The sequence below is a fragment of the Acipenser ruthenus genome, chromosome 11 (genome assembly GCF_902713425.1).
Source record: "Acipenser ruthenus chromosome 11, fAciRut3.2 maternal haplotype, whole genome shotgun sequence".
Lineage (NCBI taxonomy): Eukaryota > Metazoa > Chordata > Actinopteri > Acipenseriformes > Acipenseridae > Acipenser > Acipenser ruthenus.
In genome coordinates, this window is record NC_081199.1 from 27,491,269 (window position 1) to 27,562,831 (window position 71,563).

The following is a 71,563-nucleotide window of genomic DNA, read 5'->3' on the forward strand; positions in this document are numbered from 1 at the left end:
TGCTTAAAACCCATTTCCCAGCTAAAAGTTATTTAGGACCTCAGTCCTGTTTGCATTGGACCCTCCACCCATCTGCAAATAGGTACTTCCCCCAAGGGATGAACTCATATTCAAGGCTGCAGTCCTCTGCCTTCCTCAGTGACTCAAGTTGCAGGTCGTACACCTGGAAGAGTAGGTCACAATCCTGCAATATAACCTCAGGCATCCTGTGGAGTCTATGCCACTCAGACGCCAAGTCTTTATTGTAGAAAAACATGAGCATGTTTCATTATAAAATGTTTGGCTGTAGTAGCGTCTGTATTTACACATGTTGTTGTGTACAGTTTATACAGTACAATGCAATTACAGTACATTGAAACAGCACGTACAGTGCAATTGAACAGTGTAATTAGAGACTTGATGTAAGGTGCTGCCGTTGTTCCGGTTGAAACATTTAGCATGGATGGGTACATATTCACAAGGGAGTGCCTTCATCTGAGTAAGATATTCAAGTGGATATAGGTTGTGGAAGTGGTGCTGTTTCATAAAAGCTATTTATTTGACACACTTTTGAAGCAATACTTCATATCAAAAGTTTGGTCCCTCAGACAGCATTACGATTCAGAAACCAAACATTATGTTATAATTAACAGGTTATTGTTCTGCATGCATTGTGCAATGTACAGTTCTATTCCTCCCATTTAAGAGACTTACTTACAACACAAGATCACTTGAGAAGAAATGCCTCTAAAAAGTTGTAAAAGTTGTAAAAGTGATAGTTATATTTAAAGTTTCTTAAAAAAACTTCAATAAAATGGAAATATAGTGGAAAATGACACATTCTTTAAAAAAATAAGATGACATAAACTAAAAACCTCTAAATCTGCATTTTCTGTTTTCTCATTTCTATTCCATCACTTCAAGTGCACTGAATGCTGCACTCGAGATGTTAGCACATACAGCACCATTCATTTCTCATCATTTGCATTTTCCATGTGGTTAACAGAACAATATAACCAACCATATTAACATTTGTTACCCAAACCTAAAAAGCATTACTGGCATATCTCATATGCTTCCTCCTACACCCTACCACTGCTGATGTCACTATGAAGATTTCCAAAACAGCATTGAATTATAAATAGTTGGTCATTAACAGCTATCAGACATTGACACCATGATTTTCAAAGTTATTGCATGCATCAGTATCTGCATTGGCTGGGGGAATGGTGAGTATCTAATGTATTTTACTTTGATATCTGCAACATGCGAGTTCTCCTTGCTTTGTACAGCTGCAAAGAAGATGAGCTAGGAAGCAGTATTTGAAGGACTATATCTATCTATCTATATATATATATATATATATATATATATATATATATATATATATATATAGGGCAAGTGTACATCTCAAGATAATGGGTGGGCTATTATGACAGGGGTGTTTCTGAGGATTATTATTATTATTATTATTATTATTATTATTATTATTATTATTATTATTATCATCATTATACAATATAGCCCTATGAAATGCTGCAACTTATATAAAAGGGTGTTAAGCACATTAAATTAATAAATGCATTAATAATAATGGTTATGTTTATTGGAGTTTTAAAAACTTGTAATGATCATTATCTGTGTTGTAAATTCCATCATATGAATTAGGCTGAGGATGACACACAGAATACTATGCTGTTTATTAATAGAGTTCAGGTTTTGCACATGCAGGAAATCAAATAAAATCACAGTGTATTGGAGTTGAGGTGAATGCACTATTAATACCCAAGCCACTGACACACAGAAGGACAATGCTTGGCAGAACTTGGTTGATCATCCTGTTCCAGATCTAGATCTAACTAGAATTGAAATGATTCAGGTTCAGAATGTTCCAGTATATAAAAAAAAAAAAAAAAACATAGAATGACATGGACAGTAGACTTTATCGGAAAGCAGTCTGAACAGGAAACATTGGCTGTATTTTTTTGCATTGGTGGATGTTTTTCACCACTTCTTGAGCATGTCAGTGTTAAGAAGGCTAACATGGCTTCCAGATTTCTGTGTGCTGTATTTCTGGTGGAATACTAGGTCTCTCAATTTTTATTACAATCTGGGAGAAGGGGAGGGCAGTATATTTAATTGCAAAGAATCAATAAAACCATACACATATTGGGCTATTTACTCCAAATCATTATTAACATAATTTTAGTTTTTCTGATAACAAAAACCATTTACAATTTTCAAACTGAAGTTTACACGCAAGCCCCTAAATTGTGTTTGATTTGTTTATTTCTGTTTTGGTAACTTTACTGGGTGTATTTCTGCTATACGTACAGATCAAGCAACAGCCAGTGCTTGTTATTTATGAATGATAACTGGTTTAATGCCAACCTAAAACATTCAGAAAAGTTAGTACTCTGTTAAGGAAAATGTACCCCAAGATTGAATTTAAAGACATTTTTGAAGACTAAAAAAAATACAGAAAAGTGTCATGAATGCCTTACCACTGTTCTCAAACAATTCTAAATTATGTGTTATTATTTTCATAGAAACACACACTCAAATAAGTAAACAAGGTCTAAAGCTAAATGATAAATTAGGGTAGTGTATTTGTAAAGCGGTCTTCAACGGTTAGGATGTGATGTTGAATAATGTCAGTAAAAATGTTTTGTAATTGATTCAAATATACCAGACAGGGTCCCCAACCACAACTGGGCACAAAACACAGAGCCTGAGCTATTGGTAACATGGTAATATTAAATCACCCTAAGGGTGCGGTATATATGTGTTTTAAAGTCTGATCGAATGTTAATGTCTTGTTATGTCTGAAAAGCACTAAGCCTCTAGGAAATAGACTGGGTCATAAAGCATCACTGTGTATTGTTTGATTGAATCCTCCCCTTGGTGTACCTGAAAGTAATTTACGCAGAGTCACTGCTGTCACTCAGAGCCCTGAGAGTGAAACCCGTGACTAAGTGTTTTTTTTTTTTTGTGTGTGTGTGTGTTTTGTTTTCAACAGCCTTTGAGGTTTTCCAGCCCAACCGAGTGGAAGCAAACAACAGTGGGGTAGCCAGGCTGAGATGCAACTACAACTTCACAGGGAAGGGAGAGGAGTTCAGAATCACACTCTTCCGGGGAATCAGCGACCAAACCATCGTCTGCGCCTCTTCTTTTCATCTTCCTAACACCACCTTCGAGACCAAAGAAGGGCTGTTCAGCTGCCAGGGTGAGGCAAGCAGGAACAGTGTGGACCTCACCATATCGGGGATGAGCAGCTTCGATACAGATATCTACAAGTGCCGGGTGGAAATAATGTACCCACCACCGTATCGACAGAGGGTGGGAAATGGAACTGTGATTTACATTCCAGGTAAGAATGTAAATGAATCTACCACATTCCAAAGCAGGTGCTGGGTCTCATCGCAAAGGTGCTTTAAGGAGTTATTGCAAGATAACATTTGTTGAAACAAGCAATTGTAAATGTAATTATCTTCCAATGCACCATAAATCACTTTTGTGTCACTGTGTTCTGACTATATACTGAGGAGGGCATTGTTGCTGGACTGCAATTGATTTATTAGGGTTACTGAAGTGCAGAGATTAGTTGTGCAATTATACACATTTATTCTTCTAAATAAACATTTAAAATTATGACCAGGTAGCATTTTTTGCTATTAAAATCCCTTAAATGTTAGGTTAGGATACTGTACTTTAGAGTGGCGAGTAACTATGAATGGAAACAGAACATATGATTCGTTTCATTATTACTGTTCAAAGTAAAAACTAACTTTATTGCACATTTTGTAATTTGTATGTAATACCTAGATGGAACATTAGCAAGCCTGTGGTATATCCTTGTGGTTAACAAATCACTTTTTCCCTTGGCTTTGAGGTCCCCCCGCCTCCAAACTGAGAGTTCCAAAACAAAGGCAGACGTCATTTCTTTGGGGGGGGAATTACTACTATCTTGTACGTAGGTTTTTCAAAAAAAAGGCAGGTGAAAGATTTCACAAGAGCTTGACTTACAGTTTTGAAAGCCACAGGGCTATTCTAGAAAAACATGAGTTAGTACCACATCAGAACAACCATCTGCATTTTGTGAAAAAGGACAGTTTTTTAAATGTTTTTTAAATTTCATTTTTATTTTTTAGAAATTCAGACTTGTCCTAAAATTGAAAGCAGTATGGAGTGGATCTTCGTGGCAGTCTCTGGCTGTATAATAGCATGCACTGTGATCATAATAGCTGCCATCTTGGTAATTAGGGTAAGTATCTCTTACTTTTATGTGCAGGCTCCTTGTTTGTGACATCAGCTTGATATAAGGACACCATTTTCACTCTCACTGTCAATCTCTTGCAATTTGAAGACCAACTCCCTATTAAGATCATTTTACTGAGTGCCAAGGGATTCCACTGTAATACGATGTATTTATTTTAGCCTAGGGTGAGACTGACTTCAATAACATTATCATTTGATATTTATTTTTTCAACTAGTGCAGTAAAAGCCAATGAGTTTCTTAAATTTAAATTATAATCTGTGACCTAATGAATATGGACAGACATTACTCTGAAATTAGATTTAATTGTCATTCACAATTACTTATTGCCCTTTAATATAGCGGGAGACTGATTTGTCAGATTTAATCTTTCCCAATGTATTTATTTATTTTTTTTAAACTGGCATTTATCATCTTGTTTTACAGATTTGTCAACAGAACAGGAAAGCTGACTATGTTGATATGTCACCGGTAATATCAGAAAAGAGAAACTCTAATAACCGCTATGTAATTTTGTGAAGTGAATAAGAATGGTATTTTTTGTTTTTGTTTGGAAACAAGCATTATCAGATATACTGTACATAGCAGACTCAAGCCTTGCCACCAAGGTTCAGTTTATGTGATCTGAGTTAACTGCTGTATGTTAAATGTTTATTTTGGGCAGTGATGTCACTTCTCTACAATGAGGTGTGACATCACCATGAACCCTGTAAAATATTATCTCACCATAATTTAGCTGTCTTGTGAAATCTATATTGATTAAAATTACACGTTCCAAAATTTGGATTTTATTTAACCTAATACCGTATGCAAAATCTTGTCATGAACACCAATGTTAATTTTCTGTGAAAAATATGAGTTGCTTTAACAAGCGTTTGAATGACATATTATTTAGATATTTAGATAATGAAACAGTGGATTATGTTATAAATGGTGCCTTATCTCAATATTTAAAGTTTCTTCATTTATGTGTAATAAATTGCCTTCTTCTACTCTATACCACTAGGTGGCCCTGTTGTTCTGCAAGCTTCTCTGGTTTACAAAACAGTTCTAAACACTAGTGGTCGATAAATGTCTTGAGTTTATCATTGTGAAAATGATTAGCTGTAGCATTTATGTTTGTTTTGAAATGTGTGTATTATGATGTAAATACATTTTATCTGAGGAAACTCAATAAAATTTGAAACCTCAAAATCTGACTAAGACAGTGTCAATACCAGTATTGGTACTCCCCATTACAGAAACCAATATGGATGACTATATATTTAAAAAAAAACATGGAAATACATTACATTAATGTGGCCCATATATACACCCACACCTTGTTATATCGCCCCTCGCTACACTGCGGGGGATACATCGTGGTCATGGAGTTGGCTCCCCATTTTTACTGTCTAACTGCGTATGCCTTAGCTGCAATATATATAGGCACTTAGAATTACTGTTCGTTTTATTTCGTACTGCAGATCACAAACAACAATATAAAAACAATTAAAAACAAAGCATTAATATCGTACTGTTATCATATACACACGTATTGCACAATAATACAAAGCAAATTAAATATCTAGTTGCTGAAGCAGGTTTTACTTTAACCAACAAGTTGTTCACGTGTGGCAGCAATGCACTAGCAAAAGTCACAGGGCAGTGACGTCAGCTCCCTAGCACAAGCCTTTTGTGCTGGGAATGGATTCTCAATCAGGGGCGTAGCTAGGAATTGAAATTTCTAAAAATTTGAAATTTCTGAAATATTTCTTGAAATAGTGAGAGATGCAACCATATTGACCACCACATAGACCTGTGACATCATTAAGTGCAAACTGGTACTGCATAATGGAAATGTCAATAGAAAACAAGACAGACCCTACTGTACAGGGTAGAAAACTACCTTTTCTAGAAGGGTGGTAGGGCAGAGCAATACTGATTGGCCAGAATAATGTTTTTTTAGGGCAGCAGTATGGAGTAGTGGTTAGGGCTCTGGACTTGATTGGAGGGTCGTGGGTTCAATCCCAGGTGGGGGACACTGCTGCCGTACCCTTGAGCAAGGTACTTTACCTAGATTGCTCCAGTAAAAACCCAACTGTATAAATGGATAATTGTATGTAAACATAATGTGATATCTTGTAACAATTGTAAGTCGACCTGGATAAGGGCGTCAGCTAAGAAATAAATAATAATGTCTATCACAAAAGGCAGGGAAATGGTAAACAAAGGTAGGGTTGTAATTTTAAACCTATTCAAGAGAAAGCTACCTTGGCAGCAGAAACTGGGTTTGTGACAGAGAGTGAAGGAATTCAAGCTGTAAATCTCCCTTCTGACCAGAAAGGGCACTGTATAAGGTTTTGTTGTATGCTTTCTCCTAGATGGGCAGTCCAGCATACTGTAAACTGATGAATGTATTTCTGGTCTTAATGTGAGAAATCTAAAACTGGCGAAAGAAAATAAGCTGGAAAAGCTACAGTTAGTGAAACTAAAGATACATAGAGGATCTGTGACTTTTTAATGCAACATCGAGAACCTCATCTGTTTAGTTTCAATGGTGTCATGTTCAATGGTGTTCTGGGCAGTGTTTACTCAGGTAAGTGTTATGGTATACCAGTTTTCTTCTGATCAAACAGTCGTGGATTCATCTTCCACTGGTTTAGTGATGAACTGCTCGTGTTTTGTTTGCAGAATTTTTTGCATGACTACCTTTTATGGAAATTGGAATGCAGATGCGAAACTTTAGATTTGTATCTCTGTGTTTCACAATATCCAGACATGACCTACTTAGACATGCATTTCCTGTGGTAGAACTGTGTCAAAAGTTGGGTAAAAATGTTAACAGTTGGGGTTTTTTGGTGAAAAACACATCTAATTTAGAATAAGTCAAAAAAAGAACTTGTTACTAAAAAATAGTAATGCTGTTGTATGTCAATGGAATAATTATTACATCAACATTGATATCAACTTTGATGTATCCCTCTATTTAACTTTACAAGGTCCTTTATGTTCCTCAATCCTAACCACTCTCAATCAGAGACTGACACTCCACCTGCTCCCCTTGTCTTCAAAACTAACCTAAATCTAGAGATATAAGAATATGTACAATTTCAAGACAGTGCAAGTATAAAATAGATGCATGCTTTTATAGGTGTAATAGGCCATATTTGATTTCCAACATATTTTGATAATTGTTTCCAAGTTTCTTGGTGCTTTGATACTTGGTGAATGATAGGAGCATTGAGATGAGTCAGCAATTTTATATGTATAAGATGATTAATAAGTCCATTAAACTGCCAATGAATGCCTATCAAATGTCTATTATTTTCCACTGTGGACGTGGCTGAGACAACCATTTCTCTTTACTTTTTAGCCATATTTAAACCCAGGCCTATTGGTGAAAGTCATGTAGTTATCTGTACCGAATTAGCATGCAATTCCTGTGATTGGGACGGCAGCCAATCAAAATACAAGCATCAACATTTATTTACCATACCGTAATTTGTGGAGTATAACACACACATTTTTCTTAAATATTTTAAGTGTGACTGCATGTTAAATACAAGGTGCACAGTATACAGGGTTTAGTATTCTATATAGTATACTATAATTTTTTTGTTACGCTCATATACAACAGGCCCATTTTGTACATGGGCAGGAGAGCCGTCATGGGCCCCGGGGAAGAATCGGTATGTGCTGCTGCCGCCCCCGAAACCCTCCCCCACCCCCACCCCACCCCACCCCCACCCCAATGTAACTACATTCATCCAACTTTGTAGTATACTGTAGTCTAAACCAAGCTTCTAAACCAAGCAATGATAATGGGTTTGAAGGAAACTGTCAACGACACGTAGAAGTTTCAATATCTCAATTAAAATCTGCAGCAGGATAGTTTACTCTTTCTCAAAGTAGTTATGTTTAAGTTATTTACAATATTCAAACTTTTTTTTTTTAGGTAAATGAATAAATATCTTTTTTGTACAAACTCCATGTGTAATAGTCATTAATTGGAAACTTACTTAAATTAAATAACATACGTTTTTAGCATAAACTACATTTTAATGGTGCTGCTATACACTATTTTATTTATCCTGTGCCAAAAATAAACCACTCATCTCTGCTCTTAACTAATAGCCTGTATTGGTAAATATAGTTGTATTTTAAGCAATATAACCGATCATTCTCTAATTGTGTTTACCACCAGCTGAAGAAAGTACTTTATTTATTTTACACGATACAATTTTTCTAACAAACTGCTGTACCACGTTGTTTTGAGCAAATTATAGATCTTAATAATAGAATAATTCATACTGTGGTATATATTGTGCAACTTTAGGGTTCTTTCAAAGTTTTTAAAAGTCTTTAAAAAAATACATAAAATTGCTATGCCTTTTTTTCAGCTTTTTGGTGTAGTAAAATATGAAATGTGGAAGTTCAAATCAGTGTGTGAAAGGAAGTGATTGACAGCGCCTGGATACACAATCATTACACAACAGAAGCACATCGGCTCGGTGTGCAGTACGGGGGGTTTTCTTTTTAATGTGGTGGTGGGAACGCAAAGGGTCTTGCGCAGGGCTAGTTGTTTTAAAATATTATATATATATATATATATATATATATATATATATATATATATATATATATATATATATATATATATATATATATATATATATTAAAAAAATAATAAAAAAAAGTTCCCCCTTCATCAGGGCCCCCCTTCGGGATGTTGGGCCCCCTTCGAGGCATTAGGCCCCGGGGAAATTTCCCATGTCCTCCCCGCCCTCTCGGTGGGCCTGTACATGGGATATAACCCCAGGCTGCTTGTGGTTGTTATAATATAGGGTGTGCATTATATTCTATTAGAAAACGATTCAGTATCATCAGCCAATCAGCTTCAAGCTAGAGCGAGCATTAATACACAGTATATGCCTGCTGGAACGTCACGCACCACCTGTGAATCAAAATTTAAAATCAACCGGCGAAAGTACTGGCTTTTTCTTTTTGACTTTTTTTATAAGCGTAGTTCACATCTATTGGACAGTAAATACTAAACAAAGACACAATTGGTCCAAATTGATTTTATTATCCACCAAAACTTGCCAATCAATACTTTTCATCGATGAAAGCAACCAATGCTGTACCTGCAACTGTACCTGCAACTGCTGAGTCTGCCAATCACAGCCTGTCAGCTCGACTGGCGTGCAGACACAGCATCTTTTAACAACAACAAACCATGACACAATGGGTCAATTGCAATTACATCAAGTGGACTAAAATGCAGACTAGAAAATCCTGCAAATCTGTACTAACTTAATCCTGATTTCAGCGTACCAAACAGATGATCCCGGTAATCAGTTTAACTGATCGGAACAAGCGTAATAATTTAGAATTTAATTTAATTTAATTTAAACCTGCTGAATAATGCTAGTTGATATATTAAATTACATACCACTTTGTAGTTTTCATATACTTAACAGAAAACTGACAAAAATTGAAAAATGTGACATTTCAAAATCTAACATGAATTACCTTACTACTATTATGGCTTGCATATCATTTTGTAGTTTCTTTGATTGCATGATGTATGATATATAAAGGGATCCCTGTACAAATTACATCAAACATATTTAAGTAAAAATAAATGTAATGTCTTTTTGTGCACATTTCAAAGTGGTAGATCATACTTGCATTTAAACTGCCAATCCTGCATAGGCACAGAAAAGTTTAATTGTGTGATAATGGACAATTAGTTGTTTATAGTTAAAGCGTATTAACTGAAATTGTATTGCGTTAACCTGAAAACGTTATCAAAGGTACATGATTAAAACATTGATTTTAAATGTAGGGCCTATATTGTGCAAGACTTTATCCTCACGGATCCGACTGCCCGAACAGGACGGACAGAAGAAGTGTACGGAATAAAGTTTTCACATGTACTAGTCAATTCAGAGGAAAAATGCCACTGTCTCTGCAAAACATTTTAAGCAGTAAATGCCTAGGACGAGCAAGTGTACTAATTTAGGTTAAGCACAAAGTTAAGCACTGTGACCAGGGACAGGCCAATGCAGGTAGCACGGATAGGCTGACCCTAGTAGTGGGACCAATGCAAAGTGCTTGACCTGGGATAGTGTGGGGTGGGTTAATAAATGGCTATTGTTTGGGTGGGGTCAAGAACCAGCGGGTACTCGGGTTCATTTTTTCTCATTTGTGTCTGTGGCAAAGTGGCTGCTGATTAGAAACAGGTGCAGAGGTGATGCAGTGCAGGAATAATCACACAAAAGGAAACTGTAATCCAGTTTGGAAAAGGGGTATCTTATTTGTAAAAACTCCTGGTCTGGCGACCAAACAATAATCCTCTGGCAATACACACCAATGTGTAAAGCACGGAAGGAAACGATAATAAATGTTTTGCAGACCAAATAATAGTACACGTTATCTGCCCCACAATGATATAGTACACGGTCACCAATCCAGGTGTGTGCAGTAGTGTTCATGGTGGGTGTCACAAAGACGGCCAGAGTGGGTGGCGTCAGACCAGAAGCAGGAAGGAATACAGAGAGACTTGGGGTTGCAATGGCTGCACTCAGCGTTTATTAACAAATAAAAGGTTTTAACACAAAACAAAACAGGACACGGCACTACACGCCAAAATAAACAGGTAAACAAAACGCACTAACATACAAAACAAGTGGACGAACGTTAAACAAGTACCGTGCTGGCACTTCCAGCACGCTGTAGCAATTGTTATTTTAAACTTTTATTTCTCCTTCTCTCTCACCTGTTCTCCACTCTCGAACACCCAACCCTGACTGAATGAAATGTGCGTCTATATATACTATTGTGCTGGGATTCAATTACTAATTAATTATTCACTTGAATCCCAGCACGTGAATTAATTCTGTGCCACCCCGTGCTCACATATTACATTTAACCAGCACGTGAAGTGATTTGTGCTCTCCTCGTGCCTAAATACAAATCTACACTTTTTAAATACACGTGAAACACAGACCCGTTTATATCCCGTGTACCAATGACTATACACCAACATTAACACACGCAACATACAACACAACACACAAATGCACACAGGGGCGGGGCGCATTGCCACAGTGGGTTATAACAATTTAACAGTAACAGTGGTGTAGTGTTGTTCCGGGTAGTGCTGGCCCAAGGCGACAGCGCCGGAGACGTGTTGGCCATCTCATGAATTTACAAAAACAAAAGACAATTACTAAGCGACAAAAACAAACAAAATACTCATGAACTCTTTTCAATACAAATGGGGAACTCTCCCGGTCCTTCCAGTTCCTTGTCTCTCTGAACCAAGTGAAGGAAAACAGTTACGATTCTCCATCCCCTTTATGCTATCATGCATGACCCCTTGGTAAATGATTGCAGCTGACTCTATTGCTTGCAGCTGCTACCTTGTTTACCTTCCGGGTCAATACGTTCCTGCAACAGAGTCTTGCCTTTTTCCAGGCTGACTGACTTTCCGACCCAGGAAATGAACTGTCAGGCCAACCCGTCCAAAGCCTTTCCCTTTCGCTACTTAGCGCCCTCACAGGTCAGGAGAGAGATTTACAACCAAAACTCATTATATTTTCGTCACAGTTGATAATAAAACATGATTACTGTGATTTGAAATTGTTAGTTGCGTCTAGTAATTTTCAATCATGTTTCAATAAATTAAGAAAATATTAGACCTTGTTTTCTTTACAGGGTGCTAATGTATGTTACCTTAGGAGGGGGCTGGTAATAAAGATATTGCTGTTAGAGTAGTACATTGGGGCATCGAGATATTGCGTGCTAATTGGGAGGGCTAGGTTTGTAGTGTGTCTGGTTACATGCTGTGAATCTGGAAAATACATTTACTATTACTATAATGGGTTTATTATTCAATACTGCTATATGTAAACTGTGTTAATTATTTTATACTGTAATAAACATTGGGAGAATTTTACTCACCTGTATGGTGGTTCCTGTTCATCTGTGTGTGGTTTGGGGTGGTCCAACGGAATCAAAAAAATGACCTGTGCAAAGGAAAAGAGAAAGAGAATAAGGTTAATAGTGCATTACAATATACTTACCGGGGTTTTCCTGTAGTCATAAATAAAATTAGTGGTGACAATACCATGGTCATTGAGTTAGCATCTTTCCTGTTACGGATGTCATTAAGTATAGAAATGTTTTGAACACAGTTAAAGATGACAAGAAGACTTTGTCTCACAATCGATAAAGAAATCTAAGGCCTCCATCCCTGGACCTGGCTGAACTTGGTATACAGGGGTTCATTGTTTGCTGCACAGAGAACCCAGGCTCAGTTAATGAGTCTTCCAAATCACAGCATACACGTCAGACATGTTTGCATATACTGTACCAGGACCTCTTGTGGCAGGGCAGAGGCCCTGCACATTGTTGTGTTGAGTTGGCAGGGAATGAGTTAATCTCTCCCTGCCAACTCCACGTGAGATTGTGGCAGGAGTGAATAATTGAACATTTGATGATTAATTAGGCTCCAGGCATAGGTGTATAGTTGGGAGTCTTTGTGGGAGGAAGAGATTTTGGTAGGGTATGGACTGTGTCAGTGAGACTGTGAGTGAAGGCTAATGCCCAGCCTGATAGTAAAGTATTTGTATTATAGTTGTGTCTAAACCTTTTGTTTGGCCCTTGTGCTTTTTTCTTTGTGCTTCAACTGCACCTTTAAACGGCAGCTTGTGTCTCTGAGTCTGCTTCCTGTCATTCACCAGCCTTGGCTGTGACACTATCCTTTCACACCTCTAAATTGCTAATTCCTCGTAAACATACTGCCTGCTCTACATAGTGTCGCTGAGGTGAAACTGACTGCTTGAACTTCCTTTCAACGTGACCATTGTGGCTGAAATGGCCTATTATAGACGGATGTTTGTTTAAAATGTTTTAAAGAACTCTCATGTGAGATAACAGGATGTCAGATACTGCTATTGAAATTAAAAAGGACTTGTCAGAATTTTTTAAAGTTACGCGTTAGGCCTCACATGGACAATGGAGGCCTGGAGACTGTGAACGTCTCATAATGTTGAAGTAAAGTTTCAAAACAAAACACGCATTCAGGTAACGTGTCTTGATTTCTTGGAAAAAAAGCCACAAACTGTTTTCCAGCTTGCTTTCTTCATAACATTTCTCATTCTGACTAACTATCCTGCCCACACTTTTTCTTTGATCAACCTACTCATGAAAACTGGAGGCAGATTACATCAACACAATGGCGTGACAGGCCTCTCTTTATTCCTGTATTCATTTGGTATTTCAACTTAAAACACAAATCAAAAGTTTTTTTCAATATATATATATATATATATATATATATATATATATATATATATATATATATATATATATATATACTCTGTTTTAAATACCAGAGAACATGTACCTGCTGCTTCCTATTAACTTCCTGTGTCAGCTTCATTCCCATGGGGGTTTGGCCCTCAGAACAAAAAGTGCAGTTTCTGAAGCAGCTGCTCCTAAATTAAAATAAAATATGATTTGAACAAAGATATGATTTACTATTAGGCTAGAAATGGGAGTTTAATGGGTCCCCGAGTGTCTCGCCTGGTAAAAGCATGGCTGCGTGGTACATCATTACCTGTTAAGTGATCCCATCTTGTCCAGCCTATAAATAGAGCAGACAGGAAGCAGAAAGTGAGCCGCTGGAGAGGAAGGGATCACAAGAGCAGCTAGTTGTAAACACAGCAGTGGATTTACACAGTAGATGCAGGAAACCACAGATGTTTTTGCAAGCAATAAAGGAAAGTACTTATAGAGTTATTATCGCTACGAACAGAATTCTGTTTGCTGTATTTGACTGTGGGGTTCATGGTGAAATGGAATATCCTTACTAGGGGAGTGATGCGATATTTTGTTCAAGGAAGAAGAGAAATTGAATCAAAGAACCATAATGTTATTTAGCGACTGTGTGCTGCTGTTGGTGTGACTATTACATGATTGGAATGCTGCTTGATCATAACATTGCCACGCCACGGTCAGAGACCTGAGACCTGAGGGTCCCGTTGCAGAACTTATGCCACGTAATTGCCCACCCCGCTCTGCCCAAAGTACTGTGACCAGGGTCAGGCCAGTGCATGTAACACGAATAGGCCGACCGTAGTAGTGGGACCAACGCTAAGTGCTTGACCTGGGATAGATTGGGGTGGGGTGGGGTAATGGGGTGGGGTGGGGTAATAAGTGGCTATTGTTTGGGTGGGTTCAAGAACCTGCGGGTACTCAGGTGCATTTTTTCTCATTTGTGTCTTTCATCCAGCTGGAGCAGAGGAGGATGAGCGGAAGAGGCGTGGGAGGTCTGCGTGTGGGCCCCAGCTTCGACCAGGAGGAAACTTGAATACACAGGACTGGGACTGTGAGTGATACTTGTTTAAAGTCTTGTGAAGTGGAGCCCAGCGTATTGTTTGGAGAGGAAGACTTTCAACTAGAGGGCTGCTGATCTGCCTGGCGCCTCACGTGATTATACTACTACTACTGCCGCTATTACTGTGTTCTGCACACTACTGCTGCTGTTGTGTTTCCAATAGTATTGCTGCAATCATAGTGCCTCTAAGATAGTGCTGTTATAGTTATGCTTATATAGTGTTACTATGATTATTTAAGATTGGGTGCTGGGCTCCCGAGTGGCGCATCCCGTAATGGCGCTCCGCGTGGAGTGCAGGATGCGCCCTATAGTCTGGACGTCGCCAGTTCGAGTCCAAGCTAATTCATTGCTGACCGTGGACGGGAGCTCCCAGGGGTCGGCACACAATTGGCCGAGCGCCGCCCGTGGGAGGTGGGCTTAGGTCGGCCTGGGTGTCCTCGGCTAACTGCGCACCAGCGTCCACTGTAGACTGGCTGGGCACCTTCGGGCTTGCCTGTAAGCTGCCCAGAGCTGCGTTGTCCCCCGACACTGTAGCTCTGGGCTGACCGCATGGCGGGCCGGCAGAGTAAAAAGTAGTGGTCGGCTGACGGCATACACTTCGGAGGACAGTGTGCGTTCGTCTTCGCCGCTCCTGAGTCAGCGCAGGGGTGGTAACAGTGCGCTAAACCTAAATACAATTGGGCATTTCAAATTGGGCGAAAACGGGTTCAAAATTAATTGGCGACTACTAAATTTTATTTAAAAAAAATTAAAAATTGGGTGCTAATGTATGTTACCTTAGGAGGGGTTGGTTATTGTTGGTCAACATTATTAAAACAAAGAAGCGTCATTTTACAGAAATACGAAACCAGTGTGTGATGCTCCCCGTCACTTTGACTAAAATTAAAGTGAAGTAAAGAGAGATGACGTGCCATCAATTTCCAATTGTTCTGCTATTTCTTGCCATGTGGCATCCTTCTTTTTATTGTCTTTATAACCACGGACAGTGGCATCATAAATAACATTATATTTTTCGACTATAATAATTAATTCTCATTGATGTCCATTTTTTTATTTCAGTGGTAATCTCTGCATGAGCCAGACAGTCAGTCTGACAGACACTACCTTTGATCTATTTTCTATATTCGCTTCGTTCGCACCGCTCGCTACGGCTGCGATGTGCATTGCTCCATTTAAATCAATAGGTTTAATTATTTTTGTTTGCTCGCTCGCTTCATTCGCGTCCGGTGTGCATAGCCCTTTAATTAAAACAAAAAATTTAAACAAAATGGCTACAAAACTTGGCTACAAAAATCAAAGAAAACATTTTAAAGTATGAGTAAGCACTGAATGTATCCTATATTGATGCGTGCTTCTAATAAATTAAATTGGAAATATGTTTGTTCATACATAATTATATTTAAATTACCTGAAGTGTAAGTACCAGATCTATAGTGCTGTACTTGGAAAAACCTGCATATCCCCAATTGAGTACAACACAACATGCTACAAGAACAACACAATAAGAGGATTCGTTTTATAAAACTTTTGGAGATGAATATGAAGATGGATTTAAAGTCTTGGTTCCTATAACCACTAAAACTATATATAATCGCTATGCTGGGGCATTGACAGGTGTAGTTTTGTTTCTAGGCAGAGTTTTACCCCTGTTTACAGTTAGTTTCCCAAAAAATACCAGGTTATTTACATTGGTCTCCACCCACATAACCACAAGATGACTCTGAGTGCAAGAACAAGTCTAACAGTAGACAGTATTCATCCACACTGAAATCAGAGAGCATGCTGCCAAAACTGTTTGTCATCTGCACCTTCATTGGTTATTTGAATGGTAAGCATATGTTTTTGGTCTATAAACTAACGTCCGAGTGATAAAGCTTGATTGGGTAATATAGTACTGTGTAAGTCAAGCCTCAAGAAGAATGTATCTATTACATTAATCTAAATAACAAGGCTGTGTTGTTTCTGTGATTTGTATTATATTTCTACTGTAGCATTTAATTAAAAACAAAGATTAAAAAAAAAACAACTACATTGAAACATATTTGATCCTGAAACCAGTGTTTAGCAGTGTCCGTTAGTATTTGAAATACAGTGAATGTGAATCTTATTATTATTACAGTATATATGAATGTGATATATCTCTATTATATTTTCAAAGGTACTGTAAATACAGCATTTTAACATGTGGTGTTATGGGCATTCTCTGTAGGAATATACTTAAAATAGTCAAAACCTGAATTAAACAGTGAGCCTAGTAAGAGCATGTGGCTGCAAGAGTTGGGGTGATTTTAAATAGAGTTTATTAAGAAGTATTTTCTTAATTTTGACAGTGTTTTAGACTTGTAGTCTTTGAACACCTGGTTATTATGACGAGACCCAATTCTGTAAACAGTTTAATAATGTTCAAAGCTTTAACATGAAAATGACTGTCCAGCAGTTTGGAATCCTCATGCAGTAGATTAACTGTGTGACCTGAGTAACCTCACATGCTAACCCCACCCAGGTAAATGTGAGCACAGACAGAACCTCAAGAGAAGAGACTATTATTATCCCCTGCTTGTCACGATTGAGGGGGTATAGTGGAAGCGACATAAGTATGCCACACTTTGGGGTTTCACATTTAACCACCCAGCTGCCCATTTATTTTGGCAATTTCCATGTCAAAAATTGGCTTTACTTTCTTTTCTTTTTTAAGCAGCTGGGTATAGACAAACTAATTATGATTTACCTCTATAAAGTCTTATTGTGAGAACCAGGGATGTCTGTAAATCCGTATACATAGTCATACTTAGCTTTTTACATATAGAGAACCGCTTATCCTATGTAATGGAAAACTTGGTAACAACAATGTCAGAATCGGTGTCAGTGCATATGTCACACTGCCATTTTGACACGTACATGCTGTTGATGTAGGTCATGGGGATCTACTTTTTCATGGTACTGATAGCTATATCAGAAGGGTATGGTGTGCGAGTGACTAACGTACTTGTCATTGCAGCAGTTGCAACCATCATTATGTGCTCTAATCTGATTTGAGATAAAGACATTTGAGAAAACATGTTTTTAAAGTTTTAAAGCAATTTTCTGTTTATATATATATATATACAGTGGCTCTCAAAAGTATTCACCCCCCTTGGACTTTTCCACATTTTATTGTGTTACAACATGGAATCAAAATGGATTTAATTAGGAGAACAATTTGTAGATGTTATTTTTCACTTTGACATTATGGACTTTTTTGTGTTGATCAGTGGCAAAAACTCCTAATTAAATCCATTTTAATTCCATGTTGTAACACAATAAAATGTGGAAAAGTCCAAGGGGGGTGAATACTTTTGAGAGCCACTGTAGATAGATAGATAGATAGATAGATAGATAGACAGACAGACAGACAGTCTAAAACTATTCACCTAAACACTGTCACTTGTTCAGTAATTTATATCTCATGAATAATAATGTGGTCATTCTGTACCATTTTATGTTAGACTTACATCTCCTAGGTCATTTAATCTCAGTCGTGTCTTCAGGGTCGAAGTATGTCTTTGGCTGCATATCATGTCCAACATTAGATATGCAGCTGGCTGGTTAATATAAGGAAAGAAGATCTAGAAAGGGTGAAGAGAATGTCACTCTTCAGGTAAAAGGACCTATGAAGTACAAGTATAACAGACTACCTGAAAGTCAGCAAATAATAGTTGCCTTATTAAACATTCAATGCAATAACACTTTTATGCATCGCCAAGCATGTAGTCCAGGCATGTTGTGTGGCCTATTAGTTGGTACCTCCACCTGTCAAGTTGCATTGCTCCATGGGAAATGCTGTTTCCATTGCAGCCGGGAAAAATGCATTAGCACGGGAGCTAGTAAAGGCAATACATGAATAAGATTGTAAGGCAGTGTGCTTTGTTATTTAAAGGAACATGTGAACCTCATGATGTTAAATGGCCATATTTTTCAATGTAAGCCTTTCAGGTCACACAGCCCCATCTTGTTGCTGCCAACAGCAGTGGAATTGCCATACTGACATGTGACTACAAATACAGCAAACAGATCGTAGAATTAAAGATTTACCTGCTTCGGGCAAGACACAATGATACAATAAGTTGCGAGACTTCAGTCAACGAGAGCAAGAAAGGGAGCCTCTGCCTGATGGAATGTTATGAGAACAGTGTGACCCTCACCATCTCACGGCTCAATGTCTCGGATGCAGATCTGTATGTTTGCAGAGTGGAAATAAGATCTCCTCCTCCCTTTGTTTATGCTGAGGGGACAGGGACCATAGTATATGTAGCTGGTAAGAACTTTCTTTTTCTTTTCTGAAACATCTAGTTCTATTGGAGCAAATGCTGTCAGCTCTATTGTGACCCATATGATATATAATTTAGTGAGAAAAAAATCGTGAAAAAATGTAAAATGTAGCCAATAACCCATGGTGGCTAATTGAGGACATGGAAATTAACCAAATTGAAAAGCTGAGATCCTAATGTGATCTTGAACAAATTCTTGTAAAATTGTTGACTCTCCTAAAAATATAAGTATAAATAGGGATTCTGATTTTAGGGTTGAACCCAATAAAACCTGATTTCTACTCTCCAATTTTTTTTTTTTAAATCAATGTATTGTATTTCACCTGAAAGGTGTAATAAAAGATCTATTCATTAATGTGGTTGTCATTAATATATTTCCTTTTTAAAACAGTGTATTAAATGGAAATCTTTTACTGTTTTATTTTATTGGAGCATTATAAAATAGAACCACATTTCTCTCTATTCTCTGTTTATGCACAGAATCAATGCCTGATTGGATTTGCTTTGAAATTTAAATGAAAACAATAAAAATCCCCCCCCCCCTCAAACCAGTCCCAAAGAATAATTTTATGATCTAAAACATAATGAAAAGGAGGAAAATAAAACGATAGAAAGATACAAGAAATTAAAAGCAAAATATAACGAAGAACTGATTTATCTTTCAGAGACGTCACAGATTCCACTTCCTCAATGTACCGACTTTAATTGGCCTGTGGTCTGGATTAATGCAGGAGTCAGTGGGCTTCTCTTGCTGTACAGCATAGTCATAACTCTTACCTGCTTATGCTTGAAGGTGAGTACCCAGTCAAATACTGTATGACCAACTGCATTGTATTTATGACTGTAGCATACATAACCAAGGTCTGTAGTTTTGCTAAATTGGTTTAGGACTCTAAAACTTATAGATATAGACCTTACTTACACTACTTTTTTTTTGTTTAGTAAAACATTCTGTTGCAGAATATTAAAGTCTGTGGCATTAATGTTTTCAGCAGGAAAAAGATCACTTTGAGTCTATTAGTTGTTTGATAGTTTGAGGGTCAATTTTTAAAATTGGTAAGTGGGTTTTGAGTACATTTACTCGTCGTTTTCAAAAGTATAAATCAGTTTCCTTTCGTAGTTCAAGTTATGTTTTGCACCTTTGGGTGTTGTTTATGTAATTTTGATACATACAAGTAATCTTTATGTAACATCAGTTTGGAGATAGGGTTGTGGGCAGCATATGGAGTCAGCAGCTGCCTCAGTTTGATGTGACAAGATGAAATGGAGTTTTACAGACTGGTTTCATTATGTTTATTATATATATATATATATATATATATATATATATATATATATATATATATATATATATATATATAATCTCTATAATATCATGACAATCCATCCACAAAGTATTGCTATGCTTCTTTTTCAAGTGCTGAATCTTGGTTCTTAGCTTGTTAGTTTGATTTTTTTGATTTTTTACAGAATGCAGCACTATGGATTTAAGGTTGCTGTATGGTAGTTCAGATTTTCTCCAATGCTCTTCAAATCTTACCATGTGATATACAGACCCGAAAGAGATTATATAATGGAAATCTATAGTGTCAGTGACACACATGATGTAAACTAAGTTTCCAAGAAATGCTGGGACAAAAACTGATGCTTAAAACTATTTTTCAGAAAAGAAACACGGTTGAACCTGAAAGCAACAGTGAATACATGGATATGAGGAAAGTGATGTCAGAAAATACAAACAGGAATAGAAAAAGGGACAGGAACCACAATTCTGAACAATTTCATTTTTAATTGTGTTATTCCTCACATACATACTGTTTGGTATAAATTAAAACATGAAATGAGAAGCTTCATAATAGTGGAGCAAATGCATTGTAGTAAAACAAGAAGAGCCTGTTTTTGCATAAAGTTGTGAATACTGTAAAAAAGATTATGTTTCTCCCACTTCTAGAGCTTGAAGCCAAGGACTCGCTTCAAGCTATATTTCTGTTAGTACCAAGACAATGTTCTGTACTGTCTGGAATGAGAGGCACTGTTACTTTGCTATTCAGCACGTTTACCTTACATGGCTCATGCACTGTATGTTCAAACCACAATATTAGGAGGCTGAGCAAAATAAAGTCAAGGTTTTAGCTGCCAACAATTATGATGGGCAGAATATACCCAGCAGATGTTGTTAAACAAACACACCATCCCCATTTCTTCTGTCAGACAGACTGACATGGACAAAAATGAAATGTGTTGGCTAAAACTGACAACATTCTGCCAGTTTCATTCAGAAATTTTGCTACTGGGGAGAACTTTATTTTAGAGAAAGACTGAAGCTCCTAAAGCCTTCCCTTTAAAAATGTTTTGCTCACTTTAAGCTATTTTATATCTTGTGGTAGATCATTACTTATTGTATTTTATTAGTTATTGTATTTGTGTCTATATTTGCTGAAATGGTTATATCATGGCTAGATAATAAAAAAAATGTCTTCATAGCTGTTAAACTGTACTTTATCTATAACTGGTGAAAAACAACAAGGCTTAGTGGTTTGTACCGTCTTCCTTTTTTCATCTAAATTGTACCGCAACAGACTTCCTTCAGACTTATTTGCAAACAAACTGCCATCAGTGTGTGTTTGGGGGAGTTTGTTCTTGGTTTGCTAAGCAAAGGCACATTTCATGCCATTTGAGAATAACCCATTACCCTTACACAAAAATCAAAGTTACCTCAGGGGGAAGAATTGTGGGGTCTGTGGTAAACGATGCATAAGCGGAGAAGAACATGTTTGCTACTGTAAAGTAAGAAATTAACATATGCATTGGTGTTTTAATGGATAAGATACTATAGGATATTACAGAGGCAGAATTGTAAGTAAATTGAGCTATACATTTGGTTGGAAAATGATACTATTGACATGAATATGACACTAGTATACAGTAATAATGTGGTCACACTTTAAAATGATTGTTACAGTAATGCAATGTTTGCACACATTTTCCTTGGTACAGGATGATCTACAATATTTTAATTGCAATATTTCATTATTTTCAGGGATGGAAATAACTCCTATTGCATAGCAGTTGCACCCATTCCAAGTTTTACTAGGAGCTTGATTGTATAGGTAACAAGCTCAGGTGTGTCTTATTAAACTCATAGTAAAACCAGGAATGGATCAAACAGCTATGCAATGGGAGTCTTATTGACATCCCTACTGTTTAGTAAGCATGGGACAACTGCCAAGACACAAGCTGTTTACACCACCTGCATCAGGTCATTTTAAACCAAGTGTCTCATCGATACATTTGGTTGAGATTCAACAGAACATGGCAGGAATTCATCTCAGTCAGTCAGTTAACACAATTATACATCTACATGACAATGTCAGGGTTAGAAACTCGGTCCTGCACCCAGTCCTGGATTTCAGAACTATCCTGGTTTAGGTATAGTATTTAAATGGCCAGGTGCCAACAATAACACTCCTGCTAAATCTACTCTGAACTGATTGCACTTATCACAGCATGAACAAGTCTCAAGACTGTATGTTTACTATTAGGAATTGTCCAGGCAGCTATAGGGGAGGAAGACATTATTTTAAAGGGGCCTGATTGCACAAACTCCTGCCTCATGATCATTTAAATAATATACTCAATTGAGGGTAGTGAAAGCAAAAAAACTAAAATTACTGCACAGATTATTTTGCCTTGGTGTCAAGTTATTTTAATGTTTCAACCTGGCACAACCTGTATATCTCCTCAGAACATTCAGATTTGTTTCCTCTTAGTAAAAGTACACACTCACACACTTTAACCTGAACTAAAGGCATCATTTTGTGAGACTTAACAAATCAGAGAGACCTCGACAATCTGATTTGGTGAAACCCTATCAACCCAAGTGGTGGGCCCAAACAGTCCTGTCTGCTCAATGAGTAGTTCCAGAAACCTGTTCCTGTTCACATTGTACAAGCGGAATGTGCCTGTGCATCTCACAAAATCCTGCCTTAAGACGACAGTCAATGCTATTGACAGCATAGATTGCTCACAGCACACAGTGCAGAATAACACATATTGTAAAAATCAAAGGGAAACAACTGCTTTACTGAAAACTCACTTTAAGATTCATTATTATTATTATTTGTTTATTTAGCAGACACCTTTATCCAAGGCGACTTACAGAGACTAGGGTGTGTGAGCTATGCATCAGCTGCAGAGTCACTTACAATTACGTCTCACCCAAAAGACACAGCACAAGGAGGTTAAGTGACTTGCTCAGGGTCACACGAGTCAGTGGCTGAGATGGGATTTGAACCGTGAACAAGCCCTTTTCTTTAACCACTGGACCACACAGCCTCCAGTTCTTCATTCATATTTTATTAATTAAAATAATGCTGTTTTCTTTTTATTCATTTATTTTGCAATGTAATTTATAACAAATTTGCCTTTCACAAAAATAACAAATACAGAGCAATACATATATTTGACCAGTTCTTGTTTCCGTTGCGAGTTTCCCCAGCTATTTATTTGACAAATGTAAAATAGCCCAAAATACCAGCCATACATGTCTATATGGGTACTGTATCTAAACCAGACATTTACACTGTGAAAAACTTTTTCAAATGTGATGTCCTGAAGATACATTCATTCCTTGACCAAAATCCCCAAACTCTGGTCCTTGATTTGAACTCCCATAGTGTCCTTTATAAATGTATACTGTACTGCCGCAGTAAAAGCATAGCGAAAGCATGCTGAAGCAGAGACACACAAGGTAAAGCATTGGAAGAACCATTATAACGTGGTAACTGCAAGACATAAACATGGTTAAAAGCATGATAAACTGCAAACTGTATGACGACATTTATTATTATTATTATTATTATTATTATTATTATTATTATTATTATTATTATTTATTTCTTAGCAGACGGTAATACCTACGTAATTTACAACAGTAAAAGTAGTAGGCAAGTCTGTGTGGTGACTTGAAATCACTAAATGTCACCTTTAAAAAGGTAAATCTCTTTATTTTAATGAACAATTAAATTGACATAGAATTTGGAATCAGACATACTCTGTTTATACCTACTGTACACTGTTGACCTTAAGTAGCTGTTAGTAGTATGTTGATCATATTACCATCACGTTACTGATTATTTTCCTACAGGAGATGTCTAAGATGATTCAATGGTGCCTCTACTGCCTGCAGTTGAAGATAATTAAAAAAAAAAAAAATAACTGGAATGTTTTCAAGTGGAGCAATAATGTAAAAGGGAATAGGATCTCTGATCGAATGGATTATAAACTTGAAGTACAGTGGATATGTTAAAAAGATCTGAATCAGTGGTATGGCCAGACGTTAAAACAACGTGGCAGTGAAATAGTAATCTTTACTGGACTACACCTCTAATGAAACTTGAAAAAACCAAAAAGTTGCTGCCGTGAGATTTTACACGAGAACATACAGTGCCATAATACTGAAAAATACAAAGTGGCAATCTGAAATCGTTCATGAGAGGAGTTGAAACCATTGTGTGATTTACTAAAACTACTACTCTCTCTTGAGGATTCTTTAAATATATATGATTTAGTACTTTGAGGTGTTTTCTTTTTTCTTTCTATTACCCCCCCTGCCCAAAAAAAAAAAAAAAAGTTTTTCTGTATAGAGTAAATTCATTTAGCTCTGGTATGCTTACAAAAAGATTCACTTTTTGGAATATGTATCCTAATTTCTTGATAGAAAATTAACATTAAATAAGGAACACCTTCCAAATCTCCCCAAAGATAAAGCCACGTGTGCTTAGAGCTGGATTCAAATGGGTCCCAGCAACAACAGTAATAAAGGTGTTTTTCATAAAGCACCTCTGCGAATGGTGCCTTACAGTTCATACAAACATGTTTAAATATTATAAAATCTTGTTTACAGATAACAGAAGATATTCTAAGTGGATATGGATTCTGACAACCACGATGTATGCCATACAGTGAATAATTTTGTTAACTTAATAATTACATACATGATTTGAGGGTGATCATTTAGCCGATTACAACAGTAGTGTGTTTCTTGGCAAAAGCTTTCTCTTATAAATCTTTCTGAAAAGTATAAAATATTTATTTTTATTTTTTTTATTATCCTTTTGCATCACTAGGATGCTCCCTTTTCTCTCACTCACACAATATACTGTACCGAATACCTACGTAATACCTAAAACACTTAAAAATGTAAGGTATAACCTTTACTTCGACTGGATATAAAGACTCATATTAGGTTTCCTTCATGAGTTTACATGACGTTAAAAGTTAAAATTCAACACCACTTTCTCGGAATGAAAATAATTAAATATTAAAAAAATCTGTGAAACAGAGTAATTGTCTCAAGCGAAAGATAAACGAGTTCATGAAATAATCATGATTACACATTTTCCTGTAGTCATTTGAATCAGTGGTGCACTACCGCCACGTTCTTTTGTGGTTTCAACAGTATAAAAAGTGACAATTGGTATTTAGAGAGGAAACAATTATATTAATATTGATTGTATGGCAAAACAAATATAACGGGTCATTTAGATAACTGCTATTTGTACATCTTGCCATAATGTAATTTACATTTCCACGCTGCTGAGATGTAATAATAACATTCCCAACAACATCTAGAAAGCCAAGACAGGAAAAGCACAAAATCACTTTTAAAAATTATTTTTAGTGTGCTCCCAGGGTCTATAATCAACTCACTGATGGGCAACAGCTTGCCAGGAAAGCAAAACTTTAAACTGAATAAATCTTGCATTTGCCTTTATACTGGGGGGGGGGGGTAGTATTAACATCCAATACAAATCAATACATGGAGTGGCCCAGTTAATTGACAATCTGGTTAACGACTCTACTGTACTGTATGCGCTAGAAGACATTTGATAACTAAAATGAAGACTGTATATTTCTTTAGTTTTTTTAAGTTTTTAATAGCAGCTTATTTTTTTACAGTATAAAAACAGTATAAAAAATGGTTCAGCTGATACCAAAACACAGGATTGGTATGTCCATTATAATAGTAACCTGACTGGTTTAGATTTAGATGTTCAACCATTTTAAACCAATCATGAGATTTGCAAGTCTGTTTTCATTTTTGATTATACAGTGAATAGGGGAAAATTACTCAAAGCAGAACAGCAAAAGCTTTTTTTTTCCAAACAGGATGTCAGCAAGTTTTGGAAAACCAAACGGCTGTCAAGCAGCCCTGTACAGAGTACATGAATCAGGTCAAAGCAGACGTGTTTTTTTGATATTCCACTGGACTCCTAGTTACCGTAACCTTTAAACCTCAAGCAGACCGCTGACCACTATTTGTGAACTATTTGTTCAAGTTTCCTGACTGATAGCAGCCAATGTAGGTTCTGGTTCTGCAAAGATTCGGGTTTTCAGAAACTGGACTTGTTCATTTTCTTGAAGCTTCTCAAACTCCTGCGCTGGGACCTTAGTGAAAAAACAAACAGTTTTTAATCAAAACACATTTGGCCAAATTCACTGTATACTCCAATGCTGTATTTGCACCACTTTTTTGTTAAAAAAAATAAAATAAAAATGCAAATGTGGCAAAAAAGAAAGTTCTTCCACAGGGCCCTTGAATTAACACTGCTTTATTATATATATATATATATATATATATATATATATATATATATATATATATATATATATATATATATATATATATATATATATATATATATTGTATTGCCGTTCACATGATGCAGGTTTGCTGCAGATTAGAATGAAGTACCATTTTCTTACAATGCCTCCAGCGTCCGGAACTCCATGCAGCCCAGTCAATCTCCAGCTGATATCTTAAAACACATTTGTTTGGAAGACCTTTTTAAATTTTGTATTTACAGCTAAATTGGGTGAGTTGTGGTTTAGTAGCTGTTGTATTTTGTTACGTGCTATACAAAGTGTGATGTTGCTGTTGACTTACCAACACAATGGAATACCCAAGACCTGTAAGGTGCCGCATCTTCATAGCCAGCTTGCCTTTGGGGTGGGTGGTACCAAGACAGAACGCAGAAACTGGGGCACAAAGGACAGCCACTCTGAAAGAAAGCCACAAGGAAAAAAACACCTGTGTCATTCACCGTTTGGTCCAGTGAATTTAAAGGAACAAAAACAGTACTGATGTAGCATTTTTGGCATAACAAAAACTGTTAGGCATTGACGATATCTTGTCAGCCAAGATATCAATATTTTATTGCTGTAAATACAAAAATAGAGCTGCAGTATGAGCATAACATAAGTTTGGAATGATAGTTTCTGAGGTAAAGAATGTCAGAACTAAGAAGCAGGGGGATACTAAACTTCATTCAAATGGCATGTACTGTATAATTAAAACCTTAGCCTGGAAAACATCTTTTTGGAGACAGCATTGTTAATTTGTTTTGTGATATGAGCATTTCAAGTTTTATTATAAAAAACCTGAATCATCCAGTGTGTTTTTGGTTTTGGGAATTTTGTAGATGTTGTTTCATTTGTAGATGTTCAAACATTAAAAAAAAAACAAATCAAGTACCTTTGGAAATATTCAGTTTGGCTATTTTCCTCACTCTGGGACTGCAAGACAAATTTTCTGTCTTTGTCCAATGTGATCTGGAAATCTGAAATAGAAGACAAATACAGCAATCACAAAATAAAACCATATTTTCTATACAGATCCAGTGTTCAATGTATTTTTTTTTTCTAGTTACCTATAAAGTAATCATTTTGCAACAGCACCCCTTGCTGGCAAACCTCATCTCCCAGACAACGCTTCAAAGCACTGAGTACTATGGGGTTTACAGTCATACTTGGAGAGGAGGAGGAGGGTTTGGCAGAAGTGATTGTAGCAACTGTGGTGGAAGCAGAGTGGTCCAGCTCTAGGCAGAGATTAATGTAGTGCAGTATTCGTTCATTGGCTCCGTGGGTCCTCTGATCTGTAAAAATAAGATTGTGTGAGATACCCTTTGCTCTGAGAATTAATAGCTAGCTTCGTCTGAAAAATATTTGGCAAACTTTTGAAAAATGTTATATTAATTGTCTTCTACTACATGCATGAAAATGTGAATACACTGATTGATGCAATCAGAATGTGATTAATATAACACTATTGGAAAAAGGTCTGACAAAATTTAAGAGGCAGTACATTTATTGTGTCATTCAGAGCACAGAATCCAGGTTGAGCTGCAGCAGCCTGCTGTGTTAAGGTGGTATACATGAATAAAATATTGTAAACGACCTCTAGTCTTGAGGCACAAAGCAGGAGACGGAGACGGGATTCAGGGGCTAACAAAACTACTTTATTAATTAAACAGGGTCCGTGTTTGGGTCAGGACCACACCACAAAAACAATAAATCCTTCCTCCTGTCTCTATCCTAAAAACTTGCTCACTTCACACACAGAGAAGAGAGCGGACCACTACTCTCATGGGGGAGGTGGGGGGCGCTCTAGATGACATGGTCCACACCCAACAGCGGCTCACATACACACACACCCAAAATACCGAAACTAGTGGTATGGTCCCTCCCCGGTACAATACAGATAACGTGAAGCCACAGGACCAGACGAAACAAGACAAACAAACAAGATAAAACAAATCTTGCCGACCTGAATTGTGACCGGGTTGCTACAAATATAATGAACGTGCGTTCATAAAGAGATATTATTTACACTTTTTCAAGTACTCGATTAATAAATGAGTGCTTGAGTAATTATAATTATTTTGATTATTATACTCGAGTACTCTAACATACCCCTAGTAATTTCCGGTAGACTTGAGATACCATTTTGTAGTTTCTTAGATTGCATGATGTTAAATATGTATGTGCAGAGTAGCAATATCGCACTGTGAAAATGCCCAGTGGTGCCATGCCGCCCCTGTCTGTCTCAGGCTTAAGTCTTCTTATTCATGCATTTCCTCAAGTTCAAATACTATAGATGCCAGTGAATTACCTGGTAAAAGAAGCTCATTGAGTATGTCTTCCTGAAGGAGTTTGTCTAGAGAGGATTGTGGAAAGCATCCCAAAACGCAGAAGTAGTAGACTCCTCTCAGGAGTTCTGAAGGGAGGATCTTAGGAAGATATGTCTCAAAAACACTGCTTAAAGATTCAAGGAACCTGCAGGAGAAAAGAAAAGCAATATATATATTCAGATTCAGAAAAATGGTGAACTTTCTATTTTATGGAATTAGCTGGATTGCTTGTTTGTAGTATTTCTAACTTCAGCATGATTGTAAACAGATGCACATTAATTAAAATATTACCGGTATTCCAAGCCAGAAAAGAAAACAGACTTGCAGACCTATTTTTATGGTTGATCCCAAACTCTATGCAGAAATTGAGTCTTATGAGTGCTAACTAAGGGTTTAAAATGTTCTGACTTTTTATAAGCGCTAGCAATACTATCACTCTCCCCCATTTTAGTCTGCTTAGGATCTTCTGGTTCTTTGCTTCTGTACTATACTTAAATTTGGAATATGCAGAAATGTGAAAGCCTATGCAATAGAGGAAAAGTCGCTGCTGCATCCTAGTATCCGAGAAAATCAGAACTAGTGACCTAAATCAAATTTACCAGGAAGTGGCAGTTTACAGTACCTACTGCATTTTATTTAAAATATTTGCATATCTTAAAATTAAAGTTAAAACTAAGAAAGATAAAAAATGATTCCCGGTACAGTAAAGGGGGAACCAGTAATAATGACGAAAAAGCTAATAAATCTATTTTAAAGCCGTAGTTAGTACTCCTTTAACCTGCACTAGTGTGCAACACATTGGAAATACTGCATGTGGATATTTGTTATCTATTATCTTTGTGTTTCACCAACAATACGCAGAAAATGCAAGACCTACTGTTGCTTCTGATTCTTTGGGAGATGGTTAAGCAGGGAGTAAGATTTCAAAATATTAATAACATCTCTCAGCGTCAGTGATTCCGAGGTCTCTGTCACCTTCTCCGCAAACGTGTCCATCAAACCAGCATGACGAAGACCAAGGTCACAAAACAGACCCAGGAAGAGGACTATCTACAAATTATATATAAATATATATTAAAAACAGAAATACACTATAAGTTAAACCATATGGCAGCAAACAGAAAAAGTTTCAGTTTAACTATGGGAGTGCTGCAAAGGCATTGTATAGCCGAACACTGACCAGGATTTTCCACTTTTCCTGATTAAGTTGTGTTGAAAATGACCCTTCAAGTTAAATACACCAGTTTAACCCTTTGAGTAGTACGAACGTAACGGCATGTTCACTGCTCTCTGGTCCCCAGGGAGTACAAACGTACCGGTACGTTCTGCAACTTTAAAATTGAATTACTGAGCCTACAAAACTCCTGATAACAAGATATTGTAACACTAGGTTTCTGTAACACTGTTTCTTATTGGTCCCTTGCACCCTCTGCCAGATATTGACTGAATTACATACAATAAACCCAGCCACAAAAATGTCAACAATGTCTGTAAACCGGCGAAAATTGCTGAGTGAAAAAGAAGGATCACTGACTGACATTTTCCACATCCCGTACCCCAAACAGCAAAGGGCAGTCGTACATGGCGCAGGTGCCACGTCTGTATCCACACCGCTCATTGGCCCAGGCAGAGGAAGGACACGCGATTTATGTGCATGGAGTGCAACATAGCTCTGTGCGTTGCTCCATGCTTCAAGGAGTATCATACGCTGTAGCATTACTGACACTCTCACTCCTTCTGCCTCCATCACTTGCTTACCCGGATATAATTTATTCATGTCTCTCTCTCTCTCTCTAGTTCAGCCCCCTTTTTTTTTGTTAGGACGTGTTCTTGTGGTTGTTCCACCCTGTTGTTTATTGTCTACCTGTTATTTTTTAGTCAAAACCTTTCCCTATGACAAAATAAAAATTAATATTTATTTGTTTTATTTACGGTAAAAATGTGTTTACATCTTTTCATAGTGATGTATTGTATTCTTATTGTATTACTTGTATTACTTGTATTGTAACGCTTGAAATGTTTTTGCTTACGATTGTAAGTCGCCCTGGATAAGGGCGTCTGCTAAGAAATAAATAATAATAATAATAATAATAATAATAATGTAAACAAACTGTTAATAGGCCTGCTAACAAAATGTATCGAGATCTTTCTATGTGACGTGTGTAAATAGTTATTTAATTAATTGTAATCAATACATTTCTTTTTGGTCTGTATTTTGTCACTATTCATTACATGCATACAAACATATACCTTTCAGTTTGTTTGTACGCTGTACTTGTAATAATCAAGCGCATGCAGAAAACAGAGAAAAAACTCAGCAGGGCATTTTAGAACTCACTACTCTAAGGGTTAAGGGACATGTAATGAAAATACATAAATGTAAGCCATCATTATAACATCATTTTATGACCATACAAAAAATGTCATGCCTTATTAGCAATGTGGAAACTAGGGCCCACTGAGTTCCAATGAGAAAGAAATCCATGTCAGGGCTCCCAAAACGACACTGAAGGTCAATCCTACCTGTTTGTTGCTCCACATATCAAATGTCGACATGACGTATTCAGCAATGGCAGAGAATAGTGCAGCGTTCCGGTACTGCAGGTCCTTGGAGGACTGGAGGACATATATTAACCTCCAGAAGGGGATTCCATGGATATTTTCTGTGTCACAAAAAAATAATGTTTTAATTTACTTTTTTTTTTTTTTTTTTTTTTTTTAATCAAACCAAACACTGAATGATACATTTTCAGGCTTAGTTGACATGGTGCAAATTTTATAACACTGCAGGTGAATTTACTATGTAAATGTTCAGAGTGGTTGAAAATAAAGCACGTAAATTGTATGTGTACATTTAATTAAGTCCACATTCCAATCATTTAATCACCCTAATCAGAATATATTTGTGTGTGTGTGTATAGTTGTTGCAAGGTCAGTGTTTCTATTCCCAAAGTACTAAAAAAAAAAAAAAATCACTGAAACGTCTCATAATTAAAAGTGGCAAAAATATTTTGGACATCCAAGAAGATGCAAACAAAGCCTTACTTACCAATAATCTTGCTACTACAGGCATCCAGGAGAGTGCTTGAATTAAAGTCCATAGCTGCCAGTGTTGTAAACATATACTGGGAATTGGGTAGGGAAAACTGACTCAGCATTGACAATGCTTTGTACTGTTAAAAAAAAAAAAAAAAAAAAAAAAAAAAAAAAAGTCACAACCTGCATGAATGAAGAAGTAGAAGCATTGTCTGCCATATACTTTTTATATACAGTAGGTTAATTGCATTACAGATATTTTTCTATAAAATTGCCACTGGAATAAATTGCAAACTTCCTAGAAGAGACTGATTGATCTATTTGCGGTCAGAAGAGACAACTGATGTCAGGAAGACAACGGCTGCTGTATCTGAAATAATTAAAAAATAAATGCAAGACCCAAACACTGAATGAAGGTAGTGAGCAATCTTTAGCAACCAGAACAGTGTGCAGGATGGATTTTCAACAAGTATCGAGGATGTGGCCACTTTTGTAATGCCCCTCTCCTAATAAGTCCTAATGTTACTGACTTGATTACCTGTCAATACACTGTATCTAGCAAAAGGGAGACCACTATCTCAGCACCAAACTTCTTACCTCAAGCTTTCTCTTAAGAGATACAGGAGCATCCTTCCCAATGCACCGCATCATGGTCTGCAGAGCAACAACATTTTTTATCTTTGGGATCCGAGTTTCAACCAGCAGCCTACGAAAGAGAAGTAAGAAGCCGTAGCTGATTTGACAAATACTTTTACGACGCAGTACTCTCAACTGGAATATGTATTGGTAGGGGTTCAACAATACACTGAAGTCACAATACATTATCATGACTCACGATCGGACATGCATCCTGATACATGTGATGGTCCTTACGGGCTACTGTGTAATGTATAACAAAGATAAAAAGATCACTAATCATGGACTTCTTAAAAGGGATAACTAGGGGAAGCATAAGTTCAAACAAAACAAAAATCACATTTATTAATTACTTAAGAACCATTTGGTTGATTAGGCATACATGTAGTGCTTTAGTCATGACAGACAATAATAAGGAATATACACAACAAATTGCTTCTATTAAGACTGAGAGCATTCAGATCAGCTAAGAGCTCCTTCCTCCCCACCCTCTAATGATTACTCCATTCTCTGATACAAAAGAACTTGGTTTAGTCCATGAAAATGATAATGTCTACCCCTGATCTGTGTCTTACCTTAGACCAGCTTTTAGTGCATCAGCATTTTTATCACTGTCCATGTCATTGAGGCAGTTAGCTAGTACAGACAGAGACTTCTCATCAAAATCATTTAGGTGTTCCTGAAGAAACAGAATATAAAACATGAATTATCATTAAACATTCTGTATAAAGTATTGTGACGACCATACTACAGCAAAGTCCTGTCTACACGATCACCTGAACTAAATGGTTGCCTGCTCAACAACTGTTTTAAGCAGCCAGAAATATTTATTAGTCAGCTCAGGATTTACTACATTAAAAAAAAAAAAAAATTAAAAAACATTAACGAGATACATATTTTCCAGAAGTGTGTTCAAAGTTCTAAAAAAAAAATTAAAAAAGTAATTACAGGAGAGGAGAAAAAATAAAAAAATGCCACTTTCTAAATATAGTACTAAAGAATATTCTGAATTTAAATACTAGTATAATAGTTCATTTCTGGTAAAAGTATTCAATTCTAATTGACGTGCTTCATATGTCAAGTCTTTCTACGCCAAATGTTCCGATTGTCCTACATCATTTGAGGCCTGACATAAGCTGTGCAATAAAGCATGAAGTTCTGAGGCGCATACTGTAACAACAATCATGGTACACCATTTAAAAGTTACAAAAATATCAGCATTTACATCTGCAATGTGCAAATGGAGTACTTTAGGGCAGGAAGAAAAATGAAGATCAAATGTGTGTGGATGGAACAAGTTCCTGCTTACCTGAATGACTCTGAGTAACGTCTGCACCACACGGCTGCGCTGAGAAACCCCCAGCTTCACCAGGGCCAGTAAGCTGTAGGCCAGATCAACACTTCTCATCTTCCCCGCGTCCTTCATAGCCTGCTGGCACAGCTGCTCAAAGACCGGGTGCTCAAACATCAGCTTTCTTTCATAGCGCTTCTGGTCATCTGACATCTTCTTGGTGGTCTCCCAAATTTTGGTTAAGCAGTTACTCACCCGCCTCCAAGTCAGGGAGTAATTCTCAGCCAAGTCCAAAACATCATAGGGGGAATTGCAGTTTTTAAGAAGGTCATAAAACTGTTCCCGCTGTCTCTCCCCCTGTAAATACGGTTCAGCATCCTCAGCCAGTGGTTCAAGGTATCTTCCAGCTTCTTTCTGTTGTTGTCGGTATGATAACGGAGGTGGGGACTGAGTCTTATTTAAAACGGGGTTATCAGTATTTGATGAAGTCTGCTCTCCTGATGTCGATTTTAATTCCTGTGCCTGCTCTTTATCCAGTGAGTAGAACCTTGCTGTTGCTCCCTGTCGTGTTGCGCAACGATTAAATAGGTAACTTGTTGAGCCCAGGTTCTGGTGCACATTCTTAAATGTGGAGGGATTTATTGGTGACTTGCAGTTCTTCAGTCCCCACAAAGAAGAACTCTGTAAATGGGAGTTATTTAGGCACAGCCTAAAATTTCTTAGGAGCTGGTTTCCAGATGTGCAGATATTCATGGTGATTTTACGCAACAGTATAAAGACTTATCAATTCAGCATATATTGCCTAAAAGAATAGAGAAAAGCAATGTTAGTGAATCTCAGGGAAACTTTGCAGCGATTATCCTGGTAAGTATATTCATATTTCACCACAACTCAACAAAATTTGAGAATTAACCTTCACCAATACCTTATACGTGTGTGCTTCTGGAGGCTGCCATGACAGTTAGATTACATGAAATGTTCTCGCGATAATAGCGGCGAAGGGTCAGAATTGCCCAATGCATAAAATACCTTTAATTGAGAACCACTAATGTACTTTCTGTGCCTTTGATACTAACATTCCATATAATACAAGCTACGTTAAATATCATTATTCTTTAATCTAACTTTTTATTTTATTTTTATTTTTGATATAGAGCGCCAGTTACATTTGTTATTGGTTAATATTGTTTCTATACGGACTGAAAATCATGTAACTCCAGCGTTTTGTAGCTCCTGTTACTAAGCAACCGATTAACACATCAGACGGAAGAAACATGGCTAAATTCGTGCTGGCTGGTAAGAATATAAAATAAAATACAATAAAATAAATATGAAAACAAAACTTGTATTTCGTGTTTGAAAAGCAATGCTGTGTGCTAAGTAAAAATACTACTGTAAAGTTTAATGTGATATGTATATTCACTGTAGGCAAGGCAGACTGTCCTTACTTTGCAAAAGCTGAACGACTTGCAGACCTACTTCACAAAAACCTTCCCAGCTTTACGATCCATAAAATCGTTCAACATCCCGATGACTGGGAGGTACGTATGCAGACGTAATAACTTAGGTCAGAAGTGTCCTGCTTGCAGTTTTAATTTTACCCTGTAATGCCCAAACTTTTTTTTATGATTTAAGGGTGCTATATTTATGTAAATAGAGACCGTTAATTTCACCACAAAACTGAAGTTCTAGCCAGCAACACATAGTGCATTTCAAATGGAGTGTAAAAGCTACAGAGCCTGGCAAAGTATTACACAGGTATGTGATACACCAATGCAGAATTGAGACACCAGCAGTAGTAACACGTTTAGCGATTATTTGTATTATTTTAACTGAAAGGACAGATACTAAATTAGTCCAAAAAGTTTACATGCTGGCATATTGCCATCATGTTTTAGTTTTAAACTAAATAACTTTCAATACTATTTAATATACAACAACTTAATATTGCAGCACTGGAACCACAGTAATGCCAAACATCATACAAGGGAAGGGGGATGAAAAGAAAGATACTTTTTACTATTTAATCAGTTTCAAATTACATATCTTCCACTTACACAGCAATGGCTGCAAACAATTTGTGATACTAATGGCTGGAAGCATAACCGGTCCCCTATTGTGTGGAGGGAAATGATTGACAGAGGAGGGAAAGGATTATTGTTGGGTGGCTTCAGTGAATTCATGGAGCATGCACAGGTAGGATTTTGTTTACTTCTGTTCATATATACTGGCATAATCCACTGCACACTGTTTTCCAGTTATAAAAGACAACATAAAGGTACCTGTATAATTGTGGCTAATTCACTATCCCCATTATTTTTGTTATGTGTCAACGGTGATATAACAAGAAAGCACTGCTTACCAAGTATAGCACACCAATAATATGCATAACATTCTAGTATAGTAATAACACCTTGAAAATGTAGCATTAATAACATACATTTCTTCATGCAGAAATCATTCACTAAAGAAGAATATATAAAAGCAATAGAAATAGGCCTAACACAGATTTTGACTGCCAATCTTGTGGTGTTTTTGGAGGTGATTCTACTAAGAGTATTTATAAGGGCGTCTGCTAAGAAATAAATAATAACCATAATAATAATATATAATCATATGCATATGAAAGATTAATATATTATTTTCCTGTTATGTCTTCACGCATACAGTTTAGGAGGGCTAGGATCCACCATTGTTTAGATTAATGATCTTCAACCTTTTTGGCTGAAAGAGCCATATCTAAATTAGCCATAAGAAACAAAACAAAGAAACAGGGAAAAAAAGGTTTAACTGTCCGGCACCCATCTTCAGTGTTTTCTGCACATTGAATATGTTACATGTTTAAGCTACTTCAACCTTCTAAATTGGTAGAGCTTTATTTTGGAGCTAAATGAGACCTGCATGATTCAAGAGCCATGAGTTGGATAGCTCTGGTTACTCAATTCTTTTTATTTAATAAACAATTAAATATCACTCTTTATCAGATAGAATGAGCAGGAAAGAAGAGACGTATGTAACAATGTTTACTTTGATATCAATGTGAGTTTAATTTCTTAGAAAATAATATAGCCACTAAAACCTACTATCTTAATAATGTTGGAGGATGGCCATGTGTTTCTGAAATTGATCAGCCACTTTTCTGTTTAGATTTATTACGGCATTACCTCAGATATAAAGGCTGACCTGATGATGACAATTTCAGCAGAGAACCTGCAGACCAAGATTGATCTTATGGAGGAGGAGACTTACTATAAAGGGCTGATTAAACCACTGCACATTTGGATCACCAGGTAAACAAGTTTCACTGGTAATGTTGGCTCACTTCTGCTGTTTAATTTTAAGGACTAGTAGTTAAAGTAAGGATATTGACTGAGTGTTATTTAAAAACGTGTTCTAGTGACACTTAAACCGGGCTTACACTGCACGATTTTTGCAATCGGGAGACTCAGCGCCACTCACACTAACCGATTGAGCTACGATTTCTCACTGTAGATCGGGGATTGCAAGCTACACACACTACACGAGACATCTTGTCGCGGACTGCGCCTATTTTCATTGCAGAATCGTAGACATCATTCGGGAGAATCACGGACTCAAGCGAGGAGGCAATCGCTGTTGTCTGTGCATTGTTTTGCACAGAAAAAAAAAAGAAAACGTGTACTATGTGTGTATAATAGGACCGTGGATATTGCTAATTTCATACTCTGCAAATTCACGCATGAGAATTTATACTTCAGGACCATAGACTGCACACATGTTAAATATTGTGATAAAAAACCCCAAAACGTTTATAACAGTTATAACATTATAGCAATGTCAATATTTGTTTCCTTGACGTCGGTGCTCTGAACCAACTCAAGTCGAGGTGCACCCAAATACATAAAATCTAATCTGTTCAAAAAGCGCAACACTCGCTCGTAGTACAAAATATTTATTAGATTAAAAGATTGGCGTGGGAGATTGGCCGTCAAGCGATCTTCATCAGAATACCAAATTCTGATTAATAATTTGAAGACTTTTAAACTAATAAATATGTTGTACTACGAGCGAGTGTTGCGCTTTTGAACAGACTAGAATACAACTTTAATAGTAGGCTGCTACAAGTTTGTCATAGGTTTAAATATGCAACAACGTAATCTACATTCTCTCTATTTCACCACACAGACGCGCACCCCTCCTCCTCGTATTTTGATAAAATGAGCAATACAAGCATACAGTAGGGGTTTGAAAGGGATATAGAATACGAGTGAATGTAGAAATTGATTGCCATGAGAGCACACACTACCACACACAGTATCTGCTTCGGCGTTAATAAGTTATAACAATCATTTACTTACCAGGTACCTGAAGTTGCAAAGCAATTTCCCTCCATCTTTGTTCCTTCAATGAGCGATCATGATAGGAAATGTCACTTATATCAAAGAGACACGGGTATTCCTGCCACATCTCCACCATCCTTTCCTCAATTTTGAGGCTCCACACCTTGCGGGGCACAACCTTTCTCTTCGTCGCCACTGCTGCTAGCTTGTCCTATTGGCTACTGGCAGGATTCATCAATAAATCGGCCCGTAGCCCCTCACGAATTGCTTTGTCGGGGACTAAAGTTTTCTGACCTGTTAGAAATTTGTCGGGATGTCGTAAGAGAGTCGGGAGATCGCAGGAGCCATTATCGGGGCATCGTAGACCCTCTCCTTATGTATCTGTGTACAAGCAGAACAGAAACATTTCGGTTTTATTGGTAAACTCACTGAAACAAAACAGGATGTTTCTCAATGGATTGACTAATATCATCTCCTTCCATTATTCCAAGACCCATTCATTTTTTTTTTTTTACATCATTTTAGCCTTTTATGCATTTTCTTTTACTAAATCAATATGTATTTTTAGTCCAAACTAAAGGGTCAGTTCTTGTGTCAGTACTAATACTAACAAACAAGTCTATAAGTACATTGTAGAACCTTATAGTTTTAAACTCATCTTTTATTCTAGTGCGCTGAGCCCTGTCTGTTATAACTTGATCCCTTTGCTGTGCAATGGAGAAATATTTGGGGAAAGTACCTTCATCAGTCTACATCTTCTGAACATCAAGGGTGCTGTAGAGGAACTCAGCGCTCTGAAGATGGAATCAGAAGACCTGTCCTTACCCCTGCTTCATGAGGTCACTGTCCACGCAGATCTAAATGATGCCTTCGTGAATGCTGGTGTTATCATTGTGCTTGATGAAGTCAAACAAGAAGAGTTATCTAACACTTGTAAAGAATATGGGCACCTGATTGACAGCAATGCACACTCGGATGTACGGGTTGTGGTGGCTGGGAATTCATACGTGAATTTAAAATGTTACTTGATAATGCAAAGTGCACCCTCTATTGCAACATGCAATTTTGTTGCTGTTGCAACACACCTGGAAAATATAGCAAGATCCCAGCTTGCTAAGAAGTTAAATGTAACCACTTCAGGTAGGGGTTGTTTTTTTCTAATAAACCCAAACTTGTATTCAAGCCTACAGTGGCAACTCTTCTAAACCACTGAATATTTCTTTGCTTGTTTATTTTCAATTTCCTGTATGCCGATTTTCCATGTTTATCTTCACGTTTGTTTTATTGTTAAGTGAAGGTGGCAAATACTGCTAAAAGGATTATAAGGCATGTTGATAATACAATGCTGATTCCTTTCCAAACGGAATGCTGTATGGAAGTAATATTGGTACTGCTTTTCTTTTTTTTTTCTTGCAGAAGTAAAATGTGTTTTAATGTGGGGTAATATTGGTGGAAGCATTTACATTGATCTGCAGAGAGCAAAGGTCTACAACTATGACGGTGCTGTCTGTGGACCACCACATTTCTCACAGCCTGTACTGGAGATGGTGTATGACACGTAGGGAAAGTTCAAAATTCTACAGTGCATTGTTTCCGGAAACCATTTTTCTGTACTATGAATATTTACAAGGCTAATTCACTTTGCAGACTTGTTAGTTCCCTTTCTGACAGCCCTGCATATTTTGATTTAATAATCTTTTACTTTTTAAAGATAATATACTGTAGACACATATATTTAAGGGGCTTAGTAAAAAAACCTGCTTTTTAAACACTTTGGCACACCCATACTAAAAAAAAGATACTATAAAATAAGTTTACTCACTCACAATGTTATCTCTTCTATTTTATGTGTTTTTAAATTATATGGGGTTCTATAATTATATGGGGTTCTATAGTTCTATAATGTCATTATAGGTCATATGTGTCAAAATTAATTAAAAAAAAAAAAATGATATTAACACAATGGTGGTTATTTGAATATGTGCACAAGTTATTTATATATACAGTCTTATATATACTGCTGTTTTGGTAACGGGTACATTTTATTTGACAGTAAATGGCTGGAAACTGAGTTCTTAACCACAGTTAATAAACATCAACGGACTGTCAGAAAAAAGCTTCAACACTCATTGGGTATATCTGAAGCCAATGGAATATGTACGGTCTTACACAGATGGTATCATGACTCTCCCCCTGGTGAGATAATGTCACTTGGAGTCCTCAGTGAAGGTAGTGTTTCCTGTGCTTTTTAGTCTAACTTACTAAATGTGTAAAGTGTAGTATTTACTTTAGAGTAAGCAGGGCAACAAACTAACCAGGGATTTAATGTATTTGTTTATTTTGTGATTTGTGTTTTATTCTGCTACACTATTGGACTATTTTTGAAGAAACTGAAGTTTACCCCCATAAACCAGCAAGAAGTATTGGTTTGTTTCATTTCTTGCTAATTTAAAATTATTTAACTTCTTTCAGAAATAAAATGCAAACAAACTTTGCCATACAGTAACTGACAGTATATTTAAATTCCATTTCTTAGTTTACTTCATGTGTGTTGACAGATATAAATATCCCAGCTTCGCCTTCCTTTCAGTGTCTGTTCTGGACATAGGAATCAGGGTGGGGTTCTGATGTCAATAGTGCCATAGTATTCATTTTATTATTAACAATATTAAATTAATTCAAGCAGAGACAGAAAACATAACTAGTTTCATTGAGCTAAACTATTAGCTTGTTTTTATGGTTAATCACAGGACAGTATGGAATTCCAGAGGATCTTGTCTTCTCTATGCCTGTAACATTTCATAATGGGATCTGGAAGGTAGTTTCAGATATTAAACACAGTGATGATGTGAAAGAGAAGCTGCAGTTAATCGCAAAGGAGATGACAGGGGTAAGCATGCAACAGGTTCATCTAATCATTTGGCAAAAGTATAACTGGATATTTGTATTTATTTTAAAGTATTTGTGAAAAAAATAAATCTTAATAATTCTGTAATGTATGCTGTTTCTGTCATTGATAGGATCAGGCAAATTGTACATCACATTGCAAGTATAGTTTAATAAACAAATATGCTGTTTTTGTTTTCTAGGAGAAAGTGTTTGCACTGAAAACCACTACATTTGCTTCTTGAAGTCACTGAGAAGATGTTAAGGCATTGTGTAATTGTATTGGAATTACATAGACTAAAACAAGATATTAATTAAAATGTAAATAAAAATGTTGATGTGAACATGATGTGAAATAAATATCCATGATACAAATAGTGAAGCAATTTTGAAACTAGCCCTGTTTGAGGGCATTGCAGCTCTTATTTACACTGAGGGGTCACTGATGTATTGACAAACAGGACAAACACAGACCAGTCTCTAACTACTGAGGTCAATTTGTGACATAATGGTGTCCATGTTCATCCAACATTCCTTTGCTATAACATGTGTTGTGTTGTGATTTTCATAATTTAGGTGCACAAAGGTTCCTATAGTTATTTAGATGCATGTGTGATGGAGCCCATGGTACATCTGAAATCTAGACCATGTGACATTTTTGTTGTAGGGAGATTTGACCAGGAAAAGCATTACACATTGTAACAAGAGGTACTGTGTTATTGCAGTGAAGTCTTGCACTGTTGTTGATGCAAAGCTACAGATATGACTTACATGAACCTCCTAGAATGTTCTTAAACTCCAAAATCAAAGAGAGTTAAAAAAAAATATCACTGGCAACAGTGAACAAGGTGTCCCTTTTGAACCAAAGGGCCTGATTAAGGTCTTTACATGAAAATGCCATTGTCAGTAACTTGGTTAAAGCTTTATAGCAAGTGTTTGTAATTCAGATGATATTACATATATGACCAGTACAGTATATGATTTCCTGTCACACAAAGTACAGGAAGTAAAAATACCTTTTTGATTCCTCTCTTATTTATACTGCTTTTTTGCCCTAACTTTCTTTCAAAATCAACATTCATCACTTACAGTATATTTGTATCCAAAAATACAAAACTTGGAATTAATAAACAAGAATAATAAAGAAAAAAAGTCAGCTCCAAGAACACAAATATTCGAGTGAATTGTTTTACAAAAGTGAAAACTAGCTCTATTTCTGTCTGAACAGAGCATTATCTTGTTACGTTACTGAATATTGTGTTCAGTTATGGTCACCTCGTTACAAAAAGGATAGAAAGAGGATAGAAAGAGTGCAAAGAAGATCAACCAGAATTATCCTGGGTCTAAAAGGCATGTCGTATGCAGACAGGCTAAAAGAATTGAATCTGTTCAGTCTTGAACAAAGAAGACTACGCGGTGATCTGATTCAAGCATTCAAAATCCCAAAAGGTATAGACAATGTCGACCCAGGGGACTTTTTTGACCTGAAAAAAGAAACAAGGACCAGGGGCCACAAATGGAGATTAGATAAAGGGGCATTCAGAACAGAAAATAGGAGGCACTTTTTTACACAGAGAATTGTGAGGGTCTGGAACCAACTCCCCAGTAATGTTGTTGAAGCTGACACCCTGGGATCATTCAAGAAGCTGCTTGATGAGATTCTGGGATCAATAAGCTACTAACAACCAAATAAGCAAGATGGGCTGAATGGCCTCCTCTCGTTTGTAAACTTTCTTATGTTTCTTATGTTCTTATGATAGCAACAGGCATCCATTCTTGTTCAATCTGCTACACAGTCAAATTATTAAATGACTATATTCAGCCATTCTCTTATTTGTATGCAGCAATAGCTGCTTTTGGTGTGTATGTCTTTAACATACATTATTATGATCATGTATTATTTATTCAGTGGAGTACTACTGTGAGACGCAGCAGCAATGCAACCTTACTACACTACAGTTCTGCTGCAGACAGTGTCCTCGCAATGGCTTCCAGCGAAACCCAAATTTGCTGGTGAGTACACACGCTCAGTGATGAATAAAGAAAGGTAAGCAGCGTTAGAGTTTTTGTTTTTCTGTTTTTTGCGGTCGGTCGGCTGGCCAGCCAGATGAAGCAATGAAGCAATGCAAGGTTAGGAGCTGGGCCCGAAACACATCACCACAGACCTCTCAGTATTGCAAAAGTCAGGTTTGTAGATCAGGTGGCATCTTGACAGAAGCCCCCACTATAAAGCAATACTACTGAACCCGTTGTAACACCTGTTTTAATAAATATTCTAATCTGTAATAAGGGCCCTGACAAATGTCACTGTTGTAACTTGTTACATGGTGCTGTAACGTTTTGTAATATCTCTCATAATTTGCAATAACTGTTGTCATTTTGTGTAAGAAATCATCAATTACAATACCGTAGATGTGCTGGCAGTTCTAAATTTTCTTTTAATTTTGTTTTTATTCAAGGGACCTGACAGGTTTTATTCAATTGAGATCGATTATTCAATTGCTTTGATTGCCTTTTCAGCTGACAAACCTTCAGCAAAGTATACTGGTAGGTGATGTAGCAGATGCCTTCAATAGCTCTGTTTTTTCTTAACATTGCTGTCCATGGGGGCCATTAAACCTTACCAAATTACCATGTGTCGCCCCTCTATTTCAGGTTAATTGAATCAGCCACATACTGTAAAGAAAAATTGCATTACCTAGACCGCTTTATTGAATCAAGCTATTTGTGTGGTCAAAATACAGCTATACAAACATGACTGCATTAGAGATTTTCACTATATTGTAAATACATTTTAAATGATAGGGGCACCATTTTTTATTATTATTATTTTATACTATTATGCTTCTTAGAAGGGGAGGGGTAAAGGGGGGTTGTTTTGACTGACTTAGCCATCCAGTGGGTTAGTTAGGGCAAGAAGAAAACTTTAGTAAGTACTCTGAGTGGAAGTTAGGTGTTAATTTTATTTTTGTTTTACTTTATTATTGCAAATATTAAAATTGGCACGCAAGTGCTTTAAACACTTTAAATCTTGTGTCTGGGTCTATTTTACAGGGGCTACGAACCTTAAAATTGGTGAAATTTTTCACAACAGCTATAGTGTTACAGCAACTAATCATGTGTTTACTACTGAGATCATACAAACCAACCCCATGAGCTAATGACTGGATACCAGGTCCTGTTTCGGTAAGACGCATTAGTATAATAATAAAAAATGGTGCCCCTATCATTTAAAATGTATTTACAATATAGTGAAAATCTCTAATGCAGTCATGTTTGTATAGCTGTATTATGACCACACAAATAGGTTGATTCAATAAAGCAGTCTAGGTAATGCAATTTTTCTTTACAGTATGCGGCTGATTCAATTAAGCTGTGATTCTATTAAGCACTTGACGATAGATGGGAATCTATGGAAGTCGTATCCGTTTCTATTGATGATGCTATTTTGTTGTTTTCGCTTGTCTTTATTGTAGCCCTCTCTGAGGGAGAATCTGAAAGTTTTCATTCAAACTGTGTGGAACAACTTGCTGACAAGGTGGTGTAAGCAGAAAGAGACTCAGAGAAGAGGTGCATTGGTTATAGTGGAGAGTTCCCTGCTGAGGACCACAGACTGTGAGTCCCATCATCCTGATGCAAGAAAAGTATTATGTTTGCATGAAACGTAACGAGAGCATCATCAGTGGCAAAGGTAAAAAGCTGATCAACCAAGGATATTAGTGGATATGCAAGGCAAAAGAAATGAGCCAGTAAGAAAACCTGAATGTAAACCTGGTAGCTGTGAAATCTGTTGGTCTTTATTTTCATTTTGAGCAGCACTGATCTGTCCCAACAAGCGCTCAGTCACAGTATCTCACACTGTGATGCAGCAGTTCAGATCCAACCACAGGAGATAACTAGGAAAGCATCAAAGGCCATGCAGAGACAGATGAAGCAGAACCCAGATATCAGCCAAAGACTAACAGGCAGAAACAGGTCAGTTGGTGACAGCGTGAGGCTTTTTAAATGTGTATCTGATTTGCAAATGTCACTATCCTTATGTCCTTAAGTGGATCCTAAAAAAATCAATACAAAGAGAAGAATCAGCTGAGCGCATTGCACGCCTATGTGTTTACTTCGTATGTACTAATGCTTTATGAATATGGCCCGTTCTACATGTATCTTGTGTTTAGTTCCTGCTTTTCAGTAATGTAATTGACCATTTTGTGGTGGAATTGAAGAAAGGGTAATTATAAATCAATTATCTCAATCCATTTAAAATATCTTCTCCAATACAAACCAGCTAATCAAATAACTATCTGACCTGTAAAAAGGGTATTGCTAAAATATTAATTAATTATTCCACTGTCATTCTGGTAACCAAAAGTAGAAATGACAAGGAGTAATTGCAAAAGGGGACCTATCACTAGTACAGTTGGATCATGTGGGAGTTTTGATTCCTTTAATGTGTGTGTCTCATAGAACTTTCCATTTCCTCTTTGTCTTCAGGTACCCTGAATTATCCCGAAGAAAGTCACGATGACTCCTTCAGAAAAAGAATTGCACCATTCATTCATGTCACTACACATTTTGGTGGAGATCAGATCAAGAAGTCGTGAACTCAACCACACATACAAGATCACACCTGATTCAAGATGGTTCTTAAATGTGGATTCCTGGAGCAACTGTCACATTATAAGAACAGCATATTTTATATTCAAATACTGTTTTTGCTTTTAAGGTGTCTGGAAGAGCAGCTACAGCTGTGGAATGTTCAATCTGAGCTCAACTCCCAGGAAGACACGTGTGACAAACTTGAAGCAAAGATTGAAGTCCTACTAGAACACAACAAGAACTTACAAGATAAATGTGTTAATGTTCGACAGCTAGTACAGGTACACATGCGCTAAGAAAGATAATGCACCCCAAGTGCAAGGATTACTCGTGTTTAGAGGGGGACAGTATGGGTACAATATCTTTTCAAAGTCTTTTCTATCTGAGTAGAAACTAGTTATTACCATGTCCTTCTCTGGACCAATTGTTTGTATCATTTGTACAAACCTGACTGCCCTTTTAGTTATTATTTGTGTTTTTGTAAAAGACTTCATTCTTTTTAGGTAAATCTTAACCATACTAAAAGCTTTTTGCTGAATGTTTCACAATCTTCTGAATTTAACTCAAAGATCATGAATGAACATACAGCTGTTAGAACACAGCGACTTGGTCAAACATGCTCTGGCAGAGACTTGAAAAATAAAGAATGGCAGCAATCTTCATTGACAGCAGAAAGCCAGTAAAGGCACTGTTATCATTATCTTACCCCAATAAACATGAGACAGCAGGCTCTAATTCGTTCACCAGGTACGCGGAGCCTGAAGCCAAAATATCAGATAAACATCAAGAAACACTATCTGAAACTCACTCCGGGGATAAGGCCCCAGCTGAAGCTAGGGATGGGGGTAACAAAGCCAATGCCTGATGCAGAGGTCCTCAAGAATGTGCAAGTAGAGAGCATGCTTTCAGTGTCTAATTCTGTAAAAGTGTAGCAAGGTATTGGGCTTTTAACACAGTAAAGTTGCAGGCCTGTGCCTATGGGTGACATGGCCAGTGTATCATGTGGAAAAGTCTACAAGTTGTCCATAAGATTTTATTCCTAAATATACCTATATACCTTTGTGTAAAGATGCTCAACTTTTGCTTTCAGACAGGCCCTCAGTCCCTTATGCCAGGAGCTTCTGCATGTATATTTTATTAAAATTGAACATGATTAAAAATATACCTATATATATATCTATATCTATCTATATATATATATATATATATATATATATATATAGATATATATATAGATATCTATATATATATATATATATATATATATATATATATATATATATCTATATATATATATATATATATATATATAGATTACCAACACAACTTATGGAAACAAATGATCTCCTCTTTAAAATATGCAAAATATTTTAATGAGCAAGGTATCTCGCAAGTAGAATGGTTCTCAAAAATGTACTCCTTTTTCTAGGACAGCAGAACGACTGAGGATGGGGAGTTTGTTGCCGGATAACCTCACTCAGATTCTATTTAACATTTAACCAGGTTAACATTTAACAACGTACCTGCAAATTTCCACACTAAACACAATTTAGATACCTTTTTGGGGGATAGCGCTAGTGTTTGCTCCACTGAATTGGTCATCAACCTGTCATCTAACAAAAAACTGAGTAAGAAAAACACATTGACAGACATGAGAATAACTAGGTGGAATTCATAACTGCTGAAACTGTGCAGGTAAGTTATGTGAGTTTTAATAAATAGTTAAAAAGTACAAAAAGTCAATGCACAACAAACAATACCAATGGCTACATTCTGGAGCTCCTCTTTAACCCTAGGGATTTGGTTATTCTTCCCAGTACCCCAGGTCCACTTCTGTGTACATGGATTCCTATCAAGTCTTGAGTGTATTCGTTTTTAGGGAAATCGCTTCTTTGTCCCCGGATATATGACTCTGGAAAACAAAAACAAGACAAAGGTCAGGTTCTGATTGTCGCATGCTTTGTTTAAAAATATAATAATGAGCTCCCCTCTTATAAATTGAGATCCTCAATGAGGACATAACACCATGGGGTGTGTATACAATTGGATATTCATGCCACCAATACTAAAACCATTCAAAAAGGAGTACTTTATGACAACACCTCACACAGTGCAATTCTATTTCTGTATGGAACTACATATCAAACTTCCAACATATAAAAGATCAAATGAATATACCCCAATATGCTATTCTGTTTAGGTTAAAAAATAAATTAAATTTTTTCTGTACCTCCAGCACCTTATTCAGCTGAAGGAACCACATGGGCACAGACTTCTTCACACCACAAAACAAATGAAACAATCCTGTAAAGCCTGTGTCTACTGCATTGCCATTCACTAAGAAAGACACGTGTTGAACATATTTTAAAAGTCAATTAGAATAAGGTGCTATAATTTCCTCCACCACCTCGTTAGCTGTTTGAGCATTGAAAATAAGTTGTGTACATGTAATTATTGCTGTGTATAAATTCTCAGAGATAATGTAGAAACATACCACCAGCACTATACATTAACTGGAAAGATACTTCTGTGAATTATGTCCATAGTAATACTAAAATAGGAGGCTGTGTGGTCCAGTGGTTAAAGAAAAAGGCTTGTAACCAGGAGGTCCACGGTTCAAATCCCACCTCAGCCACTGACTCATTGTGTGACCCTGAGCAAGTCACTTAACCTCCTTGTGCTCTGTCTTTTGGGTGAGATGCAATTGTAAGTGACTCTGCAGCTGATGCATAGTTCACACACCCTAGTCTCTGTAAGTCGCCTTGGATAAAGGCGTCTGCTAAATAAACAAATACTAAGACCTTTGAAATTCTATGACAAATGTTTCATAATAACACATTAATATCTATTCTACTTCACATATACCATCCCCACTAATTCAATATGGCATGGCTACTTACTGTCTGTGATAAAGGAAGCCAGAGCCATTATTTCCTGTTTCCTTTCAGAGAGTTGTCTGCGTCCCAGGCCGTGTGTTCGGGATAGCACACAGTCCACGTAGATATCCCAGAAGAGCTGAGCCAAGTCCCAAAACAGAGCCCCGTGCTTCATGTTGTTGGATGACTTCAGGTAGATCATAAAGTCCCAAAAGCCAGAGACAGTGTCAGAGATGCGTGGCTTTCTCATCTCTAAAAGGAGTGCTGAGGAGGACTCCCAGCACTGCGGATCTGCTTTCCCCAGAGCCAGGGGGTCAATCTGGCCGTGGCACATATGTGGGCCGACACACAGTGTTCCGATTATCAGGAGGGTATATGTGAGTCTGAGGGTCCGGCCTGTTCGAGCTTTACTGACAGGGTCCATTTGGTTACTGAGAAACCTGGTGGAACAAATGACATGATGATTTAAAACATGACAAAGATTGTTTCATTGCTGACACGCTTTGTGTGTGTTAAAATTATATTATTTAAATGACGTTCATTCCATAATTAAGTGCTTGATGACAATGACTACTATAATGAAACTTGTGTTTCATGAAGGGAGTGAACATCTGTGGATAGAGGTGGCTGCTTATTCAAGCTGCTTCACTCATTCACTTATATTGGAAGTAAACCCAGGAATGTATATATATATATGTGTGTGTGTGTGTGTGTGCATGGGTGGATTGGGGGGGGGGGTCCTGGGGGTTATTCTTTACTTTAATGGTAGGTTTTGTATCAGGTATGCCCCCTTCATGGCAGTCTTGACTCAATAATTCAATACAAATACGATGATGCTGTTGCCATTGAAAAAAGTCACTATAACAGAGTGGCAGTGAGCAGTAATGTAATCACTGGGCTTTAAGACTTAAAATACCAGTAACTCATCTCTGCATGACAGAGAACGTCACCAAATCAAAATGCCATTTTCTCACCTGAAGGGTTAAATGTCAATCAATGCTCATATGCTCTAACACGTCCATTCAAAAGTCATACAAATGTACAGATTGCTGGACAATGGAGTATTTCAATTTGCATAATGAACTATCATTATGGCTTCAGATATTTCTAAAGCCCCTCTGCATGTAAACACGTGGAGTCAGCACTGGTGACAATGGGCAATGCAATTAGAGAGCAATATATGTAAACCAATGTGTATTGAAACAAATGTATGCAATGTTTATATATTGATCAAAGTACGTAATTTTAATCATTTACTCCCTTTAATTTTAGAGTGGGTACTTGTCTTGTAGTTTAGTTTTCTACAAAGCCTGCCAGCGCACATTTAACATTTAAAAACATTTAAAGCACACTCCAGCCGTACCAGATATTTACAATAACCTGGTGTTTTTAAAATGTCAAAAGGGTCTGCATTACAGAAAACAAAACATTATGATACTGATCGATGATAAGATAACTACAGAACTACCAGTAACTAACTAACAAACTTAACACACAGGTAATGTAAATGCCGTTGAAATAAAGTTGTAAATAATTTAGTTTAATTCGAGAGGATAATCAATATTAAACAGTTATCAAAATAGTGCAAAAACAAAACTGGTACAGTTCCAAAATTGTGTGTGAATAAATACATACTTAAATAAATAAATAACGGCATTGAAAAATTACTGTTTCCAAAATAATGCAACATTTTTTAAAAAAGATATACAATACAGTATGGGTGCCACTTACCTTAATATTATGAACGTTGTGTATTTAATTCCTGGCCCCAAAGTGATCAGTTTCTGTTCCGAGTTTAGAGGCAGTGTTGAGTGATGGTCTTTTAAACAACTGGGAGGTTTGCCGTTCCTTCTGCGACGTCAGAGCACTTTAGAATTAATTAAATCTGTTTGCATGACTTTCAATTGTAGCTTCGTCCAGGTATTGTGTTTTAGACATCCAATCATTCCCTTTTTATACACAGCTTTTCTGATACATCTGTGCGCGCGTCACTACTAGGTTGCAAGGAAACTTTGAAAGTACATATTTTTGGGATAATGTATCCAAGAATACTTTTGACACTTTATGCAACTATAGTAAATATGTGTTTTAAAGTATTAAAAATGTTTATTAGGGCCAACACTACTGACTACATAACTTATATGCATGTAGAAACAAACCCACAGCAATTATTGGATATCGTAAATTTGTAACAGGTGACCATGCTTCATTGAGATCTCACATTGATATTGATGTATATTCGTTCAATGTGTTTTAGGGACCCTACATGCATATTGTAAATTATGAAAAGCTGAAACGGAGCAAATGGAATGCCACTGAGCATTCTTTAAAATCAACTGTTCCTTACCTGCGTAACATTCTGGTTGTAATCATGGGAGAATCACATACTCACATGACCCGTAGTGGATAGAGAGAGAGTTCCAAAATGTGCTGTGGGATAAAAAGGACAAGTCACGATAGTGACGTAATGTTTTTGTACAATATGTAGTAATGCTAAAGAGAGTGTGTGAATAAATGATCCCTAAAAAAAGCAACTGTATTAAGTATCTGTCAATAAAGTATTGTCATGCACCAAATGGGGTCCCCCATCTTAAAAAGTTGGGGAGCACTGATATAGAATGGCTTGGCTCTGTGAACTTATTGGACAGAATGACATTGGTTGGGTTTACATGCACGTGAAAATCGACTCTACAGTCATGACTGTGTGACGTTGTCACGCGAATACATGGTGAAACAGCAAAAGAACGTCCTTTGGTCAGCGTGACTTTAAGAGCAGGGTCAATCGCTTTCTCACTATAAAAATAGCTGTAAAAACCCGTGTCTTGTGTCTCGCGAGATTTCAGCAGTCAAGATCCCGTTTAACTGGCGGATTCTCACGTTATTCTCAGCAAAGGATGTTTATAATATTACAAGACATCCACGTTTCATTGTAATGCGTGTGTTTTAAACGGATTCGATGCCTGGTACTTCTACCACAGCTGCAGACTAGCAGTCACTGGGTATAGGGACCGGCAGATGTGTACAGGAACTGGTACTCTGCCTATAGAACTGCCCGTTCATGAAGCTGCTCAGGAACCTCGTATGTATTTTTACAGATCCCTCTGTTCTCAATCTTATATTCATTAGGCCTAAGGATCATATAGTTGTTTTTTTTATTGTATTGTAGTGTAACCCCCCGTGTTCCCACATTTTCCACATACTTTTATAGACTACTTGAATTATCTATTTATCTATTTTTTAAGTAGTAAAACTTGTACTTAGTAGAAGTTTTATTTGATATACTTTTATGTGTGTGTGCGTCTATGTTGTAAAGGTAACGAGACACAAACAAGTAATGCGTGATAATTCGGAATGTGCGCGACATCATAATTCTTTTCGCTTGTTCATTTTTTTAAATTTTCATGTCAACGCATGAAGCTCGCTCTTTTCGGGCTCCCGAGTGGCGCATCCAGTAAAGGCGCTCCTCGCAGGATGTGCCCTATAGCCTGGAGATCGCTGGTTCAAATCCAGGCTATGTCACAGCTGACCGTGACCGAGAGTTCCTAGGGGGCGGCGCACAATTGGCTGAGCGCTGACCGGGTAGGGAGGGCTTAGGTCGGCAGGGGATTCCACGGCTCACCGCGCATCAGCGACCCCTGTGGCCGATAGGGCGCCTGTGGCTCTGCAGCGGAGCCGCCAGATCTGTGTTGTCCTCCGGCACTATAGGTCTGGTAGCATTGCTGTGGATCTGCAGTGCGAAAAATGACGGCTTGGAAGGAGCACGTTTCGGAGGACGCGTGTTTCAGCCTCTGTTTCCTGAGTCGGCGGGGGGGTTGCGAGCGGTGAGCCGGGGATACAGATAATAATTGGGCATGCTAAATTGGGGTAAAAATAATTGGCGACGACTAAATTAAAAAAAAAAAAAAAAAAAAAAAAAAGACTTGCTCTTTTCCTAATTACTAGGCAGACACGGACATTTAAATATCCCCTCCCCCAAATTTTTTTATTAAAATTATCCCCTCCCCACAATCTGCATTGGTATGGCTAGTAAGGAGAAAACGGCTTGGAACAGCTTTGTCGCAGTGGTTCGGAGCTTCCTGGGCAATCACAAGGCCGAAAACTATGTGGAGCTGGTTGAGACTCTGGTGAAGAACTACGGCACAATGGGCTATAGGATGTCCCTCAAAGTCCATATCCTTGATGCTCATCTTGATAAATTCAAGGAGAACATGGGAGTGTACTCGGAGGAGCAAGGCGAGCGCTTCCACCAGGATATACTGGACTTTGAACGCCGCTACCAAGGACAGTATAACAAGAACATGATGGGAGACTACATTTGGGGGCTGATTCGTGAAAGTGATTTACAGTATAATCGTAAATCTCGAAAAACTACTCACTTCTAAATCTTTTGTAGTCATTTTTGTATTACTTTAGTATAAATACATGTTAATTTGGATTCATATGTTGTTTTTTTCTGACTTTATGTGAACAAAAAGACACAAATTCTTTCTCATTGGAAATAGGTACATTTCAAAATATCACTGTCCTGGTCACAAAAGCAAAGTTTGTGGGGAATAATAGCCATTTTCTATACTTCTGAGGCATAAGCAATTAGGAAATAACACTTAACGAGAGCACTAATTAGCTATTGTGGCATTTAAAGATGAATGGTTCTATTAAAGAGTTTCCAGCGTGTATTAGTAATGCCAAGACGTAGCACAGAAACACATAAGGGCAATCTGAAAAGCTGTTACTGTCTATGAAATGCCACATGAATCAGCCTAGGAGTTTAATTACACTTTCTGTGGAAAACTAATCAACAATGCATATGCTTGCCCTAGAGACACTCTCAGCATTTGGGAGAGTCTTTTTATGGCAGATTTTTATATCAATATAAAGGAATGGCTTTCTGTGAATAAAGTTCAGCTGTGAGTGTCCTTTGCTAAATCTATGTCTATTTCTAATGTAGGGCATCCAACAGTAAATCTTTTTTTACATGTTTACCTATGGCGCGAGTACTTCCTTGTTCAAAGACACTTTGGGTGATCTAGCCTGTGTGAATTCTATCTATGGCAGACAACTAGAAATGAGGTATCACATTATTTTTACATTCAATTACATTACTTTTACACATTATTTTTACATACAATTACCTTTTATACAGTTGGGATTTTACTAGAGTAATCTAGGTAAAGTACCTTACTCAAGGGTACAGCAGCAGTGTCCCCCACCTGGGATTGAACCCACAACCCTCCTGTCAAGAGTCCAGAGCCCTAACCACTACTCCACACTGCTGCCCTATTATCTGTGTAATTCCAAATAGAATCACTAAGGATGACTACAAACATAGAAATGTTAAATGACACTGAAAAACAAAGAAAATGTCATTTTAAGCATACACCTCAGGGTCTATTTTAATGATCTTACAGTGGTGGATCTTTATACTGACGTTCATTAACTGTCTATTCATGATTAATATACTTGGGTTGGATAGTGAAATGATATAAGATCCCTTATAAATGTTTCCCATAGTAAAAGCATAGCCAAGTGTAATAAAGCATAGGTAAGAATTATAAAGCCCAGAGAGGTATGATAAAGAATAATAAAAAACAAGATAAACTATGGTAGATGCATAGTATAACCATGGGAAAAGCATGGGAAAACTGCTAAATTACCATGCAAATTTACTGGGGTAAACTTTTATAAGGGGTAAATCAGTAGACTTTGTAAAGGGATTTAATCAGACCTTCTTAACTACTGCATAAAACATCAGACCATTTAATTTTATACAATTTGCCAGTTACTTGTCAAATTGATATTAATATATTTATAATAATAAACCTGTCTCATAACGTCTGACTGAATACCATAAGAAGTGCAGAAGCTCTCCGGGAGTAGTTACTGATCTCCACTGGTCTAGTTTTAGGAAGTTTATAAACATTCTCTTTGATTAAACAGCCCTTTGCAAAGTGAAAATGAACTGTTGTACTGTGTTACATACAAGCATACTGTATAAAAACCGTAGATATTTGACTGATAATAATGTTGCGTCGCTGTAACAAAAAAGAAAAAAGCCAGAGAAGAGCTTTCATTTTCCTCTTGTCCAAGTGATTATGCTTCACATTTCTACCAGTTTTGTGTTTGAAATTCAAAGTGGCCAGTATTCAATTAACTTTGGCTTTGAGTTTCTGCTTTATCAAACAACATATTTGCTCTTGTTTGATTAACAAGGCTGTCTTACACAGCAGGACCTGCGTAATACATTTATTTAAAGGTATCTTGGTTTGATGACTCATCCTGGATGTGAATGGTGTCAATGCCATTTTTACCCGGCAATATACCATCATTTGTACCATCAAGTACTTTTTTTCATTTCATGTGTTATAAGGTAAAGTGTTTTTTTTTGTTTGTTTGTTTTTTTCTATCCTTACAATTACAAGGTATAAGTCAAGGAGAGGAAACTTCAGTATTGAATGATTTTGAAATTGTGGATGATTATACAACAGTTGAACTGACTGCCCTACTTACTTCCATAGGGATTCTAAGTTGGAAAATCCTGATGTACTGTACAAACTAAGTACATAATGGGTAAATGCTATGATACACCCAACAGCACTGTACTTCCAGCTCAGTCACAAATTATACTGTTGACTGGTGTCAATGTTGGCGCAAATTACAGGGTATGTTGAAATCATTTGTCTGTATATATTGGAAGTCTTCACTAATTGTTACAGGAAAAATACCATTAAATGAAATACATTTACCATAATGTATGCATCTTTCATATAGGAACATGTGAGAACTACTAAGTGAAAGTAATAGATACTAAGCAAGTTTGTCTTGTGTTACCTCTGTCCTTCAATGCAATCTGGTAATGCTGAATTTACCTTTTCAACCAATTTGGTTTGTTTCAGACTGGTTTTCTCCTGCCTGTCAGTTACAGGTGTCTGTTTTTCTTGCTAAACAAGATGAGTGGTCTTCTTCCATGTTCACTTTTACTTGGAACTGGCAGATTTTTTTCTTTGGGTGTCTGGGTCTGAGCGGAGCTTAGCCAGGGTGGAAGAGCAGGAGCAGGTCAGTATTCTGTAAAAAGCCAAGGGCAACAAAATCTTTTTTGTACCTGAGCAATGTGGTCTGGAAAGTGTCTGGGGGGTTCGCTGACGGTGAATGTTTTAGATACTGCATTAACATATAAGCAGAGAAATAATAAGTTTAAGAATAAGTTCTAATAATTTAATACTAAAATGTGTCTTTACAGGAGTAAACTTTCCTAGATCACCTTAAAATCTCCAGGGCATATTTTTTAAAATTGTTAAAAGTTCACTTAAGTGCAGTTCATTGATATTCTTCAAAAAGTATGACTCTGTTTTGCTGGTACTAGTCTACAGCATGTTGGTCGAGAGAGCTAATCTAAATGTGGATTAATACCTTTAGGACAGCTAATGGTGGCCACAGTATTGAATACAGACAGGGCCTTACATTGATGTCAATATGAACAAACCAGGAGTATAAAAAAGTGCCCCTCATTGTGAGGACATCTTAAAGTGAGGTTTTACTGTATATATTTTTAAATATATTATTGTCAGTTTAAATACAAATTCTGTTGACACAGGAAATAAAATAATTCAATTATTTATTACTCAATGCCTTCCTTTTTTACATGAAGCTATGTTGACATAGAAACTCTGAGTACTCCATATAGGGACGTTTTGAACATCTTATGCTAACACAGAAAGCATAATGGTTTCATGAAAAAAATAAGTGATTTGTCAACATTCTGTGATATCTGGGGTTGACTTCAAAGGTTGTTCCATTGTAAAATATTACCAGAGAAGGATTAAAAATCACTGATCATGTTTTCAGCCTCTGACATCAGTAAATTGCAATACAAATAACATGAATACATCTGTCAAATAATAATAAAAAAACACAATGCACTCCTCATGATGTAAACAACAGCTTCACTGTAGGTTTGGATTTAACAATTCAAACTTTTTAAAAGTTTAAAGCTGAAATTAAACATGAGAAGTATAAGTGGTTAAGCATATAAAAGTTCACCCAATATTATTTTTATTTTATTAGCTTTTTATTGTTGTGCAGTACCTTCTTTTGCATAGTAAATAAATGTTAAATGTTTGTTGTCGACATGCACCTATCGCTTTTTTTTTTTTTAAGCATATTCTTGCAGATTTTGAACTTTCATAAAAGTAAGCCCAGTTTTGTGGACACATGCAGCATACCAGCAAGAGCCATAATTTGCCATTTCTAGTAAAAATGTATTGGTATACAAGGCAAAGCCAGTATAGTGGGTGTTAATGACAGCTTTTCATTATCACTAAATTACTGAATCTCAGGGGGTATTATTTAGACTTCTCATGTATGACACATTTTTAAATATTGATTATAGGAAGAACAATTCCTAAAACACTCTTGTTTGAAGCTCTTCACATACTGCAAGAAACCAAGGAAAACACATCACAAAATAAATAAATAAACAACAGGAGGACATATAATGAAAGATAAACCTTCCAGTGTCGTCAGACCTTGTACCTCACATACCCCAAAGGGCATTTTTCTTTGGTTTGAGTTACCAGTGGGGATTTTTCTTAGCTTAAGATTCCTGTTGCATATTAAGGGAGTGGGGGGGGGGGGGGTTGAAAGATATCAAACTTTTTTTTTCTTTTGGTCTGTCAAAATGTTAGCCATGTTTTTTTTGTGTTTTTTTTTACCACATAAGCAAGCCCAAAAACACCCGCTATACAACATGCTAAAAAGTACAAAATAATTACATGTCAGTGTAAAATGATATGTTGAAATCTTGTTTTTTGTTCCTATGTACAATCTTTAACTATTTATACTGTTTATGTTTTCAGTTCCTGCTCAAGAAAGGCAGATTTATCTCTAGCATTCAATTCCACACTGATAACTTTGAGAAGGTGGTCCTGAGTTTGGATGAGAAACCCTGCTGAAGATATTAAAAAGAGGAGCTTTGTCAGATGTCAGTGACCATGTTTGTGATGCTTTCTCCTTTTTTTCTCAGCTTTTGCCATGCAGGTACCATTGCAAAGAGATCTTCATGCCGTGGGAGTTTTAACGTCTTTAGAATAAGTCATGCCTATTAGATATGAGAATGCAGAATCTCAACGTACATACATTGTAGCACAGTCCCTTGGACACAAAGGGTGTTTTTGCTCTTTTGTTGTTCTTCTTCTTTTGCCATGAAGTTATCAGTTTGTCTTCTACAGTTTTCTAAGTAAAGCGTCACCAAAATAATCAATTTGAATTCCAGTTCAGCTGTTACAACATGTCCATGAAACCCAGAATCCATTGCTTTAGGGTTGAGGACCACCATTCGTATACTTCTAGATAGCGCTTGCGTTAGGGTCGTACTTCCTCTTTTTGACATTTCTTCAGGTGTTCAGAGGAAACAAGGAAACAGATTGAAAAACAGTTAGTAAAGGATCAGGTCATTTCTACGTCTCTCCGTTCATAGTATAGACCACACACATGTTGCCCTTCCACAGCTAGGCCACATTCAGCAAAGGATAAGAATACAACCTTGAATAATATATTTATTTGAGATATAAGGGCATACTATAGGCCACTGCTGTTCAAATATTTAATGAAAGGCTCAAGGTTCATATTTTATTGATTTAAATGGCAGTGGTATTTAGATGTGTCAATTGAATAGACCCCATCAGCGCCAGGGTCATGTGACGTTTCACAAACCTCACCCTTACCAAAGGTAAGTGCTAATTGTGGGCTGTGAAACCAGCCTTTATACATTTCAATTCTTACCTTTTTTTTTAATTGAATGCCACATTCAATAACAATGCTGGAAGCAGTTACATCATCTTTTGAGTTGCCTTTCAGATGGCTTGGCAATAAGGCATACTATACTATGAATGTTATTCTTTTCAATACCAGAACCAACTATTTATAAATTACACTTGGGAAATGGGCTGTCCATTTCTAAGTCCAATAAACAAAGTGTAATCTATGAACAAAAGCAAGACATCACAAAGCAACAAAAAGGTTTGCCACTCCCCCCCAAAATCAGGCTTAATGTGGGTCATCAAGCAGATAAGCATGCATCTTTTCCTAATAAAGGGCATAACCATCCCTACTGCCACCATGTGGGCATGCAATGCAGTTGAAGAACAGTGTGTATTACAGCTGCTAATAACCTTGTGTTTTAAATAATTTTATTTTGTATTTGTATATGAAGATAAGCAGTGCTCTTTAATATTTAGCTTGTTTCTTCACGTAGTCGTTAGTGGTGTATAAGAGTAGACTCTACTTTTTTCAACAGCATGCCTATGGAAAATAAAGAATGCACATTTAGACCTATACTTTCAGTTGTTGGCAAATTGCCCATCCCATAGTAAATTAATCTGTGATCTGATGAAATCTAAAAACTACAAACAATCATTAAGCTCTGCAGGTCCTGAATTTCAAAGAACATTATTTTAGCAAAACTTACAGTAATACCCATTTAAGATTCTACCCCAAACTTGATGGAAAAAAACAAAAAAAACATTTATAGGTTCAGGTAACAATTCTCATGCTATACAGTTGTAATACTGGACTACATTGTAAATGTGGGACATGAACTTTTTATTTTGTTTTAACTTAGAAATAAAAAAAATGTGAATGTTATGCCACATTTCCATCTGCCACTGGACATGAGTTGAAAAACATTTTAAATCAGTTCCGTGAGTTGCAAATGGCAGCAAGTCAAGATCAAACCCATTTGATTTTGCACTGTCAGCCCTGTCTGGTGGAGGAAACTACCCAATAAGCTTCCAATCCAAAGAATGCTCGAGGCGAATTAGAAATATCCCAGAAAAGGCTCCTCTAGGTATCAATACTGGGGTGGCAAACACATGACACCACGAGGTATAGTTATTGTACCTGGTCAGAATCAAACCCAGGTCCCAGAAATGAAATTATTGCCAAAGAGGTTTGTCATCCAAATAGATAAGGAAGCCTTTGCAACAGGAATGTGTTTCTTTCAGTGCTAGTCAGGATGCAGTGTGTTTTAAGAGTGCAGAACACGCTATTGTTCCACTAATTCATTTACAATGTATGCCCACCTCTGTAAAGTAGCAAACCTTGTTAATAAACAATGCAGGTGCCCTTAACATTTGTGATGGGGTAAATTAATTAAAGAAGACAGGAAACTATAAATTAAGAAAGATTTCCATTTCAGACAAACAACCTATCATCGGAAACATCTGTCGGCATAACTGAGTTTATACTTGAATACAACTCACTCCATTTTTAAGAAAAATATCAAGTAACATTCTGGCAAACAATTTGACTTAAAGTATCTAATATAAATACCATTTGTGTTCATACAGCAGTATAAACATTTATTTTAAACAATTAAATAATTTTAAGGTTTGTTGAATGAATAAGTTTACCCGGAAAAAAAAAAAATGAAGCTCTACAAAGACATTCATGTTAAAAAATGTAAATAAAAAACAATAATAATACAAAAAATGCTGGTGGCGATTTCATTCAATCTTGCATATGCTAATATCCTTTCATACTGCTGAAAGAAACATGCATGTCAAACTCTGAGCTAGGCCAATCCATTTGAGGTTCTGCTACGGATTTATAATCTTTTGAAGTAACAAAAAAAGCCATTTCTTTTTTCTTACTGCTGGATTATGTGTGGCATTTCTTACCTGCATACCCTTGAGTTTAAACTGCTTAAAATTAGTCTTTTGATATCCGTAGCAGGAACTCGAAACACAGTTTTGTAAGCAAAAGGAGAAAAGCCGTAGCCACTGAAGAGAAGACATGCGGCACTGCTTACTTAAACCCCCATCCTGTCCCCCCAAGGACAATGGCAGCCACCAGGATGGCGCCTGCGATGGAACCTATTATAAGATTGGTGGCGCTAGGACCTGTGACAAAGGGATTATGGGAAGAAAGACGTAAGAACCAAACCACGCAGGTCACATTGAAGGGAAATCATTTTGTTGCTAAATACATATCCTACAATGACAATTATGTTTTATTCCTCCCTGTCCACTTTTATCCTTCACTGGAGTTTAACTGCATGACTCTTATTTTACTATTAGTGGTGGAGGAGGGGGAGTGCTGAAAATGACTTGAGGGCCGGGCCTCCAGCTTTTTGGACAGTATGGAGCATGATTTTCTGCCTAAATTAGATTCTCTTCAGCCTCATGTTCTTTCTTAGTGAAGACACTTGTTTATATTATAGAACCACAATCACGCACAACATGGAAAGGCAAACCAAGGATGCTCCAAATATGTCAACTTACACACTGTACAGAATAGCACATATTTAGATACTTAAACAGTACGTTTAAACATTTCAATTACATTACACTATGTGAATAAGAGAAGCAAGCAACAGAAGTGAATTTGGATGAGAAGAGTACAGTAGTTGATTTCAGTATTTTACCTTTGTTTAAAATTAAGTATAATGTGAAATTTAATATGGCTTAAAACCATCAAAAAACATGTCAATTGTCTAATCCAATTTTGATCTTATATTTCAAATATTTGTTTATGGAAACGAACAATTCTGCTTTACACATTTAGCACAATAAATAAAACTATAGAAAACTGATACCCATCTATAAAATAGCAATTTGTTAATTATCACTACAGTAGTATTAGGGTTTTTGTTTATGCCCCACATGCCCCAGAAAGGAGAGGGTTAAACACTGCATGACAAAAATCACATGACACTGACAAGTCCAATCACATGACGAATACGGTCACCACATGAAACAAAGCCACTGGGACGGTGCACAGAGGGCTCAGGGTCATCACATGTACCTCACTCTAAGGCACCAATATTCAAAAACTCTGAAACTGAGAAAGATGCTTACTCTATTCCCCACCCTGTGCCTCCAAATATCACCCCCAGGGCCAGAATGGTCCCTGCTACTGCACCTATCAGTCTGTTAGTGGCCATGCTGACTGTACAGAGGGAAAAGGGATAATTTTACGAAAAAGATTACCATCTGTTTCTTTGTTTCTTTAGCTGGAATGGATTTACTGTAATGTCTATCTAGTGCAACCATGACAAGATTACATAAAAAGAAAACTCCCGTGTTTTATCACTTGTCGGTTTCACTAAAATGACATGATAGGCTGTTGTTCTTTTTAAGTTGTATAAATAAAAAAAAATGAATCAATTATAATTAGAATAAAATGAGTTTTTCATTCTAACAATGATCCTATTAGAATACTATATGTTATTGCCAAAATTACTATATCCTAGTCAATGATCTACAGGCTACAGTATTTTATGGCAATACTAAACAGTATCTTTTCAATTGAATTTTACTTTTTTCATCAACAAACAGAACCAAATAGTTGCATTGAAGGACAGACCAAAATTTTCTCTTCTTTCTAATACTTTCTGATCTATGGGGAAATGTGTGACAGTAAAGAATCTGTGCTTTAAAACACTACTCACTCCTAAATATTTGAGACAGTAACAGATTTCAGATTTGAAATTAAAATCCATATGACGTTAGCAGTATTTTTTTTAGCAGGTTGACTTAAATGGAGAAATCAAGCAGCATGGTTTATACTGTCTCTAAATAACGGTGGATGTTTTTCATTCGAATAACATTGATGTGTCCACCTCTCAGTGTCAAGGTTATGTCACAGCACAGGTACCAAACTTGCATTTGAAGTAGAATAAGCACTGTTCCCTTTAGAGCCCTCAGAATACAATTAGTCTCAGTGTGCAATGTAGCCATTACTGCAAAACAACACTTATATACCAGGTGTGCATCGCTTTCTTGTTCTGCAAAACACCTTGCCAGAAAGAAAAGAAATATTTTGGTCTGTCCTAACCTGTACAAAGAACATTTGAAGAGCAAGGAAAACAAAACAAAACATTAGCAGTTTAATTGTTTGGTGGAACTCATATACTGTAGTGAAATATTTGTCAGGTGATTGAAATGCATTAGGTGTATTGTACATATTCAGTCTGCAGTGTGGTATTATTTAAACCCTTCTGATGTTGTCTGGATAACAGTGTGTATCATTTGTGTAAATAGCATACAATATCTAATAACTGAATATGTCTGATACTGTATTCGATGAAGTTAATTGATGTCTCTTAAAAAAAAAAAGATTCTAGAAGCCAACAGATGTATCATGCCTTGTACAGATATACTGTGACATTAGGATTGCTTACAAGAGTTTATCCAAAAGTTGTTAGGAAATAAAATAATTTAATTTGTGGCTTATAAATTTGTGTTTCTTTACAGTTTTACAGTACCTGTTCATGCAAATCTGTAAAACCTCAAATATCCATGCAACTGAAATTATCCCCTAGTCCTTACTATTGAGGTAAATACAATCTTTTAGACAAGCAATTAAAACTCAAGTGAAATTAAACAAACCCTTAGGCCCATCGTCAGGATTAGGCGGGGGTTCCTTAACCGGGTCATAGATGCTGCAGTCTGTTCCAGCCCAGGTTGGGTCACATGTGCAGGTGGCTTCATTATTGCAGACCTGCAGGATAAGGTGCAGCATTATTGCTTCTCACACTTACTTTGCCATAAACTTTGATATGAATGTATATACCACATATTTACCACCCTGAACAATGGTTAACCATGTTTTTTAACAACACTTTACCATACCTAGATGTTATTTACCATGTTGTACCATGATATTATGATGTGTTATTACAATTTGCTAGGCTTCAGGGTATACCACAGTAATCTTTCATAAGCACAAGATTACCTGGTCAGTGAAGTTCTTCATCCACACACTCCTGTACTATTTTTGTAAGCAAACTGTTAGTTAAGTAGCAGGGTGCTGATGATTGTCTTCTATCTCCACATGTAATATACCATTTACAGATGCATTCTTTCCCCAGACAACCTACCCCATGTCCTGAGCACACCGGCCCGTTTGATCCACTGGGACAGGCGCTCATATTTAAGGACGGTATCGGCAAGCATTTTCTATTGAGGCACATCATGGACGGGCCACAGGGTGTTCCGTCCTCTACATATCCTAGATCTGTTTCATCATCCAACAAGACATGTCCTCCACTGGAGAGAAGGGACAACAGTGTCAATGATGTCCCCAAGAAGTGGTCTTGATATTCAAGTGATTTAGCACAGAAATTCATACTGAACATAGGGATTTATCAGAGTGGTCAGTATGGACAGGTGGTCCATCTATAGCTGGTGTTTAATACAGATTTGACTGGATACATACTAAACTTAACCATTTAGCTTACTACTTTTTGAGCTATTTAGTAAAGTTAATGGTTGCTTCTGTCAACACCCTAGTCTTGCATTAGGATACACAGTAGAACTGTGCTAGTTAGTGATTGAATGCGCTCCTTATGCTCTACTGGATATGCTCCAGTTAACTCCTCTTGGATTTTCGCCTTGGATATTGTGGAGGGAGCAATGATAAGAACAAGGGTTTACAGCACAGTAATAAATAAATCTGAAATGATAAGGGAGGCATTGACAAGAGCACAGATATACATGTTATAAAACTATTATAAACTTGATACTTAAGTGTAACTAGAGGTAAAAAAAATCAGTTGTGTTGCTTTAGTGCTGGGTCTGAATTGAATCAAATCAGTTATTTGACTCTAGATCTGCTGTTGCTATGCTGTCAATAGACCCTTTATGATGTTTGTTTATCCAAACTGTACTGTGCCGTGTTATCACAGGATAACAGAATTTGGAAACTCAGTAAAGTAAATGACAGATTCCACTCGTCACATAATATTCGAAAAATCTAATTTATGTATCACAGTGTATGTGTATGTGCATGTGACTGGTAAAGAAGAGAATATTTATGAAATTAGCACTATGCTTTCATATGTTTCAAACGCATACGTTAAAGAAATATCAGTCACCTGTGCATTATTTTCTAATAAAGTACCTGACAAAGGCCCACTTGATAGCAATAAGGATTCAGTAGGTAAAAATCTGGCACATATGCTCACTTACCTACAATCTACAAGTCTCCCCTGGTGGTTGAAAGATGCTGGAGTGACATCACCTTTCATAAAGCCAACACGTGGGATCCGGCCAATGCTTGTACAGAGAAGGTACCCACAGAAAACATCACTAGCAAAATAAGAGTTCAAACAACTGTTAACATTCCTGGAGTGCTCAACAAGCTGTTCAAATTGCTTTGGAAGCTCTTTAACAGGAATATATGAGCTTGGCTACCAGTTTCAGCTAAGAACTCATTTAAACCTCTGTATTCAGTTTAAAAAAATGAATTATCATTTAATGTCAATGTATTGGCATTACAAAAGCAATACAGCGGTCCTGTATGAAAAATCAGTTGTATGAACAGTACCAGAAGGTTGGACTAAGAAGGGAAGAATGAGGGGAAATGAAAATCACAAAATGAAGATTCTCTGGTGTTGTTTTCTTCATAGCAGAAGGGTTATCAAGCTGTGGCTTTAGTGTGCTTTCATTTCAAGATGAATTTTGCAAGCAAGGACATTTTCATTCTGACTGAAGGGTAGCAAGTGTATTGACTGAAAATCCTAGATACAATTGACAAAGTTAATCCTAGTCCCTACTTCAAGTGTAGCAGAGACCAGGACCAGAGGACACAGATGGAAACTGAGGTCAGAGGATGAAAATTCTAGTTCTTTTTAGCATGTCTTTGAAGATTACAAGACATTTTTTAATGATCAATCTTCTTTGAATGAATACTATCTGTCATTTTTTAAGGGTTCTTTGCAGTCTTTCATGGTATTCCTAATACACCAGGAGGATGATCAAATAGTCTTTCACTTCTATAAAGTCTTAAATGAAATAGAATAGCTTAACACAATTAATATTATTTTCAGAGACTGTTTAAGAAATATCTTTCAATGAGGGGCAATTGAAAAATAATACAAATTTCCTAAATTCCAAAAGACATAGATCTAAGGCATCCTGCGAGGGCAGAATAATTACCAGACCTTTAAACCATGAACTGCTTTTGATGCATCACACAGGATTTATACAGCAGGAATCTGTGCGTGTGTTGGAGAATGCTGGATAACTAATACCTCATTTAGAATAATAGGGGAACAGGCTGCTTATGCAAAAGTGAGTACAGCTGCTAATCTAGATGCAACATCATCATTAAAGCTTTCTAGGTGCTTCTACTAAAAAGACTATTAAATGTGCTGCTTTGATTGTATTTTATTTTTAACACAAGTGTCTCTTCAAAAGGCCAACACCACTGTATCTTTAATATGTGGAATTATGTTCACATTCCAACCATAGTACATACAAAATGTTTTATTAATATATTCATTTAATTATTTTACATTTTTAATATACTTCAGTATATTCCTGTGGTTCAAAATGTTCATGGTGTCTCAGCATGGCCTTCATCACCTAAGGGTTTTACTACCTTTGCTTGAGGAGAGGACTGGCCCTGGTCAAGCAGAGCTCCCCTCACTATGATAGAGGTTTTTGAAAGACTGGGTATGTTCCTGACATCTTTCTGTTTCAGCAAATTCTTGCTTGTTCAAGCTCGCGAGTGAAAAATGGAACAAGGATGCAGGCCCTGCTTTATTAATCCACTTTATTACACATGAAAATAATACTGTAAATGTAATTGTACTTAGCGATGTTAGCAATGGGCCAACAATCACAGAGTGAAAGGTTTGCAATATTAAGAACTGAACTGTTTTCAATCAAATACACCCCAGTGTTGTTCATGAACTGTATCTCCATATAATCCCTGACAATCATATAAACACAGGTTATGTATGCAAGTGTTTTCAAATTAATCTTACTGGAAATCTACACAGTAACAACATGCTGGTGTTTTACTCTCTTATAAACAATACTGATTTCCATTACACGAGAGTAGATGTTAAAACTTCATGCTGATTTGAACTCAGCTCTCGCCAAGATAAGCACCAACTAAGACATAGCTTTACAGTAAACTAATGTGATCCATATGTGTATCCATCCATTTGCGCTTCCTTCCATATGATGATGTAGATATCCTTCTGTCTGGTGTTGATGGAGGAAGTGTAATGCTGGCTCCAGGGATCAGCTTATTGCCTCCCTAGCGCATCAGCACACACAATGGCTGCGATGCTGGCTCCGGGGATCAACCACAGTGCAGTCTCCCCAGCGCATCAGCATGACAACCGTCTGGATTGAGCTAAGTAGGATACATCTCTGGGGTCTTCAAGTGGGCACCTTCCATCCTCAGTGTTTCGTCGTCTAGCCCACGACACCTCAAGAAGGCTCGACGGTGATTCTGGCGTCCCAGCATCACCCCGCTCGGTCCCCCACTCAACTCAGCCCAGCTTACTTACCCGTACATCAGCGTTTCTTTCTTTCTATTGTGCTTGAGATCCCCAGCCAGAATCTTTCCGTCTCAACCACAGCCAGTTGTTGCTCCTCTCTGCTGCTTCAGATAAGTTCTTCACTTTGCGACGCAACTCTTGGCTACTGAATCCGACGTCTCTGAGAAACCGGGTTGTAGAGTGTGCCACAAATCCTCGACAACCCACCTCCACTGGGTAAACCCGGACTCTCCATCCTCACTGTTCCGCTTCAGTGGCTAGTTGCGCATACTGCAGTTTCTTCCTCTCATACGCCTCCTCTACAGCATCCTCCCATGGCACTGTTAACTCTACCAGGTGAACAAGGCGTGCTGATCCAGACCACAAGACAATATCTGGTCGAAGGTTAGTGATGGCAATCTCAGGTGGAAAAATAAGCCGTTGACCAACATCTGCCAGCATTTCCCAGTCTCTAGCAGCTTCCAGTTGTCCTGGGCGAGGATTGGTTTTAACACCTTTTCTTGGTGGTTGCTCTCCTGGGCGGAGGAATGTATTCTTTTGTGTGTAATGTTTTGATGGAACAGGTGGCAACTTATTGGTCATGTTACGCTTGTCTTCCAATACAATTTAAATACAATAAAAAAAATGAAGATAGGAAGAGGTCTGAGATATAGAGGTGTTATGAGTTTTTAAGGTGGCAACAATTAAGAACCTCTGTTGTTTGGATCATTAAAATTATGACAAGCAAAACTCACTGTTTGTTGCACTGGATCCACTTGTCTCCATCTCTCCCACAGTTCCCCTTCTCTGTTCCCTCTGTATTTAGTTTCTCGTAGCAAAATTTGTCAGATCCACCTGCCTCTGACAGGATGAAAGTTTATTAGAAACTATCAGTAATTACGGCTGATTTTACAGACCCTGATTACGGCTGTTCTTGGACTACCTCACCTGAAGTAACATTAGTCCAAGATCGGTGCTAAACGAGGTCTGTGAAAACAGGCTGTTGGGGTTTAGGGATTGCCGATTGCAAAAGTATTGTACAGTATTGCAAAAGTACTGATAAAGTGAAATCCACAGCCACTTGTATATCCCACTACAATTACTGTAAATCTCCTTAGTGGATAAAAACTGAAATACTCTGTGCCACTTACTTGCTCCCCATATGTATCTGCACTGGTTATCTCTTGTTTTGCACTCTCCATTATAGCATCTTCCCTAAAACAGAAACAGGATAAACATACGTGAGAGGAGCTCTAACTGTAGGATTTACAAGACATGAACAGCTCAGCTTTATGAAGAAGCCATTGTGGATCAAAGGTACACTTTAGTGGGTCTGCTAATCTGCAGACCATACTCATAATAGTAACTTCTGTAGAAAACATTGTTGACCTTATAAAAAACACTCTCTTTGTAATCTCAAAGATATACAGAGGTCTGTTTCACCACATGATTCATCAATTTAAACATTCAGGGTTCTGAGGTAAAACTTACTACAGTGTTGAACACTGCACTTGTATATCAAATACCTGGTTAGAGTTGCAGTGGTATCCATCCTGCTTATGAAGGTTAGGTGGGCACTGGTAAAAAAAAAAAAAAAAACTTTAGTAATTTAAGGTATTAAAATAGAAGTTTAGGCAAAAAATCTTTTTTTTTTACTAGAAAAGTAATAACCAAATGAAATAATAAGCTGGGATATGAATTTCTCCCATCCAGTAAACATTACCAAATCCGTACCTGACCAGAGTCCCCAGGGCACATTTCTGTTATATCACAATCATTGACAGCGTAACGGCAGTCATACCCCCTTGGATAAAACTAAAAGCAAAAGAAACAGACATTTTAAAAAAAGTATTTGAAACCTGATAAAACCTGTTGGTAAACTGGCATACAGTGACACTGACAGCCTACGCAATTACCATGTAAGTTTTGAGTCAGGCGTGCATTACACAGGATCATTTTCTAAGCTGCACAGTTCTTGATTTAATAGTCCAACATTGCTCAAATTAAATAATATGTAAGCAGACGTGAAACAGGAACATATAGATAAGTGCAAAAGGATATTTGAGAGGAATAAAAAAAATGTAACCGTATAAAACAAGCATGAAACAGCTTTGTAGGAAGGAGTGTTTATGTTGTTTTTTCTGGCTAGTTTTATACTGTTGAATATATTTACTATGCCTTTGCACTAGATTCCAAATACAGCCCTTAAAACATGAGGGACAACACTGTATACAGTCCAGTGTTTCGTAGTGTATAAAAATACTTGAAAGCAGCAGTGATATAAACCAGGCATGCATATTCCGTAGTGCCTATTTTACTACTTACAAGACAAGTGTTATTGCAGCATGGCCCATCACTGCAATGGGCTCCACTGGAGAGAGAGCACTTCTTACAGCAATCACCATAGCACTCCTGGAAGAAAGAAAATATCTCAGGATTTTGAGAGTTCATTCATGTTAGATTTAAAATAACAAGAAAACAATGGGGCATACAGGGGGCTAAAACAGCGACTGCCCGAAGTAGCACATACAGGTTGTGATGAGACGAGGAGATGTGCATCAGATGATGACGCCAGTCTGGGAAAGGGGGCCAGCAAATTCAAGGTACTCGTTAGCTTATCATGTGTTCTTGGCAACCATGGCTTTACTTACTACTCTCACTCCACAGTCACATTCCTCCCCCGGCTCCATGTATCCGTTCCCACATTCTGTCGCCTCAAACAACTGGAACAGAAAGAGATGTCTGCCAATGAACCACACTGGCTGTAAAGCACTAGCTAAGCAAACTAAGGTTTTAAAATCCACTATTGTTTTTAGATACATTAGCAATGGTTACCCTTAAGCAGAAGATCTTTTAGTGTTTTTTTTAGTCATTTTGTTTGCTCATTATTTCAGAATATACCCCTGGGACACTCTTCTAAATGACTTTATCCAGGCATGGACATGTTTTAAATAAAAAGACTATGTAGATAAAAAAAAAACACAATCTGTAGTGGTGTTTTCTGCAGTTAGGTAGGTACAGCAGGTAGGACATTTTCTTGCTCAATAAAGTAAAAGTTTTCATGTATGTTTCAGGGTTGATGTACTGAAAACTGTACTGGCAGAACCAGGCTGTTGTTTCTTTGATTTTAATAAAAAATAAGAGAAAATATGTATAAACTGAGAACAATATTTGGGAAAGGGTTACATGTTTTTTTTATTATGGCTCTACTTGCTTCATGAGCTCACCTTTGTAGGTCTGTTAAAAAGGCAGGATCCTCCACCTTTTAGCAAAAACTCCTTGTAATCTGAAATGCTGCATTTGGAAAACTTCCGAGTGTGTTGCACTCTATAAATAAGGACAGATTACATATCAAAGTGTAGCCTTTTATTAACTCTAATTCCTCTTCAGCTTCATCCCAGTGAATTCTAGTTAATTACTAAATGAACAAAGTATATTAAAAAACAGAATCTGGCAGCCTACTGACTGCTGTCTAACAGTACTGAAAAGACACTATCCCCAGGATTACATGTGTATTAATCTTAATCATGGCGTCTCTAAAAAGTATAAAATTACAAAACAAGAATTGTGACAAAGGTATTTTAAGCAGTTGAAACAGGGTGGAGGCTGGGTACAAACCGGCGACCATTCGGACCGGTAGTGAGCACCTTAACCACAGTGCAAAAGAGCCGGGCTCGTCTGCATTTGTGGTTTTTTAACCTCATCTCACCGACAGGGGACAGGACAAAATTCGTAACGGCAAATCTGTGCTAGCTTTAGTTCACGGGGTGTGAGCTGGGTAGGTAAGGATAGGGCAGAGGAAGCAGAAAGAGCCGTTAGTAGGACAGAGTGCTGCTGAAGGAACAAACTTAGGACAGAGGAGCGGGTCAGGTGAACTGCTGGTATGGAGAGAAGGCATAGACATGACACATGATGGAGAATCCCTAGCGTGGATGATGAAAGCCAGGATCCGGTTTTGATTGAAGGAATAGGATGAATCCGATTCTGGGCGCAGAAAGTTGAAGACACTGACCAGGCTGCAGAATAGGAAGTGGTGAGGGCTGCAGACATGTAATGCTGAGCAGATTGAAGGAGGTTACTGAGAGTAGGAATCAGTCGAATAGCAGCTGGTGAAACTGGGAAGTCTGGAAGGTGGGTTGGGGAAGCAGGTGGGACCAGTTGACGGAACTTAGATACTGAAAGTGGAGGCAGGAAGAGCGCTGGAACTGAGAGCTGAGGTGGTAGCTGGAGCTGAACGAATATAAGAATCGACTGCTGAGGAAGCTCAGCGCCCTTTGCACCCCATTCTGGAAACAAGGGCAGAGAGATGAGATGCCAACCATCCTATGTGTTAATACAGGATCGATCAGCGGTTTGCTACTATCATGTCTGCTTGGAATGGAAAAGGTGAACTCACATTCAGAGATCTGTTTCACAACTCCAGTCATTCTCCTAGTAGTGGAACTCCTTAACTCATAATCAAGACAGATTTCCAGTCTCATACCACGATCTGCTGAAGCGGTGATCTGTAATAGTGAATGGTGGACTGCCATCGGTAGTGTGTGGTGGCCTGCTGTAGAGAGCAGAGATCTGCTGAATGCGGTGGATATTGATCTTTGAGTGTTAAGGCGGTTTTAAATGGTGCCGGAGATGGGGCTGCCTTTGGGCAGAGATGAAGAATGCATAGATCTGAGGCCGCTGCAGAACCTGAGAGGTTGAGAATGCATTGCTCTGAGGCTGCTGCAAAACCTA

At 37.2% G+C, this 71,563-nt stretch overlaps 6 protein-coding genes across 8 annotated transcripts in view; 3 read left to right on the forward strand and 3 right to left on the reverse strand.

Annotated features, from left to right (window-relative positions):
• Positions 1 to 1,156: 1,156 nt before the first annotated feature.
• LOC117426713 (cytotoxic T-lymphocyte protein 4-like) lies at positions 1,157 to 5,311 on the forward strand. Its single transcript, XM_034044623.3, has 4 exons — positions 1,157 to 1,208; positions 2,999 to 3,349; positions 4,131 to 4,243; positions 4,683 to 5,311. The coding sequence occupies exons 1-4, from the start codon at positions 1,157 to 1,159 to the stop codon at positions 4,773 to 4,775; spliced, it is 609 nt and encodes a 202-aa protein (XP_033900514.1). The 3' UTR covers positions 4,776 to 5,311.
• Positions 5,312 to 15,798: 10,487 nt separating this feature from the next.
• On the forward strand, positions 15,799 to 21,552 carry LOC117426591 (cytotoxic T-lymphocyte protein 4-like). Its single transcript, XM_059033578.1, has 4 exons — positions 15,799 to 16,474; positions 18,611 to 18,940; positions 19,619 to 19,746; positions 20,619 to 21,552. Exons 1-4 carry the CDS (start codon positions 16,426 to 16,428, stop codon positions 20,742 to 20,744), a joined length of 633 nt encoding a protein of 210 aa, XP_058889561.1. The 5' UTR covers positions 15,799 to 16,425; the 3' UTR covers positions 20,745 to 21,552.
• Positions 21,553 to 22,670: 1,118 nt separating this feature from the next.
• fastkd2 (FAST kinase domains 2) lies at positions 22,671 to 34,881 on the reverse strand. Its single transcript, XM_034043783.3, has 12 exons — positions 34,813 to 34,881; positions 33,906 to 34,689; positions 33,172 to 33,275; positions 32,558 to 32,666; positions 31,974 to 32,097; positions 31,448 to 31,587; positions 29,802 to 29,974; positions 28,906 to 29,069; positions 27,665 to 27,889; positions 27,490 to 27,574; positions 26,902 to 27,016; positions 22,671 to 26,402 (listed from the first exon to the last, which is right to left on the reverse strand). The coding sequence occupies exons 2-12, from the start codon at positions 34,638 to 34,640 to the stop codon at positions 26,289 to 26,291; spliced, it is 2,088 nt and encodes a 695-aa protein (XP_033899674.2). The 5' UTR covers positions 34,641 to 34,689; positions 34,813 to 34,881; the 3' UTR covers positions 22,671 to 26,288.
• Positions 34,882 to 35,052: 171 nt separating this feature from the next.
• Positions 35,053 to 42,114, forward strand: mdh1b (malate dehydrogenase 1B, NAD (soluble)). Its single transcript, XM_034043785.3, has 9 exons — positions 35,053 to 35,183; positions 35,316 to 35,428; positions 35,949 to 36,083; positions 37,035 to 37,177; positions 38,877 to 39,346; positions 39,623 to 39,764; positions 40,260 to 40,435; positions 40,957 to 41,096; positions 41,296 to 42,114. The coding sequence occupies exons 1-9, from the start codon at positions 35,162 to 35,164 to the stop codon at positions 41,335 to 41,337; spliced, it is 1,383 nt and encodes a 460-aa protein (XP_033899676.3). The 5' UTR covers positions 35,053 to 35,161; the 3' UTR covers positions 41,338 to 42,114.
• A 5,039-nt stretch (positions 42,115 to 47,153) lies between these two features.
• On the reverse strand, positions 47,154 to 50,653 carry LOC117426708 (protein FAM237A-like). The gene is made up of 3 exons (XM_034044614.2): positions 50,293 to 50,653; positions 48,586 to 49,001; positions 47,154 to 47,597 (listed from the first exon to the last, which is right to left on the reverse strand). The coding sequence occupies exons 2-3, from the start codon at positions 48,983 to 48,985 to the stop codon at positions 47,452 to 47,454; spliced, it is 546 nt and encodes a 181-aa protein (XP_033900505.1). The 5' UTR covers positions 48,986 to 49,001; positions 50,293 to 50,653; the 3' UTR covers positions 47,154 to 47,451.
• Positions 50,654 to 56,156: 5,503 nt separating this feature from the next.
• Positions 56,157 to 71,563, reverse strand: part of LOC117427008 (disintegrin and metalloproteinase domain-containing protein 23-like) — a 56,770-nt gene continuing 41,363 nt past the window's right edge. The window contains exons 15-26 of one of the 3 annotated variants that reach the window (XM_034045338.3): positions 70,060 to 70,159; positions 69,484 to 69,555; positions 69,158 to 69,244; positions 68,567 to 68,647; positions 68,359 to 68,409; positions 67,984 to 68,047; positions 67,588 to 67,693; positions 64,527 to 64,646; positions 63,437 to 63,605; positions 62,946 to 63,057; positions 60,365 to 60,455; positions 57,784 to 57,948 (exon numbers count right to left, since the gene is read on the reverse strand). In XM_034045338.3, coding sequence (XP_033901229.3) covers positions 57,903 to 57,948; positions 60,365 to 60,455; positions 62,946 to 63,057; positions 63,437 to 63,605; positions 64,527 to 64,646; positions 67,588 to 67,693; positions 67,984 to 68,047; positions 68,359 to 68,409; positions 68,567 to 68,647; positions 69,158 to 69,244; positions 69,484 to 69,555; positions 70,060 to 70,159 — 1,099 coding nt within the window. In that variant the 3' untranslated portion in view covers positions 57,784 to 57,902. The other 2 variants (XM_034045337.3, XM_059033579.1) reach the window with 2 other exon arrangements.

Bases quoted from the DNA above. Each gene is read 5' to 3' on its own strand.
- LOC117426591 (XM_059033578.1), top strand. From the start codon at position 16,426: ATGCTGCCAAAACTGTTTGTCATCTGCACCTTCATTGGTTATTTGAAT. The intron at 16,475-18,610 runs GTAAGCATATGT...TTTCAATGTAAG, and splicing joins CTTCATTGGTTATTTGAATG to CCTTTCAGGTCACACAGCCC. The intron at 18,941-19,618 runs GTAAGAACTTTC...TTTATCTTTCAG, and splicing joins GACCATAGTATATGTAGCTG to AGACGTCACAGATTCCACTT.
- LOC117426708 (XM_034044614.2), bottom strand. From the start codon at position 48,985: ATGGACCCTGTCAGTAAAGCTCGAACAGGCCGGACCCTCAGACTCACA. The intron at 47,598-48,585 runs GTAAGTAGCCAT...TTTGTTTTCCAG, and splicing joins GGCTTCCTTTATCACAGACA to AGTCATATATCCGGGGACAA.
- mdh1b (XM_034043785.3), top strand. From the start codon at position 35,162: ATGGCTAAATTCGTGCTGGCTG. The intron at 35,184-35,315 runs GTAAGAATATAA...TATTCACTGTAG, and splicing joins GGCTAAATTCGTGCTGGCTG to GCAAGGCAGACTGTCCTTAC. The intron at 39,765-40,259 runs GTAGGGAAAGTT...TTTATTTGACAG, and splicing joins CTGGAGATGGTGTATGACAC to TAAATGGCTGGAAACTGAGT.
- fastkd2 (XM_034043783.3), bottom strand. From the start codon at position 34,640: ATGAATATCTGCACATCTGGAAACCAGCTCCTAAGAAATTTTAGGCTG. The intron at 33,276-33,905 runs GTAAGCAGGAAC...CTGTTTCTTCAG, and splicing joins CGTTACTCAGAGTCATTCAG to GAACACCTAAATGATTTTGA. The intron at 27,890-28,905 runs GTAATTCACTGG...TTATTTTTACAG, and splicing joins CAATGAGCTTCTTTTACCAG to ATCAGAGGACCCACGGAGCC.
- LOC117426713 (XM_034044623.3), top strand. From the start codon at position 1,157: ATGATTTTCAAAGTTATTGCATGCATCAGTATCTGCATTGGCTGGGGG. The intron at 1,209-2,998 runs GTGAGTATCTAA...TGTTTTCAACAG, and splicing joins CTGCATTGGCTGGGGGAATG to CCTTTGAGGTTTTCCAGCCC. The intron at 3,350-4,130 runs GTAAGAATGTAA...TTTATTTTTTAG, and splicing joins AACTGTGATTTACATTCCAG to AAATTCAGACTTGTCCTAAA.